The sequence below is a fragment of the Camellia sinensis genome, chromosome 11, assembly GCF_055761805.1.
Source record: "Camellia sinensis isolate YWXY chromosome 11, ASM5576180v1, whole genome shotgun sequence".
NCBI lineage: Eukaryota > Viridiplantae > Streptophyta > Magnoliopsida > Ericales > Theaceae > Camellia > Camellia sinensis.
Window position 1 is genome coordinate 112,743,434 of NC_138971.1, and position 72,089 is coordinate 112,815,522.

Here is a 72,089-nt window from a genome sequence, read left to right on the forward strand (position 1 = left end):
AGGGCTGAAAGCTCTCATATCCTCCGATTAGTGAGGTACCAAGCCAAGTGCGAAGCACGAACTGGAATGGATCAAGATATCCTACTCCCTCGTCTGGACAGATCTAACCACGTCCAAACTCCCCGACAGAGCATCGACAGCCGATGTCAGCTGCAGATTCGCTACACGCTTAGTTGCAGCGCAACCCCTCTATGGAAGGAACTCACTAGCTGCTCGCAGAAAAAGAAGAATCTAGCTGAGTGCTAGGGGCAAGAGCCCACAACTTTTTGTTTATCCGTCAACCACCCTGGGGAGGGATGAAAAATGAGAGATTAAAGAATAGAGAGATGTGCGCCGAGAGGAAAAGCGAGGAAAAGGTTTTGAGGGAAAAACTGACCTTGAAGGCCGAGTGATGTGAGAATCACAAATGAGAAAGGGTGGGAAACAATACCTAGAAAAAAACAGGCTCCCTGTGTACGTCTAAGTGTCGTGTCTTTTGGTTTTACCTCGATTCTTGTCTTGAGTCGTTTTTGAGTGTCTGTGTTTGTGTTTAGGTTGTTTTAGCTTTTGCTTTTCGTTGTTGAGTCGTAGTGCACTGTGTTCAGTCGTAGGCTCAATACCCCGGTCAGGAACTCATCTCTCAATTTCAAAAATAAAATCGTTTTGCGCTCAGAGTGCTGTGCCATTCTCCACATCTGTGCAAAACAGGATTGGTTCTTTCATAAAACCGCAGGGTTCAACCTAGGTCATGTCAGAACAGTAAAACCAGGACCTATTTGAAGCTATATGGGTTCCAGACTACAAAGCAAAAGAAAAGAGGGAAAATGTCGGGTATTTGAGTTTGTTTCAACTTCAGTAAGGTCCGAGATTGCATTCCGTGTGTACCTCTTCAGGTCTTGCCAATGCTCCAAAGTATGAGTGTGCCTCTACCTCAAGCTCAAGATCAAGTCTCCTTCAAGCCAGAATGGCGATCAAGTGCTCTCCCTGAGTACCCTTCCCTGCCAGAGGCATCTCGGCTGTGTTTGCAATGAGTTCCTAGAAGACCAACTGCGACCGTGGAAAGTAGAGTTCGAATGGCTGTTGCCTAGAACGCAAAGGTTCGGGATTTCCGAGACTAAAGTCTGGTTTAAATACCCAGAGGCGTGTCCTCGGCTTGAAATCTGTATGGAAGCCCCATAGGTTGAGATAGTATGTATGCACCTCAATTCTGGATACCGAACCAACCTAGTCTGTCACCCCGTTGGAGAATAGGGAAAGTTGTGAATATGATCAGGAAGAAAGGCAGCATCCAATGTGTTCTACATGAAGAACCCTTGTCAGTATTCCAGAGCCTTTGTACTGTCAGTTGAAAGTAAGTGTTCGAAGAGAACAAGGGGAGATCCCCGTCAGAGTAGAGCGGTTCATTGCCACTTACCCCTTGAGGTGCTTTCTAAAGCGCCGCTACGCTTCTTTATTGCGTTCCTTAAACATCATGCATTGTATTGCATTATACCTATCAAGTTTCTTTCTCATTCGTGCACGATATTGTATGTACGGTTCATTCAAAGAAGTTCTGTTTGAGATCATTTATTTAGTGTATCAATCACACCTCATTCACCCTTAGTGTATCTATCACACTTTCTTCATCACCTTTAGTGTATCTATCACACTTTGTGTTCATTTTTAGTGTATCCATCACACTTGTTCACTCAGTGCATTTATCACGCTTTGTGTTCACCTCCAGTGTATCTATCATACTTTGTTCACTAAGTGCATCTATCACACTTCGTGTTCACCTTTTGTTTATCCATCACACTTGTTCACTAAGTGCATCTATCACACTTTGTGTTCATTTTTAGTGTATCCATCACACTTATTCACTCAGTGCATCTATCACACTTTGTGTTCATTTTTAGTGTATCTATCATACTCTGTTCACTTAGTGCATCTATCACACTTCGTGTTCACATTTAGTATATCAATCATACTCTGCTCACTAAGTGCATCTATCACACTTCGTGTTCACCTTTTGTGTATCCATCACACCTGTTCACATAGTGCATCTATCACACTTTGTGTTCACCTTTAGTGTATCCATCACACTTGTTCACTTAGTGCATTTATCACACTTTGTGTTCATTTTTAGTGTATCTACCATACTCTGTTCACATAGTGCATTTATCACACTTTGTGTTCATTTTTAGTGTATCTACCATACTCTGTTCACATAGTGCATCTATCACACTTTGTGTTCATTTTTAGTGTATCCATCACACTTGTTCACTCAGTGCATCTATCACACTTTGTGTTCACCTCCAGTGTATCTATCATACTTTGTTCACTAAGTGCATCTATCACACTTCGTGTTCACCTTTTGTGTATCCATCACACTTGTTCACTAAGTGCATCTATCACACTTTGTGTTCATTTTTAGTGTATCCATCACACTTGTTCACTCAGTGCATCTATCACACTTTGTGTTCATTTTTAGTGTATCTATCATACTCTATTCACTTAGTGCATCTATCACACTTCGTGTTCACATTTAGTATATCAATCATACTCTGCTCACAAAGTGCATCTATCACACTTTGTGTTCACGTTTTGTGTATCCATCACACCTGTTCACATAGTGCATCTATCACACTTTGTGTTCACCTTTAGTGTATCCATCACACTTGTTCACTTAGTGCATCTATCACACTTTGTGTTCATTTTTAGTGTATCTACCATACGCTGTTCACATAGTGCATCTATCACACTTTGTGTTCATTTTCAATGTATCTACCATACTCTGTTCACATAGTGCATCTATCACACTTTGTATTCATTTTTAGTGTATCCATCACACTTGTTCACTCAGTGCATCTATCACACTTTGTGTTCACCTCCAGTGTATCTATCATACTTTGTTCACTAAGTGCATCTATCACACTTCGTGTTCACCTTTTGTGTATCTATCACACTTGTTCACTAAGTGCATCTATCACACTTCGTGTTCACCTTTTGTGTATCCATCACACTTGTTCACTAAGTGCATCTATCACACTTTGTGTTCACCTGTAGTGTATCTATCATACTTTGTTCACTTAGTGCATCTATCACAGTTCGTGTTCACCTTTAGTGTATCAATCATACTCTGTTCACTAAGTGCATCTATCACACTTTGTGTTCACCTTTAGTGTATCTATCACACTTGTTCACTCAGTGCATCTATCACACTTTGTGTTCACCTTCAGTGTATCTATCACACTTGTTCACTCAATGCATCTATCACACTTTGTGTTCACCTTCAGTATATCTATCATACTTGTTCACTAAGTGCATCTATCACACTTTGTGTATCTGTCACACGTTCACTTCGTGTATCCATCACACATGCTCACTTTGTGTATCTATCACACGTTCACTTCGTGTATCCATCACACATGTTTGCTTTGTGTATCCATCACACGCACGCTCTGTGTATCCATCACATATTCACTTTAGCGTATCTATCACTACACTCGCTTTGTATGTTTATCGCACATGCTTACTCACTCTGTGTATCTATCACACCTCGTCCACTTTTGTGTATCTATCGCACATGCTCGCTAAGATTGCATAATCTTCTTATATCATTTCTGTATGTAATGTAGTTTGGTTTTTATTCGCTTGCTTAAATTGTTGCATTTATTGTATATATGTGCTTCATTACTGCTTCGTTTGCATGATCATGAGTTATGCTCGGCTTTGTGCATTGTTCTTGCATTTTGCCCCTGCCTTCGGGCTCATATCTTCATCTGTGTTATCTTGCCTATTTGTCTAAGTCTTCGACCTTATCAAAAATGGGTCGTCTCTGGGCTTTGACATTCACTCCCATCACTTCTTGACTTCCGAGTTCTGTCAAAGAGGGGCAACTGTAGACACCCCATTTTTTACCGCCCTTAAGACTTGGACACGACTGATGGTTTACATGGTGGAGAAAGGTGTGCAGGGGAAAGGTTCAGTTTCTTTGGCAAGGAGAGAGTCAAATCTCAACTTCATACCCCTTTTTGGACCAAAACAATCTTGATCAAAAGATTTTAGACCTTAAAACCCTCTCTTTCAAAACGTTTTCAAATAAAGTTTTTACGATGTTCCGAGGCTCGCATTTTGTCAAATGTTACGCTTTTCAGAAAATCGAGCAAGGACAAAGTAGAAATGAATGAAAGAGAGATAAAATCTTTGAAAAATCTTTCAAAACACCTTGTCTAGGGGTTTGGAGTTGAAGAAAAGAGGAGAAGAGAGAGGAAAACTAGTTTGGGAGAGGTTCGGCATGAATCCGGGTAGGACCGAAACTGCGCGACTCCACCGAAACGGGCATAACTCGTTACACAGGAGGAATTTTGATGCGAGGTTGGTGCCATTGGAAAGCTAACTTTTGGCACTTCAATGTGGCCACATGGAAAACCAGAAAATCAGATGGCCGACCAGCTTTTTTGGTCAAAAGTGGTTCAGCATGAATGCAGGAAGGAGAGAAAACATCTGCGCGGCTTCACCGAAACGGGCATAACTCTTTACACAAGAGGAATTAAGATATGAGGCCACTACCGTTGGAAAGCTTACTTCCGGGGCTTCATTTTTCACTCAAGAATGTCTTAAGGACAAGTCCGGGTGGGGGAGATATGGCTGGTTGAAATCCATTTGGACCGAATCTGCGCGGCTTCACCAAAACTGGCATAACTTTTTGCACAGAAGGAATTTTAATGCAAGGTTTGCGGCATTCGAAAGATAACTTCAAGGGCTTCATGGATGACCAGATTTGGGGCTTAAACCTTTTGACCCCTGGTCGGCCGACCAGGGGGAGTGGCCGGCCGGCCACTTGAACTGGCCGGCCTGCTTCTTGCTTTTTGCTCTCTCTGAGTGTAATCCAGCTGTGCCAGCTGGAGACCATTTGGTGCATCCTCCATACACATGCATGGAGGATCTTTGAAGCTTCCAAGATAAGCTTTGGCCTCTATTCTCTATAAGAGGGCCCTCCTTTTCATATTTAGGGGTTAGACATTTTTGCTTAAGGCTCATAACCTCCCTCCTCCATTGTCACTACTCAAAGCTCCAAAACCCTCACTTTCTTGGTCCATTTGCACTACAACCCTTAGCACCACACCTCCATCATCTATTCCAGCACCTTGGAGGTCATTTGCAGAGGTTGAAAGCTAGCCAACTTGGTCCAAAAGCTACTGGAGGTCGGCTCTTCAAGGGTAAGTGTCCATTTCCCTTAAACTTGCATTTTTTTTTTTTTGCATGATTGGTTAGCCTTATTTACAAGAATTTATGGGCTTTGACCCAAACTGTAAAGTGCCTTATTTTGATCCTCTCTTTAACTTTGTTTAAGGGCACTTTGCTGTTTGAGGTCATTTACTTCCCCTTATCCTCTATCTCTCTTTTAGGGCTATTTTTGCATCCTATTTTAGCCTTACTTGTGAGCATTTTTGAGATTTTCTATAAACTGGAAAAAGTCTTTTTTTGACATCCTCTTCAATTTTTGTTCAGGTCCCATTTCTGCTTGGGGTCATCTTCCCCCTATTCATGCTTCATCTCTTCATGATTAAGGCTATGCATTAGAGCACTTGCATTGGCCATGGTTTGGCCTCTTAGCCACTGAAATCCAGTGGGTTTTCAGTGGCTTTGATGCATTTTTGAGGGCCAAAATTAGAGGGGGGTGACCCCCTCTCTCCTTGTCTTGTTTGGGAGTCTGTTGGGCCTTCCAAAGGGACCCCATTTTTCATGCATCGAAGTCTGATTTCAGGCCTCATTCTGTGAGTTTTAGGGTCTACCTTAGGTCTGTCTGAGGCCCTTTTGATCATATTTTATGTCTATAGTGCATGTGTAGATCAATTCCATTCAAGGCCTTTAGAGGGGGCCTTTCATCGTATGCTTCCTTGACTGATTTCAGGGCCAATTTTGTGAGTTTTAGGGCTATCATAACTCATTTCCAGAGTTGGTTTTGCCATGCTAATTGTCTATCTTATATGTGCTTAACAACCCCTTGAATGGCTTTCCAAAGAAGCCCCTCATTTTTACATGCATTGGCTGCATTTCAGTGATTATTTGGGCATATTTTGGCATATTTTATTCACTATTTTTGGCTAGTTTGATGAGTTCTCATTCGCTTCATATACATGCCATGTAAACCATGCTTGCTAGCCAATGTTGCATGCTATTTTAGTCCATCATGTTAGCATCTTTTGGCCATGCTTTAAACTGGAAATGTGCATGTTTTGGGACTGCCTTGGTTCTATTTTTAGACTTCATGATCAAATAATGCTTGCTTTGTATACTTGTGGTTCAATGCATTGGACTAGTTTTAAGTTTCGGGGCTTATTCCATGCATCGGGTGCCATATTTCTATGTTTTGGGGCTATTTAGCATCATGTTTCAGTGCTGAAATTTGCATGTTTGAATGCCATGCTTCATCCTTGGCATGCTTTGGTAGAGTGGTATTTTATGCCTTAAGTTCGGTCATCGGTTTGCGTACATGTGTGCACGCGTTTCGGTTGTCTCATTTTCATCCAACGGCTACTGATGTGATCGTGGCTGAGGTCCACTCATGTTGGTTTAAGTCCATTATGCATTGTGTATGCCTTTTCGTTTCATAGCATTATGTATGCTAGGTTGCCTGTTAGAGCTTTGTATATGCCATGTTACATCGTGCATTGTGTATGCCATCCCATAGCATTGCGTATGCTAGGTTGTACGTTAGTCGCATTGTGTATTCCATCTCATTTGCATTGTGTTTGGGATAGGAGTTAGCCCAAGCATGGGAAACGAGAGACGTTTCGGACTCCGAGTGACGAAACGTGTCTCAATTCCCCATCGTCGACACTCCGGATTACCCATGATGGAGTTTAGGTCTTGTTGTGTTTTCATGTGCATTCATTTCATATTGAGTCGTGCAATTCGACTCCTCGGCCATCTGCATCGATATGCGTGATTTGTGGCACGAGGATCGAGGACCACACTCCCTGAAGAGTAGTCATGCATACATATGTGAAGTACTTTGCCATGCCCCTTTGTTGCTCTCTGTTGCAGTAAATCAGAAATCAGCGACCTTCTGGTGCGTTGCGCAATATTCTGAAAACAATTGCAAACAGAGGCGAATCGGGGCATCGCAATGGATTTCCGCGCCAGGCAATTCAAGCATGCATCATTCCACCATTCGGAACAGAGCTGAGGCAGTCCATAGGCTTACATGCTAGTTTATTGCTTCCCTAGTTAATTTGTTAATTAATTAGGGTTTTGTAATATTTAATTATTCATTCCGGACTGTAATTATTTATTCGGACTGTATTATTCTTTTGGACCCTCCGAGCGAGGGCAATGTTGTAATAAGTGTGCGTGTGTGTGATGTATGTCTTCCAACCCCACGTCTTTCTCCCTTTTATTTACCAGCTTATGATGGTTAGATTAGGGCATGTTTCAATTGGCATACAGTATGATAGCATGTTTACATTCATTCATCTGTCTTGCATGCACCTGGCTCGGCGCATCATACTAACTACATTTGTATTTCAATTCCAAATTGAATACGTGTTAGCTGTAGCATCATCACATGCAATCTTTAGAATAGCCGAGCCTATCTTAGTTGCATTTTGCATGTTTTGCATTAGGCATTTCTGTATAGTTAGGATCATGCATGGATTTCTAACATAGCTTCTGTTTTGGCTTGGAGTACTCGGTAAGTACTTATGCTTTAGCATCCTTGCATGTGTGTAAGTGACTGCCATGATAGTATGCTTACCATGAGGCTATTTGCTTATATGATATACCTGCCTGAATGCCTGTGGGTGAAGGTTGGGTTATTTGGATTGGAACAATTCATCAAATTGTGAGTTTTGAGCCCACTAGATAGTGGCAAATCACCTTGTTTTCTAAGCCCACCTAAGGGTGGCAAATCCACATTTTAGCCTACTTGCAGGTAGCACCATCAAACCGTTTTCAAAACAAAGTGAGATGTTTTGTTCCAATTCAGGCGACCCAGTCTATACTTGTATACTGTGCGCATCACATAGTAAATCTAGGCTAATAACCGGAATAAGAACGCATAATGTTTTCAAAACTAGATATCATGGTTAGTAGAGGCCGATCTTTGATCGGGCGAGCAGGGGTGCTCACGAAGTGACCTTCCCCAATCGTACCCAAGTTCCCGAGCTGAGGCAACTTTGGTGATGACGAACACGTGGCCATAGGCAACGAGTCAGGGTTTCCTAAATTTTCCAAAATAAAATATTTAGGTGGCGACTCTGTATCTGGCAAAACAGTCCATGTTTGGCACTTCTTTCAAAAAATCTGTTTTCAAAAATGATTTGCCGGATTTGGACTCTTTGATGATTTCATCGGTCTTGCATTGCACTCTGCGAGATTAGATACTGGACCGTGACATTGAGTCCTAAACTGTAGTGAGCCCAATGAACAAAACCGGGGGGGGGGGGGATTTCCTCCCGGGACGTTCGGGGACGTCTACAGGTTAGAAGACATACACATTATTACAGTTGTGCCCTCGTGCAGGAGGGTCCGAATAAACTAACTAGCTATTACAAAACAAATTAACTAATTATTACAAACTAAATAAACTAACTATGCTAGCTAGTTATTACAAAATCAATGAATTAATTAATTACAACATAAATACAACATGGAATAAGTAATTAAACTAATTAATTAGCCTCGGGAAGCAACAAATGCTCATGCATGCATGGATTTCCACCCGAAAAGCCCACTGTTCTGCTGCCAAATGCTTATGTTGCATAGTTAGAACATCTTTTCACCCCAGCCTCTGCTCTGTTCTGTTCCAAAAAGTTGCTGCTCAATTTGACAAAAGAGGTCGGCAGGCCAGAAAAAGTGGTCTGCCGACCACTAAAGCCTGGTTCTTCCTGCTGCAACAGAAAGTATACAGAGCAAAAACATGGTATTTCTTAAGGTATGTTTGTACACCTTACCCCTCTTTATCATCAAACAGCTCAAAGCAGTGGCAAGCTCAATTCACTAGCCATCAATCGATACAATCTCATTGCATGATGGCCTATGAACCAAGGTGTACAATTTCAATAAATGCACAATAAAAGACTCTCAAACCTTCTCCCTAACATGGATTAATCAAGGGAAGTGGTTGACCTTGGAAATTTGAACCATTTCATCACTAGCAAGTATGAAATGCCTCAAGTTTCCATATCTTCAATTAACGTCCAATTGAACACCAAATTGCTTATTATCTTGCATTATTTTTAGTCCTAATTTTATTACTTCATTTTAATTACCAATCATTCCTTAACCAATTGAGTCCAAAAGTGAGCTTTAAGTCCTCTAATGGAAAGAAGTATCAAACAAAGTATTGTTTTAGGCATGAGAGAACTGTCATGCCGTTGGTAATGAACCCCCAAAGGGATTAAACCATTAAACACAACAACCTCAATCTCAAGCTTAAACAAGCAATTGGTTTGAAACAACTTTCAAAACAAAATAAAATGCCAAGAAAAGAGGGAGGTTGTAGAGATGATTAGAGATTATCACAAGTATAGAAAGCTTGAAATAAATGCTATCAACTCAAATAAGTTAGCGTCTAAGGCCTAAACCACCAAACCTATGAGGACCATTACACTACAAGCATGCTATACAAAGTATAAATGAAACTAACACCTCAAAAAAGTCCTAAATTAGGCTAAAATAGTGCTGGAATTGAAGTAAAAATACCTAAAAGAGTAAGCTAAAATAATGGCAAATGTAAGCTAGTAAACAAGCCAAAGGAGGAGTGGCTAACCCCTCCATGTTTGGGACTTCAAAACATGGTTTTAGCCACTGAAAAACCTTTGAAATTCAGTATTAAAAATCTCAAAAAAAAGTGGACAAAAAGGTGGGAAACACCAAGGCAAAGGCCTAAGAAATGAGGTACAAAGAAAGGTAACCTACCCCTCCACCCCTAATGGCCTTAAACCACAAGTTTCAGCCCAAAAATACAGAGTATAAACAGCCCAAAAATAGTCTAAAAATAGTAGGCAAAATAGCAAATAAAGCAAAGAAATAAGCCAAGACTCATACCTCTTGAAGAGGGGAACCTTTTCTAGGTGTTAAACCAACACTTACATACCCTCAAGAACTCAAAGTAAGCTCAAAAGTGCCTCAGCTCAGACATCACAAGGTTTGGTTTAGAGTGTATAGGCAAAAGCTCAAGAATTTGTAAGAGAGAGAGAGAGAGAGAGAGAGAGAGAGAGAGAGAGAATTTTGCTCCAAAATGTTCAACCCTCAAAAATGGAAGGGGAGGTCTTCTATATATAGAAAACAATGAAACTCCCTCAGAAATATCCATACATACACGTGTAGGCAGGTGCATGCATCTATGAAAACAGCTGGCACAACTGGCCAAAATATTTGAAAAAAATACACAAGTGGCCGGCAGACCACTAATGTTGTCCGGTAGGCCACACAAATGGCCGGCAACATACATTGGTGGCCGGCAGGTCCTAAGGTCTTTAGGCTTGAAAAACTATTGTTTTGGTCCAAAACAAGGCAAAAAGGTGTGTAGGGTTTGAAGGCTCAAAGCTGTGGCATTCTGCTGAGGACTTCAAGCACTTAACAAGCATATACAAATTCATTATTAGGTGTGCAAGCGGTGACGCCCAAGTCATAAGGGTGGTCAAAAATGGGGTGTCTACAAATAAAACTTGAAAAGAAAGGTCAAAGCAATAAACTAGGGGCATAGGCGAGTCAGGTGTTCCTACGTCCGTTGCTCGTACTTACGGAAGCCTCTGCAGCCAAAGTTGGCTCGACTTGTGCCTCGTCCTCGAACCAAGCCAAGCACTCACAAGATAGGACATAACTGAAATTAGGGGCAGGGACCAGAAGCTCTCTTGTCCTCCAAGTAGCGAGGTATTAAGTTAGTTTGGAAGCACGAATTGGGAATGGAGCTGGGTATTCTACCACCTCATCTAGACGGGTCTGATCATGTCCAAACTAGCATCTAAAATGAAGGCAAAGTAGAACACACAGTGCGTGAGGCCAATCAATTGAATACCTGGCTGACGGAACATGTTGTAGCTCATCTCAATCAAGTTAAGCCAAGGGCAACGCCGAGCTATGTCTACTGCCGATCTACTACACATCCAGTTGCACCACCATCCCTCTGTGCTAAAGTCCACCAGTCACTGGTGGAAGAAGTAAGTTCGGGCTGAATATTCGGGACAAGGGTCCACCACTTTTAGCTTATCCATTAGCCATACCTGGAAGGGATGAAAAAGAAAAGAGATTAAAGAATAGAGAGATGTACATTGAGAGAAAAGAAAAGAAAGGGCTTTGAGAAAAATAGAGTGTAAGTGCCGAGTGATGTAAGAAACATATATAAGAAAGGGTGGGAAACAATACCTGAAGAAGTAGTGGGCTTCCCGCAAACCTAGTGGTCTCTCGCCGATGAAAAGCATCTAAACCTATCAAGGTCTCGGCTAGTGCCAAACCAATGCAATTCTTACCCTCTTTCAAATATTGGGCTATTTTAATTAACCTAATGCTGGCTCCACCACAACTAGTGGCAGGAAGGAAATGCGCAAGCATACATAAACAGAGGGCATGTTGCTGAAAGCCTCGCCAAAGAAGGTCACCTCTATCTCCAATGTCGGAAAACTGATGAATCAAATCGGATATATCTAGCTCTCTATCATGAGCCAATGATCAAGCTTCGTACAAAGTGAGCCCACACATCCGTCCCAAAGCCTAGGCATGGCCAAAACGAGGCTGAGGCATGATTTCCTCATCACGCCGGGATTCCAGCAATGCTCAAAACTCTTCAAAATTCAAACAAATTTGTTATGCTCTGAAGTGAAATACATGCGTAATTGGGTCCCAACATTGGGCCGCGGCATGGAGAAACAAAAAACAAAGTGAAGTACGGCTCAATGGAAAAAGCGCGTTTATGCTGAAACCTCAAAAATTCACCTTTTTCGTGCCGTCTGAAGTGGCTATGCAATCTTTGAGTTTCTCGCCAAGGAAGATATCCATTTTCAAAGAAAACAGCAGTTAAAATGAGGTTCTAGTGAAGAAATTGTGAAGGAAAACCTTTTGTAGAAGATAGGGTTATAAGTAGAGGCCAGCTATCAGCCAGCTAGTGGATCACCACAAGTGCCCGGCTGTACACTATTTGTGGCCGGCCGTACACTTTTGTGGCCTAGCAGTTTGGCATTTTGGTTTTGTCCTGGTCTTTGTGTTTTGGGGTTTTGTTTTGAGTCTTTTGTTTATAGCAAGTGTGCTAGCTGTGTTTAGGTCATTTTTACTTTGTTTTCTATTTATCGAATTGTATTTTTTATTTTGGTCGTTTGTCGGTTCATTATCCGATTAAGAACATCGTTCCAATATAAGCATTCTCAAAATTCAAATCCAACTCCATTTTCATTCTATGCAAATGTGGTGCTCATGATGCAAAAACAATAACTCTTTTCATAAAACTGCAGGGTTTTTACCCCGATCATGGTTTTACAAAAGAGAGTGCAAGTTTTCAAAAGCAAAAGTAAAAGCCTATCTGGAACTATACATGTGCTAAGCCACAAAATGAAATAAACTAAGCAAAAAAGTACAAAAATCTGCGACAGTCGCATCAAGCTCGAGAGGCCCTCTTCATTCTCTTCCTTGGAGGAGACTCTGAGGCACTGTCTCCATCGGCGCCGCTATCAGAATCAGACTCTGAGCCAGAGCCAGTATCATCATCTTCGCTCCCTAACTCAGAGCCAACCTCAGCGTCATCTCCGCTCCCTGATCTCGAGCCAGCATTATCGTCCCTACTCTCAAACTTAGAGCGTCGGCTCATTACATCCTTAGAGTTGCTAGTCTCAGTATCATCCCCACTCAAAACTGGCTCTGAGCTGCTCCGACTTTGAGCACCTCTACCCTTGCCTCGACCTCAACACTCGTCTCGACCGCATGCTAGAGCCTGTCTACCTCTTCTCCCTACCGTTGGAGGGGGTGCTGCCGACACTGCCACTGCTACTGGTGCCCTCAGTGCAGGTGGAACCTGAAGAAAAAAAAAAGGTCAACATATCAGATACAGTGTATGGTTGTTGCAGAATGGAGTATGCAGTATGAGTGTGATACAGAAAATAGATTCAGCATAAGTACAGTGTGTCAATACAGTGTGAAGCAGTATCAGAATGTATGTCAATATGCAGTGTATCACTGAGAGTATCATACAGTATGAGTATCATGTAGTAGTGAGAATATCGCATGTCAGTACAGTGTGGGAAGAAACGCAATGCATAAGGGGAAAGGAAGTATACCTGGATACCGTACAGAGCGAGCAGCATCTCTCTCCTCTACACCATGTGAACTAGAGAAGGAACCAGCTGAAGAAAGCCCGCCATATACTCTATGGGGGCCTGCAAGTGAAGTTGAATACTCAGTATCTGAAAAATGAATGCGGGATGCAAAGTTGTCAAGTAATTGTCCATACCAGAGGTGCCCCCGAGGCTCTGACATACCCGTGCCCCGCCTCCGGTGGCTCGATCGGAAGCTGATAGGCCATCCCGCTCGGCTGCTTGCAAGGAATCATGGTAGGAATCTCCAGCCAATAGACTGCCTGGACAATAGAAGAGGCCTCTCCAATACCAGCCTCAGCCTTCTGAGTAGCCTCTCTAACCAAAGAAGCACCTGCTATGTCGTCTGTGCGAACTCTAATCAAGGGTGGCATAAGATGAGTCCGGATAAAGGTCGTGTAATCTCCATCCCCTTAGAAGTAGTCGGCATTCAGCCCCATCATATACTAAATAATGGCCTCAACTGAGAGGCTATCAGCTGTCCTCATGGATGTTGGGGGCAGTATAGGAACAACTCGGGCGAGCAAGCCCAGTGTCCGGGGTACAAACTGCTCTCCCAATAACCAAGTCCGGCAGAATGGCCCTCCAGCAAAATTCGGTATCGAGAGGTAGCCCAAGCCCCAACATACTGGTCCCTAACTCCAACTAGCATCACCGCCCACGGCTGCCACGTGATCTGCACATGGAGAATTTGTAAGTTGTTATTTGTTGTCTGTTGTCAGAATATGGATCAGAACAGTAGCAATAGGAATAAAGCAGAAATAACTGTGAGTTTTGGATTATCTCGCAGGCAACCACTGTGTCAAAGTAGCGATGATAGAAAGCAAAGGTCATCTCCTCGCGGCTCCAGCGATGGCAGCTGCCATCATACCGTCGCGAGTAGGGCACGGCCAGAGCAATCTTATCTATCGGCTCTGAAAAAAGGGCCGGGAAATAGGCGTAAACCCACAACTGCAAGGAAAGATCAGCAGTGTGAATCTAGTGTGTGAACAGATATTAAACAGAAAGTGCAAAGCCAAAAAGCACTATGCATGAACAGATATAAGACAGAAAGTGCAAAGCAAAAAGTATAAGAAGTAAACAGAATTGAAGATGCAGTGCATACCTCCCAGGCTCTCCAGTAGCATCCGACCATGTCTCCCTTCATGCGGGAACTAAAGCTCATGTAGCCGTAAAGTGTGGCAAGGCCAGCTCCAACCCAGTCGTAAAACTGAACCCGAGGCAGGGTCACAAGGGCACTCAACAAGTACAAACCCACGGTGTTCCACCTATTCGTGAACAAGGTGGTACTGAGAAGGTACATCAAGAAGCCCCGAGTGTACTGCTCTACCTCTTCCTACATCTCAGGCTGACTCCTACGGAAGCGCTCGAGAAACCAACTGTATCGCACCATAACTGGCTTGTATAGAGGTGGGTTCACTCCGAGCAGGTAGATCCAGGGCACCTCTCACTGGCCCATGTCCATGTCGAAGGGGATCGGATCATCCCCTAATCCTAAGCTTGTGATCATCGGAAATTCATAGGGCGTCATTGTCATCTCCTCAACGAAAGAGAAGTGGAAGGAGTTGGTGGTATCCCACCACCTCTCCACTAATGCTCCGAGTAGGGCCCGGCTAGCCATGTGGCGCGTAAGCCCGGTGCAGAGTAAGCCGAAGCCTACCTCATCGACAAGGTCACGAACCTAAGAGGGGAGCTCGTGATACCAGTCCCTGGCCGTCACTGCCCCGTAACCCCTACAGGAGCGAGAGTCCTCTTATGGCAAAGAAAGAGTGAGTCAGATGAAAGACAGTGATAAAAGAAGAGTCAAATAAAAGGTAGTGATAGACAGTCAAATGAAAGGCAGTAAAGCATAAAAATAAAGTTTGTACCTCAGTAGCACCATGGGAAAGGTGGGAGTCTAGCTCCCTCAACAAAATATCCTCCGGCACGCCATCAACGAAATCATCAAAGTGTATCATGACTCCAAGTGCCATCGTGTGCGTGTAGGGGTGGTAAGTGGCCGGATCAAAGGGCCTCACCCTCAATGGTAGTAACTCAGGCTCGGGCCCTGGGGCAAAGACCTCTGCATCTGACTCGAGGTCAGCGGCAATGTCCTCCGCTGCCTCGCCAGCCTCATCAACTATAGGCTCCTCAACCTTGGCAGCAGGTGGAAGAATAGGTACCTCAGGAGGAGCACCGTCATGAGGGATGTCATCCGCCATCTGGAAAGTGGGGTGAAAACTAGTGAAAAAGTGGAGAAAATGCAGAAAATGAGGGAAAAACTTGGAAAAAGTCAACCTTATGAAAGAGAAAATGAGAGAAAAAATCAAAACCCGAGAAAGTTTGCAAAACCCAAGAAAAACTCGAAGGGAACAAGCCCAAAATGTTGAAAACCCAGAAAAAACAATGAAAACAAAATCTGATTGGTTCAAAGTGAAGAGAGCCAAAGAGGGTTACGAATAAAGTTTGCGTGGGGCATTGGAAAATGCATACAAAGCACAAATCTAGAGAGAGGAAGCACCTAGAGAGAGAGAGAGAGTGATTTTGAAGGTGTGGGTAAGAGAAAATGAGGTTTGGTGGTGTATTTAAAGAGACCCGAGCTGAAATGTCAAGTTTGCCCCCGATTTTGCATTAGTGGTCGGTTGTACACTATTGGTGGCCCGCCGCCCCCTTTGTGGTCCAATTTTGGTTTTTGCTATCCTCTTACCTAATCCATGTATGGAAGGTCCTGTTTTGGTCTTGGGAAGAATAACGGAGGTATGAAAGAATGGTGCGGATTCTAAGGGCTCAGAATTGTGTTCCGATTGGGCCGTCCCACTTCCCACTATGTCTCTGGTGCATAAATGTGTCCCAATCACAAGTATAAGCAAGGTGTATCCTTTTTGAGCTTTGTAAAGAGCCTCCGGGTGGTATTTGAAGTCGATTTGATTCCCGAGGATCTCTAACCTGTGTTTCGATTGCGCCGTTCCAATGCTCGCTGTACTCCAGCGCGCAAATGTGCCCCAATTTCAAATAGGAACAAGTTGTATCCTTTTGAGCATTTTGTAAAACCTCCGAAGGGTAAGTTGGAGGTTGTCGTCGAGCATCGCTTTTGTTCATTTTGTCAATTTACATATCTATTATCTTCTTTTGCATAGAATGTGCACACTCACCTACCTCTTATGTTGCATGTGCGCATTGCATCGTAACTTATATGCTTTCAATTTTTGCATAGAACATGCTTTCAATTATCTTGCATCGAGCATGCTTTCAATTCTTGCAAAGAACGTGCTTTCAATTATTTTGCATGGAATACACATTACCTCTTATGTCGGTTGTCTATTATATTGCATAGAACATTTGTTGCTATCATGCTGGTTTCAATTATGTCGCCTTGTATCGTATTCAGATGCGGTATTGCACCCGCTCATTTTGTGCATCTATCGCACTCGTTCACTCTGTGCATCTATCGCACTCGTTCACTCTGTGCATCTATCGCACTCGTTCACTTTATGCATCTATCGCACTCATACTTTGTGCATCTATCGCACTCGTTCACTTTGTGCATCTATTACACTCGTTCACTTTGTGCATCTATCGCACTCATTCACTTTGTTCATCTATCGTACTCATACTTTGTGCATCTATCGCACTCGGTCACTTTGTTCATCTATCGTACTCGTACTTTGTGCATCTATTGCACTCATTCACTTTGTGCATCTATCACACACTCTTATTGCCTTATGCATCTATCGCACAATCTCATACTTTTTTCATCCATCACAGCATCTCGGGGTGTGCGAAAGCATGACCCTACGCAATTTTTCTCCTCTTCTCACGATTTCAGTGTGGTTAGAGTGTGTTTTTATTTCTTTCCATGTGAAACATGGTTGGACTTCTTTGCTGTTAACTTGTTATTGCTTATTGCATCATCTTCTATGATCATGGATTTTCAAAAAATCGGCTTCGCAAAGCGTGTGAGTCCAGCTTTCAAAGTATATTCTTTGTGCATATCATTTGCATCTTGCCTGTGAACTACACTGGTTTGATTCCTTGCAAAGGGATACGTAGGCAGCTTTCAAGCTCAACCAATTTAATTTATGTTTTGTTGTTTGCCCAAGTCTTACGGCCTTGTCAAAATGAGTCGTCTCTAGGCTCTGACATTCACTCACGTCATTTCATGACTTCAAGCTTTGTCAAAAAGGGCAACTATAGACACCCCATTTTTTACGACCCTTAAGACTTGGGCGCCACTGATTTGATCACCCAATAATGAATGCACACACTTGTCAAACGCTCAATTTTCTCAGTAGGAAGCCTCATATTTAAGCCTCAAAAACCTACAAACCTTGTACTAGTTTTGGACCAAAATAGTAGTTTTTTAAGCCTGAACACCCAGGGGCCTGCAGACCCACTAGTGGCCTGCCGGCCACTATTAGTGTACGGCCGCCCCCTTTTAGTGGCCTACCGGCCACTTGTCTAAAAAACTAGATCTTTTTGCCAGCTGTGCCAGCTGTCTGCACAGATGCCTGCACTGCACCAGTTGTGTCTGTATGGATATTTTTTAGATAGTCTCCTATATTTCTATATATGGATGAATCCCTCTCATAATTTAGGTTTAGAAAAATTTGTGGAGAAGTTTTGAAAAATATTTCTCTTTCTATATTTCTCTCTCTTCCTTGCAACTTGTATACCCTTGCCTAGACACTCTAAACCAAAAAACCTTGAGGGTTCTTTGCTGAGGTGTTTGAGCTTGCATTTAGCTCTTGAGGGTGTGAAATTAGTGGTTTATAATTCAAATGATCATTCCTCTTCAAGAGGTATACATTCTAGCTCTTTTGTACCATCTTCTTTCTATCTTTTCTTACAGTTTTTAGGCTATTTTTCACTTGTATTTGTAGGCTATAACTTGTGGTTTAAAGCCATTAAAGGTAGAGGGATGGACTACCCTTCTTTGAACCTTGTCTTCTAGGCTTTTACCCTTGTGTTTCCCACATTTTCATTATCTTTTTTTTTTTTTTTTGAGCTTTTTACCACTAATCTTTAGAGGTTTTTCAGAGGCTAAAATGTAGTTTTAAAGTCCCAAAAATGGAGGGGTTAGCCTCCCCTCCTTTGGCTTGTTTACTAGCTTAGTTGTTCCATTATTTTAGCTTGCTTTTGTAGATGTTTTTACCTTAATTTCAGTGTTGTTTTAGCCTATTTTAGGACTATTTTAAGTTGTTCATGTCATTTATGCTTTGTATTGCATGCTTGTAGTGTAATGGTCCTCATAGGTTTAGTGTTTTAGTCATTAAACACCAACCTATTTGAGTTGATAGCATTTATTTAGAGCTTTTCATACTTGTGTTCATCTCTAATCATCTCTACACCTCTCTCATTTCTTGGCTTTTTCTTTGCTTTGAAAGTCGTTTCAAACCGATTGTTTGTTTAAGCTTGAGATAGAGATTGTTGTGCCTAATGGTTTAATCTCTTTGGAGGTTCATTACCAATGGCATGATGTCTTTCTCATGCCCAATGCAACCCTTTGTTTGGCACTTCTTTCCATTAGTGGACTTAATCTTCATTTCATTATTGGACTAAAAGGCTTAAGGAATGGAAAGGTAACTAAAAGAGGTATTAAAATTGGAATAAAATGGAGCAAGAGATAATAAAATAGTTTGGGGTTCAATCGCACGTTAATTAAACCCATTGAGTCTTGAGTCGTTTCATACTTGTTAGTGATGAAAATGGTTCAAGAGTCAAATGTCAACTGCTTCCCTTGATCAATATCATGATAGGGAGGAGGTTCGTGAGTCTTTCATTGTGCATTTATTGAAATTGTATCACTTGGTTGATAAGTCATCACATAATGAATTTGCGACGATTAATGGCTTGTGGACCAAGCCTACGCCTCTTTTGATCTGTTTGATGATAAGGAGAGACAGGGTGGACAAACATCTCCTGAGAATGCTTTGTTTGTGCTCTGTTTCATGTCTGTTATAGCAGGGCAGTACCAAACATTAGTGACCGATAGGCTACCTTTACCATACGGCAAACCACTTATGGTGTACGGCCGTCTACCACTTCAGGTTTGGCAGCAACCTTTTTCCGCTAGGCAATGTATTTTTTTCTGCAAAATAGAGCAGAGGCTGAGGCAAAAATAGTGCAATTTTCTGACAGCAAAACAGAACCCTTTTGGCAGCAAAACAAAGGCATTTTCGAGTGGAAACCGCCTTCATGCATGCACATTCCTTACTTCTCAGGGCTGATTAGTTAGAGTAATTCATTACTTAGCTTAATTAATTCTATAGTGTAAGTACTTAGTTAGTCCTTTGTATTAATTATATTTGTGTTGTAATTAATTAGTTTAATTCCAATTGTAATAATTAGCTAGCGTAGTTAATTTATTTCATTTGGTTTGTAATAGTTAGTTAAATTCGAGATAGTTAGCTAGCTTAGCTAGTCCATTCATTCGGACCCCAATGCGCGAGAACAAAATGTAATAATGTGTATGTCTTTCAACCCCACGTTTTTCTCCCTTTTATTTACCTACTTATGATGGATAGTGTAGTACATCATATTTCATTTAGCATTTTCCATGCAAAATATCCATTTGTCTTGCATGCATAAAGGCTCGATTCATCATTCTAACACGCATTGTCTTTTATTACCTCATACTTGAAAACGTGCTTAAACTGCATGCTATCAAGTTGTTTTACATGTCATAACTAGTAGCCGAGCCTATTAGTTGCATTATGTATGTGTTGCATTAGTCATTACATAGTTAGAGCATGCATTTTTCCTAACTCTTTTCCTTGGCTTGCCTTGGAGTACTAGGTGAGCATTTTTTCGCTTTAGCATATTGCATTGTGTGTGATTGTTGTCATGCCAAGCATATTCTCCATGAGGCTAAATGCCTAAGGGATATACCCATTTGAATGCTTGTGGATGAAGGCTAATTGCTTAAATTCGGATAATTTGAGTAATGCACATATGCGATAACTTTTTCATGTGGTACATATTCAAAACAATTTTCAAAACAAACATGAAATCAAAGTGTTCTAATTTTTGCAAATTAGTCTATACTTGTGTGCATCACATAGTAAATTAGCCTACTAAATCAAAACAAGAGCATATAATGTAAATAAAAATCACATCATGATTAGTAGAGGCCGATCTTTGATCGGGCGAGTGGGAGTGCTCAATTCATGACCTTCCTCTCTCGTACCTAAGTTCCCGAGCTGAGATACTATGGTGATGACGGACACGTAGCCTTTAGCATGAGTAATGGGTTTCCTAAATTTTTCAAAAATATTTAGGTGGCGACTCTGTAATCTAGCAAAGCAGTCTATTTTTGGCATTTTGATTAAAAATTGATTTTCCAAAAGATTTTCTGGATTTGAACTCATTTGTGTTTATCTATTTCACATTGCACTTCTGAAATCAAATTCAGAACTATAGGAGCCTGAACTGTAGGGCTTGTCGTATCCGAAAGGAGCACGAAAAGCAAGCTACACACATGCTATAGATTCATAATCTAGAATTGATTAATGTATTTGTGTGTGTGACGTCGTTTTGCAATATTTTAAGGAGATAAATGAATGAATGATAGTTTCGGAAATGTTTTCGATATTAAGTAATTGAGACTGGTGAGCTTTTGCATGTATGTTCGATAGTTATAATTAGGGGTGGTCGCAGTTCGATTTTGGACGGTTTGTGGATCAATTTGGACCCGCCCGCATGTATGCAGTTTGGAAAAATTCAATCCGCAACCGCCCGCAGTGCGGGTTTCGGTTTGTGCGGATAGGGTTCGCAAATGTGCGGGCAGTTGCAGGCAGTTTGCGGATTGGGCTTTTTTATTTAAAAATTTATTTTGAAACCTTTTTTTTTCCATTTTGTAAATATTTATTTTGGGCCCTTTTTCCCCCATTTTCTAAAATGCTCCAACATTAATAATTAATGAATTAAAACTTATAAAATTAAAAATACAACAAAATAAATATTTATTTTGGGCCCTTTTCCTCCCATTTTGGAGTCTTTCTTTGACAAATTTACTTCTCTCTGTGTTTTTGGCATTAGTGTATCTAATTAGGCCCATCATGTATTTGAAACCATGTAACACTATTGTCCATACTGAATACCGCACTAGATGATTGTGGATCAGAGCTCCACACTTGATTGGACTATCCAGGAATCGAGACCCTGCAACAATAAGCACCGTTAGAGCCGCCCGACGTAAGTGATCGGAGAAGATGAGAGGTACACTCTAAGTGTAGAGAGTTGTGTTTAAGTGAATATCGTTTAGCTTAGATCAATTACCTTCAATGTGAAGTCAGTGTAGTTTATATAGAATTCCTTGCTTGTTCTCTAAGATGGTTTCATGGAGCTCTGGTGCTCTGCAAAGTTTTCTTTAGCATTGCTCAAGATGGGGGACCATCTGGTAGTTAACAAGGGGTGTATATACTCATTGTAACCATGCTTGTAACAGGTCACATTCCCTTGATCAACTGTTTCCGTGATTCTAGGGGGAGGGGACAAGCTGAGGTGGCATCCTCCAAGTGCATGCATTCACAGCTTCCACGTTTCTCTATTGGGTTATTTTAGCTCAGTACCGTTGTGCCTCGGCTCGGCCCCCTACGAGATTGCTTGTAAAGATGGGTTGGCCCAGTAGGATATCTTTGTATGGGCTCGGCCCTTTTTGGGCTCGATCCAAGGATCAGATCCCGCAGCTCGGCCTAGCCCAACATAGTGGCTGGACTGACCTTTCCAATACGGGTTGGGCCCAAGTGCTTAAGGACTTGGGTGGATTGTTGATGATGTAATTGGGTTAATCTGACTGGCCCACTTGTTTATCCTGCTCCTCAGGACTTGAGTCTAATGGATTGGGCTGGCCCAAGGCTTAGATCCGACCCATTTTATATTTAGTCCCTTCATTTGCCCCCTAGCTTGTGCTAAGGTTCCCTTTGGGTGGAGCTATTGCTCTGTGCTCCAAGCGTCACGTCGCTTCGGATCTGCCCCAATTCGACCTTAGTGACGGTTCAATCCTGACACACGCACCCTACATGTGTAATTTCATGGTGACATGTGGTGGCATGGTTCTAGTGCACGGAGACAATGCGCCAATTCCATACTGATGGTCATGATTTATGTATCTTCACGCCGGCTGAGTGCAATAAATGCTCTGGGGTTATCAATCCAAACCCCATCATCTATCTCCAAACTTTTAGAAAGTCTAAAACCCTCTCTATCCCCCTAAGTTGGTCTCGACGGTGCTCTGCCTAGACGTTCTGTTGCCCTTCTCGTTCTCGTTTTAGGGCTGCCTACTTGTCACTGCTATTTTAATCTCTGTAAGTTTCCCTGAAATTTTTTTTTTCTTGTTCGTTTCTGTCTTGATCGCCCTCTTTGGCCCTTGTGCCATTGTTTCCGGCATCTGGTTCTATTCTTTGCCTAGTTTGAGTTTTGTCTTTGCCCTATTAGGTCTAGTTAGTAGGGAAATTTCGGTCATTAGTTAATACCCCTGAGGCAATGGCCATGTTTCGCCAAGACTATGGTATCCCTGATGATGTAACCCTTTCACTGGCGAAGGTTGACACCAAGCGCATGGGCACCAGAAGTACAGTTGCTTTCCCAATCGCAGCTATTGTTAAAGGAGGGGTCTGATTTCCCCTTGATCCATTGGTGTGCCACTTCCTGCACCAAGTTTAGCTTACCCCTATGCAGGTGTCTGCCAATTTGTTTCGAGTTATCTGTGGCGTCTCCGCTCTTAACAGGCAGTTGGGTTTGAGCTTGGACATCTAGGACATTTTGGATTGCTATACCCTTTCACACAACAAGGATCACAGTACTTATTATCTCTGTGTTCGCTCGACTGATTGTGATCTTGTAACTTGCTTACCTGATTCAGACAAACATAATGACGATTTTCTGTAAGTCGGTGGTAATTGGGAGTTTCCTGTTGGGACTGAGTTCCAATCTGAATGGATGCCCCAAAAGGATGGCTACCCAGGTCCAAGTCCTTCCTCCTAGTATTTCCGTGTTTTTTGCCTTGTTTTGAATGTTGTTTTAATGTTATTCTTCATTTCTGCAGAGGCTTCCCATTTTCAGCGCAGGCCGAACCGGGAGAACACCGAGGCCATCAAGGCTGTTTTGAGGTATAAGAAAAGGTCCATGCCCAAACTGCTAGACTACCAGGTAACCTATCGTTCCACCATCCCAAAGAAAGCGAGACTTACTGCGTCTCTTCTGGATTCTGACACTGAAACTAATACGTCCTTTACCCCTATGGTCACGAACTGCCACCAAAGTCAAGGCTTGCCGTCTGAGAGGACACCTTCTCCTGCCCCCAGTTTCACAGGGGGTGGGTCAATTTCGAAAAGGAGAGTGCTTGTGGACTTGGAAGCGGAGGCTTTTGGCTCTTCTGACATTTTGGGGACTACTTTGATAAAGGCCAAACCAAAAAGCCTTATGGACATGAAGTTGGAGATAGGAGCCTCTAGCCCTTATGCTGTTGCTATCGAACCCTCTACTTCGGTTGCTGTAAGGGCGAAGAAGAGGAGGAAGGAGACCGGCAAGGCGGTAATTGGAGAGGCTTCTGAAGATCCTGTTGAGGATAAGTCATTTGAAAAGCGGGAGCGCCAATGTTGCATCAAGGCAGACCCATTTCTACGATTCAGTTATTGCTTCTGGGGACTTTGCTTTTGACCTAACCAAGACCTTGTTAATGCCAGTGGATATGGCAGATCACAACAGGCCTTGTGATATTCTGGCTCTGAATGGGACCCTTCAAATGATGACTGTTGTTAGTGTTTTTGGGATTCTCTTGATGTTATTTTACTGTTTACTTTCTTTTAATTTCTTGTTATCTACTGCAGTGTATTCAGAGGATGCACATGTCGATCACCAGAGCTGAGGAACTGGAGAAGGCCATACTGGAGGTTGCCATGAATACTGAAAGACTAACAGTGAATTTGGAAGCCAAGAAGAAGGGGCGCAGGACTGCTGAGAGGGAGGTATTCCATCTGAGCAAGGTTATTACCTCGGCTGAGAAGTCCAAGGAAGCTACCATTGGGATACAAGCCCAACTTGAAGGGAAGATGGCAAAGCTGGAGGCTGTTATTGCGGTGATGGCCACTAAATGTTCTGCTTTGAAGGCTAAGTATTGGCAGCAAGTTTGGGATGAAGCTAGGGCTGCTTACAAAGAAGAGGTGCTAGTGTTGCGGGACAAGCTTTTTCTGAAAGGTTGGACAAGTGCTTTGGTAGTTGCTCAGATTCTTGAAGGGTCTCCCTTGTTTCAAGATGTTCCTGTACCCTCAAGGTCCTTGGGTCCGAAGACTGCTGCTACCCCTGCTATTCTTCCAGTTAAGACTTCCCCAGGAACTAATTCTGCAACCAAGACTCTGGAGAGAGATACTGTCAATGAGACAGTGAACGTTGAAGGGGGTGAAACCCTGGAAACTGAAGTTGTGGGAGATGTGGTTAAGAAGGCTTCTATTTCTCAAGAATTTGGAGCTACCTCTACTTTTCTTCCCCAAGATGGCCCGAATAAGATTGTGGATGCTACTCCTAAAGTTGCTCTTGTTCATGAAAGCTGAAGTTACTTTTGGGATGATTTGAAGTTTTTTGCTTTTTCTCTCTCTCTTTTATTTTATTTTTCTGCTGTACTGGGGCTCGGTCTTCCTGACAAGTTGCCCCCTTAGGTTGGTCAAGACAATTTCTCTTTCTTCTTGCTACTGTTTCATGGGGCCAGCTGTGCCTTTGAAAGAATTTCACTTCTGACATTGCAGTTTGATATGTTTTGTTTTCATACTTGCATTTGTTCATACTATTTGCCCCTGGCCGAGCACCGTTGGGTCCATGGGGCCAAATAGATGCTCGGTCTTCATGGTTGCACTGATTGTTGTAATTTGAATGAGAGTAACTTACTTAGGTCCAGGTTGACTGTTAAGAAAAAATAATTGTTTGCCTCCACCTGGAGCTAAGTAAGATTGGTACTGAAGAACCCGCTCTCTGGGAGAACTGCTTAAGTTGATGTTGATGTTGATGTTGATGTTGATGTTGATTGTATAATTGCCATTAAATGGGACAAATAGATGTAGAGGAAATATGTCATACTCAGGTCCAAGTTGGTACCAAGAAAACAATTGTTTGCCCCTGCCTAGAGCTAAGTAAGACTACTGTTGAAAGTGTGATCGTTGAAGGGTTTACCCAAGTCCGTTCTAACTTTGTTTGGAGTGCAGCAGTACTGGGGTGTTGATGTTATGATACTTAAAAAATTTTGTGATTGCCAAGAAAAAGAGTTAAAAAATTTGTTAGAGCGGTTTCCACCAAGCAGTTCCACTTGGCTAAGGTCCATTTTGGTGGCCAAACATAACTCCACCAAACAATCCCACTTGGCATGTTTGAGTGCAGACCAAAACTAAATTTCGTTCGGTTGTGCCGAAACTTTTTCCGTGTGGTTAAAACCAAAGCTAAATCCATTTGGTAAACACCAAAGCTAATTCCGTTTGGTAAACACCAAAGCTAATTATGTTTGGTAAACACCAAAGCTAATTCCGTTTATTTTGAAATTGGGCTTAAGTTGTAAAGTCCAAGTTAAGTAATAATCTGTCTTGACCACAAAGCGTGTACAAGTACTTGGAAACAAAAGTGCAAAGAAGTGGGGAGGCATTCTCATTAAGTAAAAGAATGATGCTTTTACACTTGAGAGATAAATGTGAGGTTGAGTCTATTGATAGTATTTTTTGACATTTGCTACATTCTAAGGCCAAGGTATGGCCTTGCCGCTGATATCCTCCAAGTAGTATGCTCCGTTTCCAGCGACGATTGTCACCTTATATGGACCTTCCTAGTTAGGTCCTAATTTTCCTTCGCCAGGCACCCTTTTGTGATCCATAACTTTCCTCAAAACTAGTTCTCCAGGTGTAAACTGCCTTGGGAAAACTTTTTGGTTGAAACTCTTGATGAGTTGCTGCTGATATGCAACAAGTCTGATCAGTACTGCTTCTCTTCGACCCTCTGCCATATCCAGTGCTTGTGCAATAGCTTCCTCATTACTTGCACTTTCAAACAGCTCTGATCGGAGGGTTGGAAGACCTACTTCAAGTGGGATAACAGCCTCCACTCCATAAGTTAGGGAGTAAGGTGTTTCCCCCGTTGAGCGCTGTGCCGTGGTTCAGTAAACCCATAACACGTGGGGTAACTCTTCAACCCACTTTCCTTTTGCACTTTTGAGCCGCTTCTTTACTCCATTGATGATGGTTTTGTTCGACGCTTCTACCTGCCCATTACTCTGTGGATAGCTCAGAGAGGAGTTCCAATATTCGATCTTGAGGTCGACACAAAATTTCCTGAAGATCTTTCTGCCAAACTGTGTTCCATTGTCTGCAATCAGTACCCGTGGGATGTCGAAACGGACCACGACGTTCCTCACGATGAACCACTTTGTGTTTGCTTCTTTGATGGTTGCTAATGCTTCAACTTTAACCCACTTGGTGAAATAATCGGTTGCAGCAATGAAGAATCATCTGTTCCCAGTGCCCCGTGCCAAAGGTCCAACAATATCCAAGCCCCACTAGGCAAAGGGCCACGGGCTGGTGAGTGGAGTAAGAGTTTTGGCTGGTTGATGAATTAGTGGGGTAAACTTCTGACATTTGTCACACTTTTGAACGTACTACTGTACATCTTGCTGCATCCATGGCCACTAGTACCCGTAAGTGAGGGCTTGGTGCGCCAATGACCTTTCACTAACGTGGCATCCATAAATCCCATCGTGAATTTTGTAAAGAACATTTTCGACTAGATTTGGATGCACACACAAAAAATAAAGACCGAGATAGGAGCATCGATATAGCTTCCCAAATGGTCAGACCCAGAACCGAGCTGATCTATGTCGAATTTTGTTGGCTTCTTTCTTGTCTTCGGGGATAGTGCCAAATTTCAGAAAAACAAGTATTGGATCCATCCAGCTTGGCTCTAGGTCATTACAAAGGACTGGAGATGCAATGTTTGGATCTAGCACAAACTCAACCCAAACTTTTCTAGCATCTTTAACATCTACTGATGAGCCGCGGCAGGCCAGAGCATTAGCATGGTTATTTCTGTCATGACTGATTCGTTCCACTCATATAGATTGAAATTTTTTAAGTAGATCCTTAGCCTTGTCTGCATACATGGCTATTCTTTCGTCTCGTGTTTCATAGACCCCAGTGAGTTGGTTAACAACCAACTGAGAATCGCTGAAAACCAGAAGTTACTCTGCACTGAAGTGTTCAGCACTTCTTAAACCGACTAACAGTACTTCATATTCCGCTTCATTGTTAGAAGCCTTCAAACCGAGCCTAAGAGCTTGCTCCTAGATAAATCCTTCTGGTGATATAAGTACTACCCCTGCCCCTGAGCCTCGGTTATTGGATGATCCATCGGCGTAAAGCTGCCAGATATTACCAATAAAGAGTTTCCATGCTTCTGAAGCGCATTGTTTTCCTAGTTCGGTAGTTCGTGGTACCTATACTGAGCTGGAGTTTTCGTGCTCGGTGCTCTGGGCGAGAGCAAACTTGGCCACGAAATCCACCAAGACCTGGGCCTTGATTGCTATTCTGGGTTGATATCGAATGTCAAACTCACCAAGTTCAACCGCCCATTTTGCTGTTCAGCCGGAGAAATCAGCTTGGCTGAAGACAGATCTGAAAGGGGAATTCAGTGAGGACATTGGTGGTGTGTCCCTGAAAGTAATGTTGCAGCTTCCTTGAGGCGATAAGTAGTGCGTAAGCTAGCTTCTCCAAGGATAGGTACCATGTCTCGGCATCTAGTAGAGTCTTGCTAATGTAGTATACTGGCCTCTGTTCGTTTTCAACCTCTCGAATCAATACTGCACTTACGGCGTGATCTAAGACTGCCAGATACAGGTACAGTTCTTCCCTCGATTTTGGAGTAGACAGGAGAGGTGGTGCACTGAGATATTTTTTGAGGCCTTACAATGCTTCGGTACATTCCGGACCCCACTTAAATGTAGCCTTTTTCCTTAGTAGCTGAAAAAAGGGCTTCATCCGATTTGAAGACTTGCTGATGAACCGATTTAGGGCGGCTGCCATTCCAGCCAGCTTCTGTAGCTCTTTAGCCTTTGTTGGCACTTTGAGCTCTTGTATTGCTTTGATTTGATCCGAATTTGCCTCAATTCCTCTGTGAGTCACCATGTACCCCAAGAACTTCAGTGTTCCTACCCTGAAAGCGCATTTCGAGGCATTAAGGCGAAGCTAATGGTTTTTCAGGATATTAAAAACTTCTCTCAGGTCTATAAGGTGGTATGTAGCGAGCTTGCATTTTACTACCATATCATCTATGTAAGCTTCTATGGTTCTTCCAAGCTGATCCTTGAACATTCGAGTGATCATTCGCTGGTAGGTTGCCCCGGCATTCTTGAGGCCGAATGGCATTACTTTGTAGCAATAGGTGCCTCTTGGAGTAATAAATGTTGTTTTCTCTTGATCTGGGCCGAACAGTGATATCTAGTGATAGCCTCTATAAGCGTCCAGAAAGCTCATACGCTCATGTCCCGCTGTTGAGTCTACCAATTGATCAATGCGAGCAAAGGAAAGCTATCCTTGGGGAAAGCTATCCTTGGGACAAGCTCTGTTAAGGCAGGTGAAGTCAACGCAAACTCTTCATTTTTCGTTCTTTTTTACTACAACTATGTTGGACAGCCATTGTGGGTACTGAACCTCTCAAATGGCCCCCGATGCTAGGAGCTTGTCGACCTCGGCAATTACTGCTTCAGTGTGCTCAACTGAGGATCTTCGGCTTTTTTGCACAATAAGCTGAGCAGAAAAGTTAATGTTGAGTTTATAGCAAGTACAATCTGGACTCAACCCTAGAGTATCATATGCTGACCATGCGAATACCTCCATATTTTCCCTCAGCAAATCCAGCAGCTGAAGTTTCTCATCAGCGCCTAGCGAGGTACCGATAAAGAAATACTTTTCTGGGTCATCTTCCTTTACTAGGACTTTCTCCAAATCCTCTACAATCTTTTCCGCTGGGGTTCCTCCGACATCTTCCAAGACCGACTATTCGGCTACTTCAACTGTCTTTACCCGATTGCGTAGTTGTTTAGCATTCATAACTACCATGAAGCAATGTTTTGATGCAACTTGGTCCCCTGAGATCTGCTCTACTCCGTGTTCCGTTGGGAAGTGGATGAGCTGGTGGTAGGTTGAGGGGACTGCTTCCATTTGATGAATCCAAGGATGACTGAGTATGGCATTATAAGGAGAAGATGTATTAATAACTAGGAATTCTATCTGTAGGGTCTTTATCCCAACCACAACTGGCAACGTTATCTTGCCAAGTGGCCATCCAGGCTGTGAATTAAAGCCGACCAATGAAGCTGACGCCGGGGTGAGGTTCTGCTCAGAGAGACCGAGCTTCCTGAACAAGTCATAATACAATATATCCGCTGCACTACCCTGATCTACCGGGACTCATTTTACGTCAAATCGTTTCCCAATTCCCACAGTTATAATCAGTGCATCAGTATGTGGGTGCTGAATACCTTCTAAATCCTTTCTAGTAAATGAAACAGTGCACAATAGGGGCTTAGGTACTGTACGTACCTTTTTTCGGCGCGGGCCTTACTGACATGACTTACTGAATCTACACAGCTTTGGAAATTTCTTCTTGAAATGCCTCCTCGCGCTCGCGGCTAGTTATTCCATGGATTACAATTATTACCAACCGAGGAGGGTGCTTAATGTTCGATTCCGGTAGAGGGTTCCCTTGCTCGGCCACCATTTTATCCTGATCAATGTAGTCTCAGAGGTGTTCAGCAGCTACCAAGTCTTCCAGGTGTTGCTTCAATGCTCTGCAATTCTAAGTCATATGCCCCATGTCTTGGTGATAGGTGCATCTGAGCTTCTGATTACGCCGAGCTGGATCTCCCGGCATTTTTGGCGACCAAGTAAAGAATGGATCTCTCTTGATCTTTTCCATAATACGATAGATTGGTTCCTTGAATATGGTCACAACTGCTTCATGGGATTTAGACTTGTCTACTTCATTCACTGTGAGTCCTCCGTGTTCCCCTCGGTCTGTTTTTTTTTTTTTGTGTCGAGCTGTTTGTTCAGTTAATACTACCTCGATGGGGATCTAATCATCTTCGAGGCGAGCGTACTGCTCAATCCTAGCGTGCAAGTCCTTCAGTGCTGTGGCTGGGCGCTTGGTAAGTGACTATCCCAGCTTACTTTCCGGACGCAGACCGTGTTTAAAAGACATTACAACCATTTGTTCATTGCAAACATTTTCTTCCAAATCATTATACTCCTCTCAATACCTTCTAGCATAATTACACAGCGTTTCCTCATGTTCCTTTCGGAGACCGAACAGTGTGTCTGGCTCTTTTGGGATCTTAGTGTTGGAGACGAATTTGGCCAAGAACTCTTCAGAAAACTGCTTCCAGTCATAAATCGATCCGACGAGGAAACGATCGAACCATCGAAGTCTGGATTCTCCCAAGCTGGACAGAAAGACTTTGCATATCAATGCCTCGTCTCGGCTCCATAAGGACATCATCTGCCAGTAATGGCTGATATATGTCAGTGAATCTGATTTCCCATCGCATGACGTGAACTTTGGTGGAGTGAATTTCTTGGGGGGTCTCATGGCTTCGATTTCTTGGGTGAATAGAGAGGAGACGAGCCGATCCAATGCTCAGTGCTCTCTCTGATGGATAGTACGGTCAAGATGATCTCGCCGTTGCTCATTTTATCTTTTGCCAATCAGCCAAGTACGGAGATCCTGAGGAGGATATTCTGTCTGCTGGATAGCTATTTTTTGCCTTTTAACCCTTCTTCGACGTGAACCACAGGTGTGGCTGCTCGCAGCCTCACTTTGTACCAGGATTGGCTGGCTTTTGCTGCCCAGATTCATTTCTGGGAACCTTCTTCACTGGTGGTTCACAAGATGGGCTCCTCTGTCACAGGTGAGAGGGCTTTGCATCAATCCTCTTCTCCGTCGAGTCACTCATCACCCTTTTGAGTTGTGCTTTCAGTTCCTATATCTCCATTCCCATGGAATTAATGATTCAATCCCTATAATCCTTCTCTAGTAGAAAATGATGAGAAGAATCTCCAACGAAGGGCAGTCGATGCTCAATAGATTCGGGAGTCCGGTTGTTGTTCCCGGTTTGTTCTTCCAGGACTATTGGGAGTGCCAAGTCTTTATCCTTTGTCTCTTCGTTTGTGGAGTCAATACCGAAGGCAGGATGTCCTCAATCCACATCGCCGGAATCAAGTGTAGAACTCAAAGACGAAGCCATCCACGCTCACCACTCCAATTGTACATACTGAATACCGCACTAGATGATTGTGGATTAAAACTTCGCACTTGATTGAACTATCCAGGAATAGAGACCCTGCAACAATAAGCACCGTTAGAGCTGCCCGGCCGTGGTTGGCCGGATAACCCCTCCGGTGTGGGAGTGAGTGATTGGAGAAGATGAGAGATACACTCTAAGTGTAGAGAGTTATGTTTAAGTGAATATGGTTTAGCTTAGATCAGTTACCTTCAATGTGAAGTCAATGTAGTTTATATAGAATTCCTTGTTTGTTGCCCAAGATGATTTCATGGAGCTCTGGTGCTGCAAAGTTTCCTTTAGCATTGCTCAAGGTGGGGGACCATCTGGTAGTTAACAAGGGGTGTATATACTCATTGTAACCATGCTTGTAACAGGTCACATTCCCTCGATCAACTGTTTCTGTGATTCTAGGGAAAGGGGACTAGCTGAGGTGGCATCCTCCATGTGCATGCACTCACAGCTTCCACGTCTCTCTGTTGGGTTCTTTTAGCTCAGTACCGTCGTGCCTCGGCTCGACCCCCTATGAGATTGCTTGTAGAGATGAGCTGGCCCAATAGGATATCTTTGTATGGGCTCGGCCCTTTTTGGGTTCGGTCCAAGGATCAGATCCCGCAGCTCGGCCCGGCCCAGCCCAGCATCATGGCTAGACTGACCTTTCCACTACGGGTTGGGCCCAAGTACTTGAGGACTTGGATGGATTGTTGATGATGTAACTGGGCTAATCTGACTGGCCCACTTTTTTATCCTGCTCCTCAGGACTTTAGTCTAATGGACTAGGCCGACCCAAGGCTTGGATCCGACCCATTTTATATTTAGTCCCTTCAACTATTTTCAAAATTTAAACCATTTGGGTTTATTTAGCTAGAATTCATGTAATTTGATGGAAGGTTAGGTTTTGTTTGTGTTGAAAAATACACAAATACACAAAGTGAAAACTTTGATTACAAATTATTGTAAAATAGCAAAAAAACCTCTAATACAAAACTGTTGATATGACCACCAAGGGACCATCATAGTTGATAAGAGAGTTTTCTCTTCTCCTTATTGACCAGGGTTCGAATCCCCTACTACTTAAGTGGAAGTCCGACAGTTTAGGTAGATCAGCTAGCTTCTTCTAGTTTGGCTTGCAAGGATGGATCCTAAGGGTCCTACCTTGGGCTATTCTGGGTAAAAAATAAAAAATAAAAAATAAAAACTAAAAACTGTTGATAGGAGGAAACTCTTAAAACAACATGGGGTAGTTCAAATAGAGAAGTATAAGGCTGCTTCACTCACAGTGCAACACACAATACTATATTTTTCTGAAAAATACAGAAAACAACTCAAAGGAGAATGCTCACTTTTTCTCTATCAAACTCTACTCTCTGATATCTTTCTCTTATTTTTCCGCAACTCCCACAATAGAGAGAGACTGCCACTCTCCCTCCTTGGAGAGAAACTCACTTTCCCTCAATCGTCAACTCTCTAATACATCATCTATATATAGACTTTCCTGCAATGTAAACATCCAACGTGAACACTTGAAACCCAACTATAACTCAATTTCATTTTGAATCCTTCAGCCTCCAAACTAACAGTTAACACAAATCATGAAGCTATATATCTATAGCTTCTAGCTAGGCTTCTTCACTTCTTCTTCTAGAATCAAGCTTAACAAGCACATGTTGTCCTCTACTATCAACCATCTATTGACTTCTTCTTCTTGGTAATTTTTTTATTCTCTGGATGAGTTTGGGGATGACCTGAACATAAAGCACTTTAAGATTGTAAATTCTTTGGGGAGATTAAGAATGTGAAGATACTTGGGTAATTCGTTTCATAGAAAAAGAAACACAAGAAATTAGAAAATGGGAGAATGATTTCATACAGTTGTACTAAGTAATGTCCAGACATTAACTAAAGATTTTATACACTAATTTGATCATTCATGAGATTTTTTTTTTATAGTGGCAATCACTTAAATATTGTTATGAAGTCTTTATGAGTAAAAAGGCAATTCTCATGTGTCTTTCAAATTTAGATGGTATCTTCATTTTGTTTCTATGTAAAACATTTGATTTTTTTTTTTTTTTTTGGAAGTGATAATTGGTTGGGTCCTTTATATCAAAGTAAAAAACTGATTTTTGCATGTGGGATTAGTGTTCAGATTCATTTGTTCCTTCCAAATTAGTTGTAGTGTTTGTTGTGGCCAATACATGCTATGCATTTTATATTATCTCTATTTCTTTTTCTCAATTAATTTTTCATGTATTGCTTCATGCACTATTGAAATATAAAATTTTGGCCTCATCATGTCTTTCAAAGAGTAAATATATTGTGTTTTGGACTTATATAGTAGTGATGACACAATTTTGATTTTTTCTTGAATTTTGCAAGGAATAGTGTTTTTTTTAGGGCTTTTTAATTTTAATTTTAATTATTTGATCTATTTACAGAACTTAGATAATTGAAAAATGGCGAGTTCTTCAATGTGTGTTCTATGTTTATTTCAATGTAGTAATTTATTGTCTAAATCCAACTGTTTGGAGAGGTTTGCCTTACATTCATGTTTAGAATCTTTGCTCAATGCTATTTTTCATGTGTGTTTCAGCCAATGATGGGTTCAATATTATGCTTACAGGTGGTATATTCAGAGCAATTAGAGAAGTACATAAATTTTGTGCTCAAAGAAGGTGATTAGTTACCAAACAAATTAGAAGAATATTTTTTGTTGTTATTGTGAAACATGCAATTGTCACTCTTAAACATTGGTTTACTAAATTTTTTTGGTATTGTTTAGATTCAAATTGTAAAATCATTTGATTCAATGATATTATAGTAAGCTATTCATGCATTTATTATTGTTCTTCTGATTGTTTTTATTATTGCAATGAGTTTATTTTGTTGTTAAATTAGAGTTGCTTTTAAAGAATTATATGTTCTTCAATGAGGGTGATTTGCAATCAAATTGTGTTGGCAGTCTTTAAGCACGGATTATCCGCTAATGATTGGTTTAATTTTCGTATTTAATTTTTATTTAGGAATTATGACCTCTAAATCCATTTTTAACTATACCATCTCACTTGTCTCAAACAAACTATACCATTTCACAATTGGGTAATCCTCTGGCACAATACACACTATATGTAACTCTTGTCAGAAAATTAAGTAAGTTTATACGAATTTACATAAGTGATGTCAAAATAATACGAAAATTGAATACAAATCCCTGTGAGTTCACTTTTATGAATAGACTCACACGAATTATGTATTTTTGTAAAATCAATTTTATAAATTTGTGAAAACTTAAATAATTTTTTGGTAGGATTGCGTACACTAAGGGCTTGTTTGGAAAGTTAGGTTTAGACTAAGGCATTATTTGGCATACCTGTCACGCCCCGAAAAATAACGCAATAAAGATTCATCAACTTCCAATTGCATAATCTTGAATTCCAACTCAATAACTTCTATTGTTTAATGTAAACGGAAATAAAGTCTCAACATGGACATCATCATCAAATCTCCAACATTTGTATTCATTGATCATCAAGAGATTTACAAAAAATATTCCACATGTGAATATATATTCAAATTCCTAGAGTATAAATCTATAGCATGTGGCACAATAAGTCAAGTACAAATTAATGCCCTCAAGGGCCACAAATTCCAAGGTTTAAGCTTGGTTACACAAAACTGGTTTTTCGAACCCATACATATAAAGCCCTTGGCTTGTCAAAAATAATTATAACAAAAAGAAAAGAGCCTTGTGCTCTCAAAATATATTTCACGCCTCTAATTCGGTAGGATCACCACATCATTTCCTACACAAGATCTCATAGGGTGAGCACAAAGCTCAGTAGGAAAATCTTAACAAAGTATATACATTTTATACAATCTCCTGAGATTAATGCATATGTCATGCTATATTCAAAAACATATATATCTATCTTTTGAAACCTTTGTGCACAATGCAATTTGAGAATTTAACAATTCAACGATTTCAATGTAGTTCAAAGGGGCGGTAAATACGACTCAAGTAATCTCTAGGTTGGTGTCTGCAAGTAGGCATAACAAGTACTACCAATCCCCACTTTACCGGTTGTTAACCGGAAAGCACGTGGTACCTCATCCGCGCGTGTTTTCGATCTTTCACCATAGGCACTCAAGCCAACTTAACCAATACTAACTACACCCCTTATCCGAACTTACCAACGTGTTTACCCCAAAACAATTCCAAATCATCTTGTTTTACAAAACAATTCCTTTCTCAAAGCAATAAGTTTTCCCAATGCAAGATTCAAAATCAATTGCAATAATGATTCAATGAAATGGCAATGCAAAATGTCCAATGCAATAATATGGTTCCATTTAATGATCTCAACAATGTCGATTTGAAAGGTGATGATAATGAAATAAAATGTCAATGCAATGTATTTCTATATCAATGCCTTGAAATTTCACAATTCATCCACACAATCTTCCATTGTGATCAAATTCTCACATCTCTCATCTATATAACATCATAATATATATTTTCAAGAGCTAATATAACAATATAAACATTCATGTATTCTCCACATGTTAAACATCATTTTTAGCATTTGGTCTTTCCAAAATAACAACAACAAGCACTACAAAAAAATTACGTGCCGTCGCAAATGCTCCCGGAAGCCGTCGCTAATGCCTTTTGCGACGGTAATGTGGCTTTTTGCGACGGTAAGGGGGGGTCGCGACAGATGGGGTTGCAAAAGACCTTTCGCGACGGTAAGTACCGTCGCCATTAGTTTCTGCGACGGTAAGGTGTGTTTTTTGCGACGGCATTTTTACCGTCGCAAATAATGGAGGAAAAATCACTTTTCGCGACGGCACGTAATTCCCGTCGCTAAAAGTGAGTTTTTGAGACGGGAACATTACCGTCGTTAAAGGCTCTGGCATCTTATAAGTATTGGCGACGGCACGGTTTACCGTCGCTAAAGGTGTCCTGTATATTCAATAAGACAGCTTTTGCGACTGTGTTGGTACCGTCGCAAAAGCCTATTAATGGTTTTTACGACGGGTTCTTCTCCCGTCTCAAAAAATTAAAAAAAAAAAAAAAACCTGCTGATAAATTATTAAAAAAATTAAAATAACCTGTATTAGATAAAAAATAAGTATAAAAAATTGAAAAATTACAGAATAATATAAATACGTACATAAACAAAAATTGACAAATAATGAAAATTAATAATATTGTTCCATTCATAGCAATACATGAATAAAAATTCATAACAATAAAAATTATGCCACTACATAACGTCGCATAATACATACATAATGTTGCTCCCAAATTTAAATAACATAAATCAAAATCAAAATCAAAAGTTTTCGTCTTCATTCGTTCGTGGGTTACAAAAACAAAAATTAGTCATAATCTTGATACGCCCACATTCCAGAAAAAGCCAACTGCTACTCAGGAAATATCTGAAAAAAACAAGATAAAAATAATTAAAAACCATATAATGTGTTAATATTTTAATTATAGAAAAATATAAAAAAAAATTGACAACTATATAATTAGAAAGATAGTTTAGTAAATAATTTTGACTGGACCGAAATCCGGCTCTAACTCCCAAACCGGGAACCCGATTCGAGCCCCGTCTTCTCCCACAAGTCTCTCGTGCCTAGGCGGTCGTGTGTGCCAAGTTTCGTGCTAAACCGACGCCGTTTGGTGATTTTGGGGCGTTAACGCCTCGAATTCAAGTTTCTTAAAGAAGTAGTTTGCCTAAAGTGAAATCCGACTCTAACTTCCAAACCGGGAACCCGATTCGAGCCCCGTCTTCTCCCACAAGTCTCTCGTGCCTAGGCGGTCGTGTGTGCCAAGTTTCGTGCTAAACCGACGCCGTTTGGTGATTTTGGGGCGTTAACTCCTCAAATTCAAGTTTCTTAAGGAAGTAATTTGCCTAAAGTGAAATCCGGCTCTAACTCCCAAACCGGGAACCCGATTCGAGCCCCGTCTTCTCCCACAAGTCTCTCGTGCCTAGGCGGTCGTGTGTGCCACGTTTCGTGCTAAACCGACGCCATTTGGTGATTTTGGGGCGTTAACGCCTCGAAAAGAAGTTTCTTAAAGAAGTAGTTTGCCTAAAGTGAAATCCGACTCTAACTCCCAAACCGGGAACCCGATTCGAGCCCCGTCTTCTCCCACAAGTCTATCGTGCCTAGGCGGTCGAGTGTGCCAAGTTTCGTGCTAAACCGACGCCGTTTGGTGATTTTGGGGCGTTAACGCCTCGAATTCAAGTTTCTTAAAGAAGTAGTTTGCCTAAAGTGAAATCCCACTCTAACTCCCAAACCGGGAACCCGATTCGAGCCCCGTCTTCTCCCACAAGTCTCTCGTGCCTAGGCGGTCGTGTGTGCCAAGTTTCGTGCTAAACCGACGCCGTTTGGTGATTTTGGGGCGTTAACGCCTCGAAAAGAAGTTTCTTAAGGAAGTAATTTGCCTAAAGTGAAATCCGACTCTAACTCCCAAACCGGGAACCCGATTCGAGCCCCGTCTTCTCCCACAAGCCTCTCGTGCCTAGGCGGTCGTGTGTGCCAAGTTTCGTGTTAAACCGACGTCGTTTGGTAATTTTGGGGCGTTAACTCCTCAAATTCAAGTTTCTTAAGGAAGTAGTTTGCCTAAAGTGAAATCCGGCTCTAACTCCCAAACCGGGAACCCGATTCGAGCCCCGTCTTCTCTCACAAGTCTCTCGTGCCTAGGCGGTCGTGTGTGCCAAGTTTCGTGCTAAACCGACGCCGTTTGGTAATTTTGGGGCGTTAACTCCTCAAATTCAAGTTTCTTAAGGAAGTAGTTTGCCTAAAGTGAAATCCGGCTCTAACTCCCAAATCGGGAACCCGATTCGAGCCCCGTCTTCTCCCACAAGTCTCTCGTGCCTAGGCGGTCGTGTGTGCCAAGTTTCGTGCTAAACCGACGCCGTTTGGTGATTTTGGGGCGTTAACGCCTCGAAAAGAAGTTTCTTAAAGAAGTAGTTTGCCTAAAGTGAAATCCGACTCTAACTCCCAAACCGGGAACCCGATTCGAGCCCCGTCTTCTCCCACAAGTCTCTCGTGCCTAGGCGGTCGTGTGTGCCAAGTTTCGTGCTAAACCGACGCCGTTTGGTGATTTTGGGGCGTTAACACCTCGAAAAGAAGTTTCTTAAAGAAGTATTTGCCTAAAGTGAAATCCCACTCTAACTCCCAAACCGGGAGCCCGATTCGAGCCCCGTCTTCTCCCACAAGTCTCTCGTGCCTAGGCGGTCGTGTGTGCCAAGTTTCGTGCTAAACCGACGCCGTTTGGTGATTTTGGGGCGTTAACGCCTCGAAAAGAAGTTTCTTAAAGAAGTAGTTTGCCTAAAGTGAAATCCAACTCTAACTTCCAAACCGGGAACCCGATTCGAGCCCCGTCTTCTCCCACAAGTCTCTCGTGCCTAGGCGGTCGTGTGTGCCAAGTTTCGTGCTAAACCGACACCGTTTGGTAATTTTGGGGCGTTAACTCCTCAAATTCAAGTTTCTTAAGGAAGTAGTTTGCCTAAAGTGAAATCCGGCTCTAACTCCCAAACCGGGAACCCGATTCGAGCCCCGTCTTCTCCCACAAGTCTCTCGTGCCTAGGCGGTCGTGTGTGCCAAGTTTTGTCCTAAACCGACGCCGTTTGCTGATTTTGGGGCGTTAACGCCTCGAATTCAAGTAAAGAACGCAAAGATGCATTTTAGCTTAGAATGCAAAGATAAATTTTATACCTGATCTTCTGGTGGTGGTGTATATGGATTCTCGTCTTCTGCAGATTCCGTAAATGCCCGGTGGCCACTCGATGCATCAGGAACCTATGTTAGTCAGTGCATAATGTGTTAATCATATTCGAATTTCATACATAATCTTGAGTGAAAATTGAACTATCAAACAATTGTGATGTTTATATGGAACCTGTCTGTTGGGATCCACACTCGCCCCCTGTGACACAAGGGCCATCATCTCAGCTCTCATCTGCTACAAATGTGTAGAGAACTCTGCTCGCAGCTCCTCCCTCAACTCATCCCTTAGCTCAGCACGAACCTGCTGCGTGATCTGATCAATAGTCGATGGATGGGGTGTTGACTGTGATGGCCCAGCACCATCCTTATACACCACTCTCCGAGGCACGATTCTCCCGTATGTGCGACAATATCCATGTCTGTCATGACCTATTAACTCATGGAAAATGGCATTCCTAGCCTCCAAAGTCCGACCATCCTCAGGTAGCATAGAGAGTTGACGATTAAACTCATCCTGTATTGAATAAGACACACAAGTATACGCGAAATTAAGATGGTTGACACACAAAAAATAAACTTTAAATACAATCAAAGGTGTTTGGAAACTACCAAGGTCTGGATAACCTCTGGGTCATCTACTCTACGTGTCATAAGCCAAACATTCATCTTATCAGTAGACTCCCCCTTACTGGTCATCTAAATTTTTTTTTAGAAATATGAAAATTAGAATCCAAATAATTTGCAAATATACAATGTTTATTTATATAGAAAAATAAAACAATAAAATGTAAACCTCATGCCGTATCTGAGAGAAAGTAGTACGCCCTGTGGTATGAGCTATGCCGTGAGCTCGCCGATTTTTAGCGTTCCTACTTGCAATTTTCTATAACAAGTTCAACAAATGTAAGTATGTAAATATGATTTGTATGTTTACATATCATAAATATAACGTAATTGTATACCTCAGCATCGGAAGTACGCCAATACTCTACAAGTTGTTCCCACTGGCTTGGCACAACGTTCATAAGAACATCATCCTTCAGATTAGGATCAGAGCTTCTAGGCTTGAAATACTTAGCCTTAAGCTTGTTCTTGTGATCCTTCCATATGCTGTTGCAGTTTTTCATGCAGATTGGCTTGTACTCCTCTGGACATATATTCAAATTGTCCTATAAAACACAAAGTTTAAGGCTAAGTATAACACAAATTTGGAATTCGAATTTGTGGACAAAAATATACTTTTACCTTCACATCCTTCCAGATAGCATCAACAATATCATCAGGCACACTGTTCCAGTCAACAAATGTAAGAGGAACAATGTTACCATTCCGGACAATAATGCCTAGTTGAGTAGTTAACTTGGCCACGTTATCCCCTATTGGGCAGTAATTTCCATCAAATTGTATGTGCAGCTTTTTACCAGTACCCCACTCTTTAATGCCCTTGGCACATCCTCTACCACGCCTAGTCGAGGTTGATGAAGAACTAACATGACCTGCGATATACAATAATAATAAACAATATGCAATGGTAACAACCAAATGCAAATTTAAATAATGTGAATACAAATCATATCAAATAAACCTGATGTGGGCTATGAAGAAGTCGAAGGGTCTGCAAAATACAATGAGAATAAACAAGTTATATATAATGAGCATAAATAAATGTATGTGTAAATAATTTTCATGCAAATCAAAGCAAATTTAAATACCTGCGGATGGCTCATAAGCTGATGATGATAGCTGCTGTGGTGCCATTGATGGTGGACGCACCGATGGTAGGCGTGGAGGCCGAGTACATGGTAGCTGCTGTGGTGCCACTGATGGTGGTCGATACGGTGGTAATGGCCCCTCAGATGGTGGTGGCACTAATGGCCCCTCCGATGCTGGCCGATGTGATGCCTCCTCTAATGGTGGTGCTACTGATGTCCTGTTATGTAGCACATCAGACATCATGCGCCGGGGATGATCAGGCTTCCTCTTCCTTCCCATAATAATCTTCAAGCAATATAACATTAATTGACATTAGAAACATAGACAATGGTTTGTCATCAACTATAATATGACATGATTTGAACTAATACAATTACAAAGACAAAGTAAATTAAGAAATTGATGATTAACTACAACCTTGGCCTTAATTGAATTACTAATGTTGATTACATATCAGCCTATTTGAACATCAACTGTTTCCCCTTCTGCGGCTTCCCTCACCCAACCAACTTCTTCATCACGAAGCATTATATTTTCTTCCAATTGTTGGCTCATGTATGGCTCGATTTGTGGATCAGTTGAACTCATATCAAATAAACCTCTTTGAGACATCTTCACCACAACTTGCCAGTCTTGTTGTAACGGGTCTGCAACATACCAAACTTGCTCTGCTTGGGACGCCAAGATGAAAGGTTCATTGGTAATTCGATCATCTCGGTACAACAAATGATTGAAGTTCACCAACGTGAAATTGAAGACATCTTCTTTCTTTCCGTGAATGCTATCAATCCAATCACACTTAAACAACACATGTTTCTTCTCATTGGAATATCGAATCTCAACAATATCTATCAATTGTCCATAATAGTACACAGACCCCAGACGAGGATTCTTGTCTTTTCGACTAGCATAACTTATGGTATCTGCCTTCAAAGCTACACCACAATTTTGTATGGCTCGACGATCATCCATGGCCTTTACTCGATACCGAAACCCATTCAGTATATACCCGTTGAACCTCCTTGCCAGGTTATGAGGACCATTTGCCAATAGAATAATCTCTTCAGAAAGTATGACATCAGTAGTCCTTCGCAAAGTTTGGACCTATTTAACACGAAATGTAAAATTTAAAATGTAGATCGACTTAAGTAACTAGAATCTATAGAGTTAAATACATACATGTTCCTTGAACCAAATGTGAAAAGTTTCAAAATGTTCACGTCGAAGTTGATGATCGTCGACACGAGGCATTTTGAGCTTAAGTACTTCAAGGTGTTTGCTGTGTAGATTGAAATTTTAGCCATACAAAAATTTTAGTTGAAAATTCAATAAAACATAATAAAATATTGAGTGAGTGACTTAACCTACTTTATGAATGGTTGAACCGCGCTTGTATTGCATAAGATGTACCGATGAGCTTGTACCCAAGAAGTATTATCAAGATAAAAGCTTGTGTTTTCACCAGTAGCATGACCCAAATTATCAGCACCACTATAGTTCCTCACGGGTCGACTAGATTTGGTTTCCACATCACTGAGATATTGTGCACAAAAATTCATGCATTCTTCCATAAGATATCCTTTAGCAATTGATCCTTCAGGACGAGCTCTATTACGCACGTATTGCTTCAAAGTAAGAAGATACCTCTCAATTGGATACATCCATCGAAACTGAATCGCTCCACCCAATAACGCTTCATCAGCTAGATGTATAGGCAAGTGCTCCATTATATCAAAAAAACTCGGAGGAAATATTTTCTCTAGATGACAAAGTGTTACAGCGATACGATCTTTAATATATTGCAAATCCGTCGCACGATTCACTTTCGAACACAATTGTCTAAAGAAATTGCTCAATTCAATCAAGGGTTCAATTACATTCTTCGGTAACGATCTGCGAATAGCCAATGGAATAAGTTGTTGCATCAGAATATGACTATCGTGGCTCTTAAGACCCCCAATGCTTCTATCATGTAAGCGCACACGACGTGATATATTGGATGAATACCCGTCGGGAACTCTTACTTCCTTCAACACTTTTAAGAACAAATCTTTCTCATCCTTGGTCATCGTGAATTGTGCTGGTGGTAAATAGGCTTTATTTGACCCTCTTAACTGCAAATGTAGGGGTTTTCTAATATTCATATCTTGTAAATCACGCCGAGTATTAACACCATCCTTCGATTTTCCTGCAACCCCTAATATTGTCCACAACACATTGTCACAAACATTCTTCTCTATATGCATCACGTCGAGGTTGTGTCTTATTAGATTGTGCTCCCAATATGGCAATTCATAAAAGATACTCTTTTTCTTCCAACTATGGGTGCGATGTCCAGCTTTCTCCTTCTCTACCTGTCTCCTATGCCTCTCCTTAAGGTCATCCCTATTGTATTGGGTTAAAATACCCTCAGATTCTAATTGTAGCAACATCTCAGTTCCAGACAACAATTTTGGTTTGAGTCTGACTTCCCGACTACCATCAAATGATACTTTATCCTTCCGGAATTTATGGCCAGTAGGTAAAAATCTGCGATGACCCAAGTATGATTGTTTCCTACTATGATTCAACCAACACGATGTAGTTTCCTTATTGCAACAAGGACATGCATATCCTCCTTTAGTGCTCCATCCTGACAACTTTGCGTATGCAGGAAAATCACTAATTGTCCACAGTAAAGCTGCATGCATTTGAAACATTTGATTTGTTGATGCATCAAATGTTGACACACCCTCATTCCATAGTTCTTTCAACTCCTCAATCAACGGTTGCATATAAACATCAATCTTGTCACCAGGTCCTTTCGGGCCGTCAATAAGCACAGATAAAATTAGAAATGGTTGCTTCATGCACATCCATGGCGGCAAGTTGTATGGAATGAGCACAACAAGCCAAGTGCTATGAACTATGTTCATCGTCCTGAATGGGTTAAAACCATCAGATGCTAAGCCAAGCCTTACACTTCGGCAATCATTACTAAAGTCAATATTCCGACGGTCAAAATCTTTCCATGCAAGGGAGTCAGCAGGATGCCTGAAGACACCATCATCAGTTCGTTCCTCTGCATGCCATCTCATTAACTTGGCCATCTTGGATGACATAAACAACCTCTGCAACCTTGACTTTAAAGGAAAATACCTCATCTGTTTTGCAGCTACTTGTTTGCCACCTGTGTTAGGACCATTTGAACCACCATCACCATTTGATTTCCATCTAGAACTGTTGCATATGACACATTTATCAAGATTGGCGTCCTCGTTTCGAAACAACATGCAACTGTTGGGACATGCATCCCACGTCTCATACGTGAAGCCCAAATCTGTTGTGACCTTTTGAGCTTTATAATATGAGTCCGGGAGTTTCACACCCAACGGAAACGCCTCATTCAATAACTCAAGCAACATGTCAACAGACTTGTCCGTCCACTGATTAAGCACCTTCAAATGTAGAAGTCAAACAATGAATGACAAAGATGTGAACTTCTGACAACCCGGATACAATTCACTTTGTGCATCTTGAAGAAGTTTGAAATACTTTGCAGTCTCTGCATTTGGACCGAGCTGGGGTTCAGATGCACGGGGATCAGGCCCCTGTGGTTCATCACCCTCAACACTTGTACCGGCATGTGGATTTCCCATAGCCCCTTGTATCATTCCAATCTTATCATCTCCAATGTCTAAATTAGCTAATGTTTCATTCTCTCGATTACTATGCAGAGATATGTAAGATTCCCCATGATTAATCCAATGTTTGTATTTTTTAAAAAAACCATTCAAAATCAGATGCTCCCGTACACCATCTCGTACAAAATAGTATCGATTCTCACACTTCCTACACGGACAACTGATCATCGAACCTTCAACCCTATTGGTGTAGGCAAACACAAGGAATTCATCAATCCCATTAATGTATTCACTCGACATCCTATTTGGCAAATCAATCCAACTCTTATCCATCATCTGTACACATCCACAAGAATATCTCACCAAAGTAACTCTAAATATAATACCTACACATAAATATTCACTCGACATCCTATTTGGCAAATTAACGAAATGTCTAAAATTCCTATTTAAGGTTTAAATTAATTAAATTAAAAATTTAAGATTTATTTTATTATAAGGGTTAAAATCCTGTTTTTTTTTTTTTTTGTATTTTTTTTATTTTCTCTTAAATATTTTTATGACTTATTTAAACATTTGCAATTTAAATTTGTAATCGAACCATTACATGTGTATGATATCAAACCCCCATTGTCAAAATTTTATTTCGTTAGTAAAGTTTTTTCAGACCTCCACTGACTTTTCGTGGTTAAAAACACCCCCATTAGTTAAAGATAAAACTTCATGACTTTATAATTGAGTTTATATTATTATTAAAACTTTATAATTGAGTTTGTCTCATGGTTATTTGTAATTGAATCTTCTTAAACACCAATATAATTTGAGACGATTTAAACAATTAAAGTATTAGTTTAATTTATTTCGTTCTTAAGTTCATAAACTCAACACAAGTAACTAAAAAATACCAAAAATAATATATTTTTAATGTTTGACTAGCTGAAACTACTAACTGCATTTACTGAGCCAAAACTACGAAAACTAAAATAGCTAACTTGATAGTTATTAGTTCAATGGAGTTGAAATTTAGTGATTTAATCACTGTTTTAATTAAAAAAAATAAAAATAACTATTTTGATAGAGATGCTCTAATATAATATGAATAAGAAAATAGTTGTTTGGCCGGATGATGTGGTTGTCTAAATTATAAGATTAAAATTTTTCACATTATGTTAGGTTGCTACTGTTACTGATTTTGACAAACTATTTCTAATTGGAGCATATGATTTGGAAAAAATAAAAAAATAAAAAACTTGAAGGATTGAATGGTAAAATTGATAATTTATGGATGAAATAGAAAAAAAAATGATAATAGTTGAAGAGATATAAATGAAAACAACCATAAAAATAATTAAAAAAATTAAAAACACTAATTAATAATAATTGATAATAATTGATAAATGTTGATAATAATTAAAAAATAAACAGATTTATATATACATATATATAGACAGATTTATTAAAAACCATGAGACAAATCTATTATATATAGACAGATTTATTAATTAAAGTATGTTCTTAATTAAAGTATGTTATTAATAAACAGATTTATATACATATATATAGACAGATTTATATATATATATAGACAGATTTATATATATATATATAGACAGATTTATATATATAGATTTCAGATAAACAGATTTATATATATATATAGACAGATTTCAGATTTATATATATATATATAGATTTATATACTTTGCATATATATATATATATAGACAGATTTATATATATATACACAGACCGAGAGAGAGAGAGAGAGCATACGCAGAGGGAGAGAGAGTCGTCGCCGGAGCACCACTCTTGTCGCCGGAACCGGAGCCGCCGCACCACCGCTGTCTTCCTCGTAGGCCGTTTGGGGAATTTGGGGGTGAAGTTAGGGATTTGGAGAGGAGGATCAAGCGGCAGCCAACAGGAAGAAGAAGGTTTTTTTTTTTTTGGACTTTTTGCGACGGTATGATGTAGACCGTCGCAAATATAAGGCAAAACGGCGCCGTTTGAATTAATCCTTTTTTGCGACGGCAAATTTCCGTCGCAAATGATATATGCCGTCTCAAAAAAAAGGTTTTTTGCGACGGTTTTATTTACCGTCGCTAATACTTCCGCATTTCCGACCCCTCCGCTTGGTTTCATTACCGACGGGTCAGTACCGTCGCTAAAGGCTATTATCTGCGACAGGTGCAGTTACCGTCGCAAAAAACCGTTTTTTGCGACGGGGGGCGCGGCGTCGCTAAAACTCCGTGTTTTTTGCTATGTTTTCCTGTAGTGAAGCTATTCCTCAACCTTCCCAAATCAACAATTTCTCATTTTCTCATGAAATTTCTTCATTTGATACAACTATAGAAATTTCCTCCATCAGTTACTCACATAACAAATTATCAAGTATCAATTTCACAATATCTCAACTTTTTTTCAAAATTCCCAAATTCTAAGGTTTCACCAAAACAAGGTTTGTGTTCCATTTTTGAAAAGATTTATTCAAAACAACACCCGTACCATAGAACATAGCTCATATTATCAAAAGTTTTGAGAAAAATAGATAAAATCATCTTCTAATATCATCTAGGATTCAACAATCCAAATTCATAACTCAAATATGTAGTAAAACAAGCATAATCTTGCAAAAACATATATATAACTCAAAGATTATTCCTACCTCAAGCTTTGGGAAATGAAGAGGAAGAAAACCGTAGAACTCAAAGTTGGTGAAAACTCAATCCAATCGGTTATAAATGTAGCCCCCGTCCCCCTCTTCGATTTGGTGTAAAAAGTCCCCTTAAACTCTTGAAGATTTGAGCTAAATCTTAAAGAGAAGTTGGATTTGGGTGTGTTTGTAGAGACAATGGAAAGAAAAGATAAGTATAAAGAGAGAGAGAGAGAGAGAGAGAGAGAGAGAGAGAGAGAGAGAGAAGTGAAAAATCTGTATAAACACGTTTTTGGCATTGAGGAAAAGAGCATGAATTTCGAAACAAGCGCGCTGAAATCCGCACGAGAGGTTTCAATTCCATACGAGCAAAATTTCCAACCCGTATGCAGATTTTTTTACTCATGGGCGGTTTGCTCTAGAGAGCTGCCTAGAAAAATCTACCAAAATCCGCTTGAGCAATTTTCTACCTAGAAAACTCTGAAAACTTTGAAAAACTCTATGAGGATCTGCTCGAGCAGTTTCCAAATCCGCACAAGCAATTTTGCCCAGACTCTCAGAATTGATAATACAACCCAAGACACGTTCCAATGTCCAAAACTTAAAATTTTCAACCCAGAAAGGTTACGAGAGGTTAAGTAAGAGTAGAAAAGAAATTTTAACAACCCAAAACGCCGAAAGTAATGTACACAAACTTATTACTCAATATTAGTCAAGTCCAAGACCCGAGACATCACAATACCTATGTTAGCATATTTTTTTATCATTTTATCTTTTTAGGTCACATCGTCTCTCTAATTTTTTTGTACATCTTTTCATAAAAAGTTAAAAAGTATACTTATTTAGATCATTCTAAATACGCTCTAAAATAATCAATAAAGACAAAATAAATTAAAATAATTAACAAAACAAAAAACCACATCTAAACTATAATAATTTCACCTTTTTTTCTCATAATTATTAAATTAATTAAAAAAATAATTATAATTCTAAATACAACTTTTTTAATGAAGTTAAAACAAATAGGATAAATTACATTGACACCCCTTAAGATTTATGTTTATTACAGTTTCCTCTCACCTTTTGGAAATTACATCCCCTCCTTGACATTTAAAGTTTCATTACAGATTGTTCCCTGAGGTTTAAAGTTTCATAACAGTTTTCTCTCACCGTAATGATCATCATACATAAAATTAAATTAACAGGGAGGTCAGTGTAATTTTCTAAATGTGAGGGGATGAACTGTAATAAACATAAAACTCAGGGGTATCAGTGAAATTTACCCAAATAAATAAATAAAAAATTAAAAGATGAACTAAAATAACAGGAGATGGGAGATGGCCTTACCCGCTAATTATCCTTGACAATTTCAGAAGTTGGATTGGAGAGAAATAAAAAAAAAAAAACAGTTGTGTTGTGGTTGGGTCGATGGAAGCGGGAAGACTTCAGAGTCCCATCAGCATCATCGTCCTCCTCCCATTCAACACCAAACAACGCTCTCTTCCTCATCGTCTCCCCTCTTTCGCTCGCTCCATTAGGGCTTCTTCCAACTTACAGGTACATACATCCATGTCTCTCCCTATATAAAGGTCTCTCTATGACTCTTGACACATTTCCATGTCTCTCTCAAATGGAAGGGAGGTTACAGAGGACCGAAGCCGAGAAGGGAATGGGTGGCCGATTGGGTATCCAGAAACGACGATGTTGTCCGGACTTTCCCAATCTATGTCGGCGGCATCTCTCTTTTGGCTGTTCTCTTCAATCGCTCCCTTTCCGGCATAGCTCTTGTTTCCGATGCCGGCAGGTCTAAATTTCTATGTCCTTTTAATCAAAGATTCTTCATCTTGTTCTTGTTTCCCCCATTTATATATATATATATATATATATATATTGGCTATGCAATCAATTTACTGTAATATAGTGTACTGTCTTTTCACCATTCTGGGTTACCTTGCTTTTCATTTGCTCAAATTTGGAGTAGAAGCTTTATTTGATATTATATTGTCGACAATGCTACGTAGCTCAAATTTTGAAAATTTTGTGGCTCAAAAGTGGTTCAAATGGCCAAAACGACGTCGTTTTGAGTACAAAGCAACATAAAAATGGCCAAAACGACGTCGTTTTGGCCATTTGAGCCACTTTTGAGCCACAAAATTTGAGCTACGAGACATTTTCCTTATACTATATGAAGCACTCCAATTGACAAACTCATATTTAAACTTAAATTTTTGGGTAAATTACCAATTGTTGCTACTTTTGGGACTTATGATAAATTTATCAGTCTCTCTTGTTAATAAGTAGTTAGTAGGACTGATTGGTAAGTGAATCTCAAAGCTTTAGTATTGGCAGAGTTGTAAATTTGAAAGCTACAAAATGGTCTTCCAAAAAATTAAGGTTCCCTTGATTTGGGTAAAATAAATAAAAATAAAAAAATAAATAAAATAAATAGAAAAAAAAAAAAAAAAAAAAAAAAAAAAAGAGGTTAAAACTCAATCTGATAAAAGTTTGAGGCATGGAGTGGAGAGGATTTTTTTTAGTGATATTTACCCAAATTTATATTTGATATTAGTTTCAGTCAAGGTATGGAGATGTCGTTAAAGGGTGTATATAGATTACTCAATTTCAGGTCAATGACTGGTTAGAATGGAATGTGAAATTTTGATTATGTCTATGGATGATATAAACTTTCTTTGAGGAAGTTTCAACTTGATGGTTAGAAGCACCTAGATGTTGGAACTACTGAAATTGCCCATTAAGAGTATTGGTAGAGTTTGTTTTGTTGGATGAGGAGAAATTCAATGCTGCTGATTGGTCTATGCACCTCGATTTCTCTAGAAGCAACCATTTGTGCTCTGCCCCTTCCCCCAAAAAATCAAATTTTATTCAGGCTGAGAGTGCGAGACTTTTGCCAAATCGATGTACGACCATTCCATGCTTTGAAAATTTTATCAATTGCTTTGGGAAGAGCTACTATTTCCTCAGCAACAGGGCTGGCCTTTGGTTTAACAATTTGAGATTGGTTTTGGGGGAAAGGTCTTCTAGCTATCTATGGGGGTGTTTTTTGGGGGGATTAGAGGGTAGGATAGGACTCTATGTCCATTCCATGTAATAGTCCAATGTTTGGTTCAAAAAATGTAACCTAGACTAATTGGTTTGGGGGGAAAGATCCATTGGCCCTCCAGATTATTGTACTTTAGTAAAATAAAATAAAATTTAAAAGTCTCAACTAAAAATTAAAATAAATTGGTTTAATTTTTATTGATGTTATATTTATTTAATTTTTTAAAAGTTCTAGTAGAAAAATAAAATATAATTTATAACTCATAATTAGTTTTTCTATTATTTAGTAAACAATTCAAAAGGATAAAATAGTCTTTTGAGCATTTGTGCTTCTTCATAATATCCCAAACAAGCATATGGCTTCTTCATAATATCCCAAAACAAGCATATGATTCAATAGAATAGTCATTTCTTAACATCTAATCCCATGACTAAACAAGCATGGGATACACATCCTTTCTAACCAAATAGTACAGGGACTATGTATCCCAAAATTAACAATTCGATAAATTACAAGCTCTCTTATCCAGTCCGTCCAAACAAAGACTTAGGTTACATAATACTTGCACATTGTGTTATTCACACACCATTTGAGGTTGTCAGATTGTGCCTGATGGTATGAATGGGCAAATTTCTTGGGGGAGAATAAAGTGACAAAAGAAACTTGACAGATGATAATTTGGTGATATTAAATATGAAGTCGATTGCTGAAATTAACTTGAGTGCAAAAAAATAGAAGGATTTGTGTTGGAACTTCACAAATTTTCTCACTGATCAAATCGGCATTAGCTGACAAGCATTAGGGAGACTGCAACTTAAAATGAGAATAATGCTATTCTTAAGCGTGAGTTCATCTATTGTAAAGTCCTACAACGACCAAATGGGTTAAATGCTGTCAATTTGAGATGGAAAGGACCATATAAAGTGCAAAGAAAAAATAGGAACTCGAAGACTGCTGTGTCAAACATCACTTGTTTTTAATAGATATCAAACAAAGACAGATGGCATTTCTAGGTGGGCAATTTTGCAGCAAAAGGGTCTGAAGAGTTAATGGAGTATCAATATTCTATCCCGAGTTCCTGACATCTCCAAGTTGAGTTACAACTATCTTTTTTCAGAATAATGTGCAATAGGTATCCCAATTATTATAATTTTGCTTAGTTGAGTTATAATGACACTTATTTTATTTTTAGAATACTAAATTGATTTGTATACTCCAGGTAGCTGATTTCTTGCTGCAAGTTTAATTCTTTATGGCTGTCATAGTTTTTATAAGTAGTTTTAGATAGTCTCATAATTGCTTTTCTTCCTTTTTTTTTTTTCCCTGGTGCTCACGATTATCTAAAACCTTGTCATCAAGCAGTTCACAATCTAGAGCGGATCTATTGACACTTGGTTTGGCAGTAACGAATATTCTAACTGGTTTGGTGTGGCTGTCAATCCGACCAAAAACTATATTAGTGGTGAGGGCGCAGCATTTTTTGTCTTCCAAATTTAATACACTTCACTTGATTTTATTTACATCTATTTGATTTTAGGAAATATTTTGAAAGTGAAATAAGTTTTGATTTCAGGTAAATCCTGAAGGCGTGGAGTGTCAAAGGATAAATTCTCATCTTCCTGATTTTGTAGTTTCTGAGTTACTGTGGTACTACAGCTTCTGTAACTCATGCAACCATTCTTAAGTGTCTTATTCTCTATCCATCTGCTTTTCTTATGCTCACTTTATTTTCATAATAAAATAAATAAATATGTACATATGAATGAACACAGGTGAGGTTATATCAGAAGTTCTTGTTTCAGCATACATGTCTCCTTCTGTATTTATCCTCAATTTTAAAGTTCATTTTCTGAAATTTGTTTCCAAATTCAATCATCACTGCATTTGAAAACTATGATAATGCTAGCTATTTATGATGAAATTTTATGTCATTGGATAGAAAACTATGAAATTTTAATGTTTGGTATACTAGCACAACCATCTTTTCTTTTCCAAATAGCAATTTAATTTAATACCTTTCTCTTAGGGCTGATGGCCCTAAATTTATGTGATGTCATGCGACAATGGATTTTTCTTTGGTAAGGTTATGAAGATAAACATATAGATGTGCAGGTAAAAGAGAATTGATATCTCATGAATAAATTAAGATTGGCTGATAAGGACAACACAGCATTTTCTTTTTAACGGATGGAAGTTTCAGTTGTCTCAAATGCTCTTTAATGAGCCTCTTACCTATTCTCAGGGCATGGGAATCTCTTTCAGTCGCGACTATATGCAGGTCTTTAGTTATTGTTTATGATGGCGAATTTATCTTTCAAATTGGATTTGCTGCTGCATCTCCTGCTAGTGACAAGGAAGCAGTGCCTGTGGATGCCAATAACTTGATGCAAGGTTCACTCTACCAAAGTGTGTTAAAATCTGGGTCACGTAAGTAACATGATATGAACTAGGTATTCTGTGTCATATTTCCCAGCTACTTTGGTATGTTACGATTTTAAAAATAAAAAAAAAAATAAAAAATAAAAAACATGCCCAATGAAAAGCTAATTTCAAAACAATGACCATCCATAATTCGTACTATTCAGAGAGTTACTTGGCCAACCTATCTCTGTATCCTGGGAAGTCACAGCTGCCATTTCTGCCTTCAAACACACAGGTAATCATGTTTCGTTTTTTATGAAGTTGACTTGCTTTTCTCACTTTCGAAATACTTGTTTCATTGTTGGAAGTAGATTTTTACAAGTTCTATTCCATGCTCTCATTAAAAAATAATCTTGTTTTGAGAGTTTCTAATCAAGAGAGTAATTTTTTATTTTTGCTAAAATGTTTATATTTGCTTATCAAGGACATCAGTTGCATAAATCGGGAGAAGAAAGTTAAGAACATCAAGCTACTGTGGTGTAATTGTTTATTTCATGACAGCTAATTCAGGCTTCTTCATGACTGCTGATACAAATTATAATGTACTAGGCAGTCATTTTGCAACCACTTGGAGACAACGGAATTGCAATAATTGGTGGTGACACAATTAGGGGCTTCACAACTTCCGACCAGGTGCTGCCTTCTTAACCTCAGAGATTTTAGCTCTATGTTTGTCTACTGTAGCATCTTTATGCATCTAAAATCCTTCTTTTGTTTTATTTCATTTTCTCATCTCGTGGAGGATCTAATTCCTATTTCAGGAAGTGTTTTTCTTTAAACATTTTATGCATAAGTTTGTATGTCTCCAGCCAATTAAGCTCATTTTCAGGACCCAAATTGACAAAAGTTAGTTTATGTTCTAGCATTCTTGTCTTTATGCACTTGTAATTAATTTCCATTAAATTTTGTTTTTCTTTTTTGTGAACAAACTGATAATCAACTTTGCGCTCAATAAAATATTCATTTCAATCATTCTTAAGATAAACATTTTACGTATAAGTATGTAATTCCTTTTCACTTTTGTTTACAGGCATGGATTTCGTTAATTGGGGAGAAGCTGGATGCTACACTTACAAAATTTGTAAACAACAAACCACCTGTGGCTGTGCATGATAGAGTTTGAAATCAATCAACTTCTCAAAGGTCTTCACTTTATTTCAGCCTAGCATTCCATGAAGGTTTTTATTAAGGCAAGTTTTTTGTTGAAATCAATAAACTTCTCTTTCTATTTTTGTACACTTTTTACATTGTGGATTCCCACACCCCATGTGAGAGGGAGAGTGAAATAGTAGGTAAAAAATTACGTACATCTAGCATTACTTTTATTATTTGTTTGAAGGACACATTAGGGACACTTCATGGACACGCGTGTACTGTGTTTGGACACACCTCAAGACATTTTTGTTATTTGTTTTTTTAAATAATAATTTTAGAAAGTTTATTTGGAGTCAATGTAAAATATAGAATAAAGAGGGAAAAAGTGGGGGAAAAAATAAAATAAAATGCATCCATAAATACATCGGTGCTTCTCATGTTTATGGATCCTAAATTTATATTCATATACACAGTAAAGAAAAATATAAAAAATATATATATATTTTGCCATGTCCCACCCATTAATTGTCCTAATTTATTGAGAATCCATGTGTCCCGTGTCTATGCTTTTTAGCTTCAAGTTGTTTGACTATGATTTTTGGGAAACTTAACAATCTTTTTTTTAGGTTTTCCAGGTGGATATTTGATCTGCATGAGTGAGATGTTCCTTGATGTTTGTGGTTTTTGGAAAGCACTTTCAATGCCAACAAGACTTATAAGTTAGAAGAAAGATTCTGATCCTGTATGCAGCCTGCCAATGTGAATATGAGAAATGCATATATGATACCCACCTCCACCCGCCTCGCTCTTTCGATCCGTTTTGGTAACTTTCCTAACTATGTCAAGTTGTAAATTATATTTCCATTGACACTTTCTTAATAAAGTCAAAGACTTTCTCCATGCACTCTTAACTTGGTAAAGTTCTTGTTTCTTTGCTACCTGTTCTTAACCATATCTGTGAAAAGTATGTATTATTAAATAGAGAGGTTACATATTTGACTCTTGTAGTTTTTTCCATGCATGGATGATGAAAATTTTCAGTTCATTCAGAAATTCTTCTCTTTTATTCAAATTTTCCCTTCAAACTCCTTCGTTTGCACGTGTTCAAGTTTTCATCTCTGTAATCATAAACATGCTAGAGTACTATTTTACTGCATCGAAAGTATACGCTATACAAATTTACAAGTTGCTCTGGGTGTAAAATATTTAATGTACTAAAATAGCAGTGTATTTTTTGCGCAATTTTTTTTATTTATCCAATCAATCACCACCGCTAACTATTAAATTAATAGATTCAAAGAATTTTGTAGAGAGTGTTAATTGTTATTTTGCAGTTGGAAGTCACATAAAAAAAAAAATTAAATATTAAACAAATACTCCATCAAACTAGCCTTTTCAATTATCAAATCTGTTGAGACTTAAATCATCTCTACAAGTAGCTAGCCATCAAGCCTCGACAAATATAGTTAAATAATAAAATATAAGACTAGGATTACACAATTATTTTTTTGAAATTTAATTTTGTTCGCATATTTGATAAGTGTATAAACCAATCAACTTTTTTATTACTTCAACTAATGGGATATTTTAAATGGTTGTGTATGAACAAAATAGTTTTTCTTGTACAAAATTGTAAGCATACTGAAAAACAAAGAATAAATTGAAAAATATATATATATTGAAGTGGATAAAAAATAGAGACGAAATGATATTATTTATATTAGAAAGATATAAAAAAAAACACACATTGAAAATGTGTCGGTTTAAAAATATTTGATCAAAAGTTGAACTATTGAAAAATGTTAGTTTAAAAAAATATGACTGTTAGAAAAATAAAAATAAAAAACTAATAAAATAAAAATATTTAAATAGAACAAAAAAATAATAGAGTTTATTGGAGGATGTATTTAAAAAAGTGATTAGCTAAAATAAAAAAGTAACTTTTTAGTTAAAATTTGACTATTTTGATAAAGATGCTCTAAAGGGGTGAAATTTGAGGCAAAATTTGATTATTTTCTCTTCTATTATGGGATTATAACGTGTTGTTATTTTCTTTGCATTATCAGCTATTCATTATCGTGGTTATTGGGCTTGAATTGTTTTTTTCTTCTTATTATAGACTATTTCCTGTAACGGTTGTTGGGTTAGGTTAGTGGCTATTGGGCTTGAATTGTTTTTTTATTTATTGTCATGACAGACTATATTTCTTGTAATGGTTTCAACTATAATTATTCGGATTGATTTAATTCTTATAGTTTTAATAATTGGCAAAAAAATCTATCAAACTTATCCAAGATTAATTTTTGTTATGCTATAGTACTAAAATATTATAATTTAACAATTATGTTTTAATAATGCAAATGTTGTCTTTTATATTTCTCATAGAATATCAAATAAAAATATTATTTATGAGCCTTGTGACATGCTATGTTTCCCCTCTCCATTCCCAAGTAAAGGGTGAGTCTCATGCCTCAGTTTGTGGATGGCGGTCTCACGCACTAATCCCTACAGGTGCCCGGAGTAGGCCGGTCGCCCTGCCTAAACCAATCATCATATCGGTCCCTAGGCCCCATTGCTAGAAAGGCTCGGCTTTAAAATCGTACGCGGAGTTTCTGCCTCATACGGCTCCTCTAGGGATGGAGGTAGGCCCAGCCCAGGCTTGTGCGGTTAAGGTTGTTGTACACGACCTCATAAGAATCAAAAAAAAAAGGTCTCCGGGTTTGTAAAAAAAGAGGTCATGTCGAGCCTTCACTTTAGTGAGAATCTCAAATGGACGACTTTTTTCAAAGTCTTTTTCCATTTCCTCTAGATATGCTAGTAAAGTAGATTCTGAAAGGGATCGCCCCCTTGAATAAAAAAGAAATCCTCCGATTTTATCCTGATTGGCATTGATGCTTATTGGGGGATAGCCCTGCTGACGCAGAGCCCTTAAATTGCACAAAAAATGAGCGGATAGGTTTCATTTTAGAATTCACTTCGATAATTTGAATCGTTTAATTTTTTAAACTGTAGAACATATTTGTAAAAAAAAATAAATTAATCATATATCGGTAATCTTTTCATCAAGCTACATTTGTATTCAATTTTACATTTTTTTTTAAGTTTTATATTTTAAATTATATTTACTATTCATTTTTTCAGACACATGTAATTTGATGAAAATACTACCGATATCCGATCAATTTAATATTTTATAAATATGTTCTATTCAATATATTCTAAAACATAAACAGTTTGAATTATTAAAATAAAATTTAAAAAGAGTCTTAATGGCCCTACAATAATGGCTATTGTGCGAGGTGCCACCCTAATTCCTCATCATAAAAGTACAAGATTTTTTTTTCAAATTTAAATAATGTAAATTTTATGTCAAATTCAACACAATTTGATTTGACATATTTTAACATCCCATTGGTCATTTTAAACTTTGTCAAGAAATATAACGTGTCATTGGAAATGTAGATAAAGCCAAATTGCAATGTTAGATCATATTGGCCAATATTATGATAAAACTATCCGATTCATGTTGAACATGTTAATCAATTGTAACATGAATTTGACCCTTTTTTCTTATACGAACCAAAATTGGGTTAAACAAATGTGCCTCCACTTTATGTGTCATTATGTAGACTACTTTTATTTGTTAGGAAAGGTCGACCAGTTCTTTCACTATAGGAAAACTCGAAACAAATTTTTTTTAATTTATTATATAGAATATTCTAAGCTAGCTTACGCGTACCAAATTAAATTTCTACAGCCCAAATAAGCCTTCTGAAACAGGATTTACGCCATGCGATCCGTGACTCCAAGATATGCATTTGCTGATTAAGAGATTCGAGCCGAAGACCTGCGAGGAAGCAAACCTCCAGAGCCCAGTCGTATCTAAGCCAACCACATTGTGGTTAAAACTCAACACTATACACAACAATCTTGCAAAATGCCAAAAGATACATGTATAAATACTTCTTCCCTGTACAAATAGCACTGATCTTCCTGCAATGGGGTGCAAAATTAAACCAACCTAAAATCAAAATAGAAATGATTTCCAAAGCAGAGTGCAACTATTAGTCTGATACTCTTCTAATCAGACCCCTCAAAATGAAGAATTTCTCATAAACCAAACAGATATGTTCTTCTGGGTTCTTTTACTAATTTGCCTATTACTGTCTCACACATGGATCAGCTTCATTCTCATTTCTTTCGGTTATGGAAACACAAATGATTTTCTCTCTTAATAGAATAGGCCACTGAAACTCAACTTCCAATCTAAGCAGATGATCTGGTAAGAGACGAAGAAACAAATTAAATTAGATCTTCAGGAAAACTGAATCTTATGTTTAGAAGCATAAACATGAAAATTGTTGATCAAAGAAATGGAAAGTAATAATACTAGCAAATCCAGTTACAATAAAACCAACCATCTCTAGCTTAAATGTATAAATATTGTCAGATTTAGTGACAAATAATGAAGTGGATCGCATCTGTTTTTAAATAATGCTAGACCCATACCGAGAAAAAGAAGATCAAAGTGGTAATGAGAAACTGAAAAGAATCCACCATCGATGGTAAAAGAATACAAGTTTAGCACCAAGAAAAGGGAAGGGCAAAATTAGGATGATTTTTCATTGTAGAAGTAAAATGAAAGGAACTGAGGTATTTACTCGAGATATCCATGAATGGTTAAGCAATCTACAAGATTGTGATCTTTTAACCTACATGATATTAATAAATAATATAAAATAAAAAAGCACACGCACACAAAAATGCAGTGTGTAATTAAGTCATGCACAAACTTCATTCTCATTATAAACAAAATTCTTCAACTCATCTAACCATGTCAAACTATATAGGAGAAAGAGCATAAAAAGAAAATGAAAAAGTGCATTTTTGTAATAAATTCACCTGCTGCTTATATTTCCTGCTGCCACACACTTCGCAAGCGAATTCCCATCAAGGCCACCAACACTACAGACTTTTACTACCTTCTCAGCATCTTTATTTGTCTTCTTCAGATTTTTACTCGAGCATGACTGCAAGTTTCCCCTCAAATTCCTGTGTGTATCTGCCAATGGACTCGCAGCAAATCTAACCCCACTTTGGTGCTGATCTTTTGGGGTATCCAGCTTAGGCATTTCGGCATTTGCATCTTGATTAGGCATAGTATTCATGGCTGTCAGTGAATGGTTTCTTCCAGAGAAAGAGAACCGTGAAGAAGAATACTGTCCTTCTGTTCTCCTCCAAAACTTCGGCCTCAAAAATTCTGCACCGGGAAGTATGCAACATGCACTTCCTGCAGAGTCGGTGTTTGAAATCCTGCCAGTTGATACTGCTAAATCATATGATATTTCATCCAGTGCCTTCTCTAGGCCATTTACACGTGTTTCCAGGTAATTCATCCCACTTTGAGAGCTGCCAATGAACCTCTACAATCAAGATAAAAAGAAGTTTGAAGTCAGCAGATCCGTCTTTAACAGTGACGTTACAATCAAAATTTGTGTGTTTTATGGAAGGAAACACTTCTCTAAGTTTCATAAAGCAGTAATTATAGTATAACCATCAATAACCAATGTGTTCATGACATACAAAGTATAGCCATTAATAACCAACATGTTCTTCGCCCAAAGTCAAGAGGTCTTGTCAAGGATTCAGTTCCTGACCAAAGGACGAGGCTTTGTTGAGTTCAGTTAAGTAGGTTCTCATTCTTTAGCTCATTAGTTAAAAATATATTCATTGGCATTCTGTTTTATCTTGGAAGAATCTGTAAGTGCAACGCCAAAGAATTTATGAGTAATTCAGTAATTTCAGATGCCAAAGTTGAGCTTAATTGAGACAGGTAATGTCGTTGCCTCTCCAGGAAAGTTGAGCTTATTGAAAATTTATCCCTCCTGGGTAAAGTAATTAACAATTTAACCACTGACAAAAGATTGCAGAGGAGAAACACACAGCCACAGATATGATCCTATAATGCATTTGTACCAAACCACACACTCAGACAGAGAGTAGAGAAGCTTTAGTAACATACCTGGAGGAGCTCTAACAGACTAGATTGTTGGTTTTCAATCTGAACAAGCTGTTTGTGAATCAAATTCAGGTCCTCAACATCTTTCTGGTTCCCATCAACATCTTCAGTAGAATTCCTCTGTACCACATTTGGCTTATCATTCTCGTAAAATGGGACCACACGAGATCCAGACCTCAAACCACCAAATTTATGCAATTTTTCATCGCAGGTTATACCAAAGAGGTCACGTTTCGTTTCAGATTTCAAATTCCTGCTGCTCTCGTTCACTTTTGAATCTTCACAACCCACTTTCATAGATGAAGGCTGGGGCACCACAATTTCAATGTTCCAGCCAGAGTTCTTACAGTCCAGCTTACCGAACATGGTTGTGCTTGGCTTGATGTCTCTGCTCTTTGAAGGACTTCTTTTTGTCGCAATAGTAGCAAATGGATTATCAGATGGAGACAACCTGCTTGTGGGAGCTGTTTTCTTTGGTTTAGGAGTTTCAAAACTGTCGTCACAGGAACTTCTGGAGACAGGAGGGGAGCATCCAACACCACCATCACCTGATGCCATGGAAAACCAGAGTAACATAAATAACCAGCATTAGCTAGGTTCAACCAATGTTTAATAATTGCATCCTTCAATTAAGAGTTTCCTTAGTTGGCTCCTTTGGGTGTTTGGGAAAAAATAAATCGTTAACTGATCACATCATAAAATCCCCTAAAAAACCATTCTTTGAGGCCATAGACACAACAAAAGTTTCATGGTCTAATGATTTGATGAGGAATGGGGTCACTAGACATGGCAAATTCTTAATGTGGACCATGAAACAACATTACAAATATATTACATCAACATATAAATTTACCCCAAACTGATTGGGACACAATTGAGACACAACACAAGGCGGTTCAATTTGGTTATATGCATTTATTTGGAACAACCATTAATACATATATATATATATATATTATATCAGTAAATAATATACAATGACTTCCTTGAGGGAAAGAAATGTGATAGTTCTATTGTACACTAAACACAACTTCCTTTACAGGTGGATGTCTTTTACTAGCGTCCAAAAAGGTGTGAACAATGGACAAGTGGGAAATTTCCAACACAACACACCATCAGTAAACAGGGAAAGTGTTCTCTATATCATGGCCATGTTATTCTTGATATCCTCCTCTTAGTCCATCTTAAAATTCTTGGAAATTACATTTTCATGGTTTCTTTCCAATAAAACAATTAGGAACCTCATTGACTTTTTACTAGTTTATGTAATTGCAAAATTAGCAATGTGATTGGGCATTCTAATTAAGAGATAATTAGCCAAAATAGACAGAATATTGAGCCAAACCACCGTTACCTTTAGAAGATGATTTAGATTCAGATGGAAACTCCTTCCACATCTCCAAGGTACGATTCATTGTGTCCCGAACAATCTTGACCTGTTGCATCGAATCGAATTTGTTCACAAGATCGAAATTGTCAACAACAAAGCAAAACATCAAATATTCAACAAATCAAGTTTTGCTAGAAGATTAATTAGATTACCTTGTCGAATCTTCGACTCTCCAAAGAAGCCAAACACGAAGACCTGAACTCCGTCACCAGACTCCTCTCTGCAACCGCCAAGCTAGCCAACGCCTCCGCTGCAGCCTTCCTCGCCGCCCAATCTTCACTGCTCAAGAACTCAACTAAGCTAGGAACCAAACTGCTCAACACATTACGATTCGACGCACCTCCGACACTCGCAATGCTTCCAATAACCGACAACAATGCCGCCTTAGCCTTGAAGCAATCGCTCTTCACCAATTTCAGCAACTTCGGCAAGAGCTTCGTCAATTGCTCCGGTTCCGGATCCGGTGACGCCTCGATCGCCGCCGCGAGACACAGCGACGAACCGATCTGCAAATTGTAGTCCTGTTCGTGCAAAATCGAGCCCACGAGCGGCTTCAAAAAGGAAGAGAAGGGAGGTTTGGTGATTTGCGAGGCCATGGAAGAGACGGCGTCGATGCAGGCGGAGCGGACGGCAGAGTTGGACTCACGTAGACGGCGGAGGAGGGCGGAGAGCATTTTGGAGAGGTGAGGAGAGAGAGCGTCGCCGTGTGCGGCGGAAAGGAGGCCAAGGAGACGAACGCATTGTTTCCGGACGGGAGACTTCTCGGAGGAGTCGGTGGAGGAGAGGCAGTTGAGGAAAGGAGAGAAGGAGTCGTGAGAGAGGTTGCGAGCTATGGATTCGAGCTCGTTGGTGGCGACGGAGAGAGTGTCGCGGTCGGAGAGCTTGTTGAGACAGAGAATGACTCGTTGCCGGAGATCGCTAGTTGAAGAAGAAGTGGTGGTGGTGGTGGTGTTAGAGAGAGACATTGTGGCGGAGAGGAGTGTTGTGTGTCAGATTCCGGCGGTGGCGACGGAGGAAGATAGAGGCGGAGCCACCGGTCCCAATGGCGGCATAGGCAGAGAGAGAGAGAGAGAGAGAGAGAGAGAGAGAGAGAGGGTGTGGGGGGAAGAAGGAGCAAAAAGAAGGTGATTTAAGTAGAGGAATAACTGCAGTGGGGGCGGTTTCCCTTGCTCCTTCTGAATGAGGGGAAAAAGATGAAAGAATAAACATCGGAAACCAACATCAAACCATTGTTCCCAAAAAAAACACTTGGGCAAATTATATATACGTCACACCAAATTTGGTTAAATTACAGATACTTCTTTGAAGTTTTAAAAATTATATCTCACCCTTTAAAGTTTGTATTTTCATAATAATTTACCCTTTGAAGTTTATATTTCGTAACAAATTACTCCCTAATTTGTTATGTAAATATAACATTCAGTGGAAAATTTATAATTTCTCAAACCTCAGAGAGTATTTGTAATTTAGCCAAATCTCAAGAGGGATATATGTAATTTGCCCAAAACACTTTGGTCATATATTCCCAAAATAGAAAATGTTTTTCCAAAATAGAAATTGTTTGGTAACTCAAAATTTTGTAGTTTAAATAGTTTAAATTTGTCAAAACAACATCATTTTACACTTATTGACACTCAGCCATTTGAGCCACAAAATTTTAAATTACCTAACATTGTTGTTCCAAAATAATAAGGCCAAAATTTTGCTCAGATTGCTTATTGTGTTTTTAAATCTGTTTTTTGAAAATAAAATTAAAATTAATTTGGCATAATAAATTTGGATTAATTGCACTTTTCATTTTCGTGGTTATGGCTTTAAACTGAAATTTTTTAAGAATAATGGTAGGAATACTAAATTTTCTACCAAATAAATAACCAATACGGTCAACCTTACATCCATGTGAGATATTTGGTCATTTATTTAGTAAAAAATTTGAGGTCTAATAACATTTTTCAATTTTTAATTCTTACATTTTAAGTATAATTTTAATTTAGCCATTCAGTTCAAATTAGAGATTAAAATTAAAAATTTTAAAACACATGTTAATTTAGTAAAATCAACAGACAAAATGATCAAATTAAAAGTTAAAATATAGGGATCAAATTATTTAAATTGAAATAATAAGAATTAAAGTAAAATTTGAGTCTGAAAAATGTAATTAACCCAATAAATTTAAAAATATATGTAATATTTACTATTTTTATATAAGTTTCTTTTTTTTGGATAAAAATAATTTGTAAAAATTCAAAATTTTATTATGTCAAACTTATTTTAATTTTCAAAAAAATTCAAAAAATAAGTTCTGAAAAAAATGATATGTGTTCCGATAATCTAGTTTGAGAAACGTTTTTCAAATGCACTCCCCATCTCTAGGAAGTAACTTTAAATTATTTTTTGCGTTCTTAGAAAACTTTCTTCATTTTTTAAAATGAAAATGATAGTTTCAAAATTTTCATTATTTTTATTTGGACAAATTATACTAATTGTCATTTTAGTCCCTGTAATTTCAATTAAATTGATTTTGACTTTGAATTTTTTACTTTGTATCATATTGCTCCAATTGATGATCATGTAATGTATGGTTATTAAGCTTTTAATGTGTAATTAATATATTTAATATATTAAATGTTTTTAGTTTTGAATTTTTTGATTTAATGGATTGATTTAATAATTATATCAAAATTGTCGTTATATTTGACTTTTAGAAAAATATAAACTAATTTAATGAAAATAAAAACAATCACTCATTACATGATCATCATCCAAACACATAATAAAAATTAATTTGATAAAATAAATAAATAAATGTGTAAAAGATTTATCAATTTTATATAATTTTATCCTTGGTAGGTAGAAATAATTTTTAAAAATTTAAAAGTATTTTTTTGACATTTAGTTTTGCCAAATTAGTTTATATTCTATCAAATTGACGACTTTACCTTTGAAATTGAGCAATGATATATTCAATTGTTCTTGTTTGGAACATGATTCAAAATTCATAGTCAAATGTGTCACAATTGGAAAGTTAAGGATCAAAGTGACAAAAGTCATAAGTTATAAGGACTTTTAGTATAATTCGTCCTATTAATAAATAACATTACATAAATAAGAATCTAAAAGGTCATCCTAATCAAATAACAAAAATCAAAAAAAATAAATCCACCAAAAAAACAGTTATGGACTAGAAACTAACATAGTTATGCTAATAATACTTTCTAAATTAGAAGTGATTTGATATATGACAAAAATACAATTAGGGCATAAAAAAATTTAGGAAAGCGATCCTGGGTCTGATGATATTCGATAATCAAACTATTTCAATGTACTAATTCGTCACTTGCTACATTTTTGTTTTTGTTTTTTTAAATTTTAAATAGTTGATGAAATACAAATTCTAGTGTCCTTACCCAATACAAATTCTACTATTCCAATGTACTAATTTGTCACTTGCTACATTCCAATGTACTAATTTTAACTTTTTATATAGGTAAATTACACTTTATTCTATTTATATTTGATCATTTTTTTACTTTGACTTTTAAAATTTATTTTTTTCATATTTTAGTCCTTTATTTTTCAAGTTTTTTTAGTTTACTCTTAAAGTTAACTTATCATTTTAAATTATCAAAATAAGATCCGTAATAATTTACTTTTCAAATAATATTTATCATTTTATATTTGAAATTTCATAGAGAGCAATTCATATTTTAAAAGATTCTCAATAATTTGTCACTTGCTACATTTTTCTTTTTGTTTTTTTAAATTTTAAATAGTTGATGAAATACAAATTCTAGGTGTCCCTACCCAATAACTTTTTATAATATGGGTAAATTACACTTAATCCCATTTATGTTAGATCACTTTCTTAGCTCTCGTTTAGTAACATTATTTTTTAGTTTAAAAGTCAAAAAGTCACTAAAAAAACTACCAAAAAGTTAAAGATTCTATTTTCTCTCTACTTTTTGTACATTTTTTCGTAAAAAATTAAAAAGTCATCCCAAACATATTAATTTTTTTTATTATATTTTAGCTAAAAATCAAAAAGTTACTAAAAGAGCCTATTCCCAAACGAAGCCTTATTTTGACCTTTCAAGTTTATTTTTTCATACTTTAACCCTTCAATTTTCAAGTTTTTTTTTTATGCACTATTAAAGCTAATTTCTATTAAAAATTAGACAGAAAATGACACATTGATAGTCATATGGTATTAAAATATTTTGTTTTATATAATTCACGCATCTAACACAAACTCAAACCCTAATATAATATATTTTTATGTTATGTGACAGTATCTTGATATTTTTGTTTAATTTTGAACAGTAGTTAACTTTTAGGAGTAAACTAAAAAAAAATTGAAATATGAATCCCCAAAATGAGAAAAAACAAATCTTAAGGATGAAAAAAAAAAAAGACCAAATCTATAATGGGAAAAGTGTAATTTACCATCTACTACTGTCGATCCCAACCTAATTAATAGACATTAGTTTCACATATTGGCATGTCTTTTTTTACAATTTTTTTTTTTTTTTTTTGCAGGATTTATAAATTTATGGTACCAATTTGTCTCAAGTAGGTGGATTGGACTGTGCTATTTGGGTCACCATAATTCTTATTTTAATAATTTAAATCGTTCATTTTTTATATCACACCACATAGATCATTCATTAAAAAAAAATTAAAAAAAAGGATCAATCTAATAATTGTAGCTACAGTAATTTAATACATTTATCTCTCAAAATATAAATAGCCTACTTTTTAAATAATGTTTATCATTTTAAATTATTTAGATGAAATCCGTGATAGACCCACAAGTCCAGACAGGACAATCCAGAAGAGAATCTGCTCCCTTTAACAGCAAAAGGCCCAGTTTTGTTAGCTTTTTCATTGGGTTTTTAATTAACTTTTAGCTTTATATGGTCCTATTTGAATTATTTTTTAATTTTTATTTTACTTTGGTAAATTATAAATACATTTTCTAAAATTTATTTTAAAATGCAAATTATCCCATGTAATTTGGAAAATTAGAAATATCCCATTGTCAAAAAATTTATTTAACAAAATCAATTGAAAAAATGAAACTCTCCTATACAATAATAAAATGGGAGAATTTCAATTCAGTGTAAATCTTTAGAAAATATTACAAATAAATGGTAAACTTTATACGCATTAATAATTAAATTCATAAACTTTTTCTTGATTCTGTAATAATTTTGTGATAGTTCCCCTAATAAAATTATCTCAATTATTAATTAAAATAAATTCCTAATATCATTAAAAACTGTTAATGGATTTGATAATTTATTTGTAAAAAAAAAAACTGATCATTTATTATGAAATTATAAACTTCAACGGGCGAAATATAATTTTCAAAACCATAGAGAGCAATTCGTATTTTAAACAAATTTCATGGGGTATATTTGTAATTTACTCTATACTTTTTATGTGCTTTTAATATGGGTTTTGTGAGAATTTTATTTTTTATTTTTTATAATCTAAAGTCATAAATTAAAATATCCAAGAAGTTTTAAAATTTTATTTTAAAAAAGAAACTAGTAAAGAATGGGATAATTCTATTTTCACACACTAATTTCTCTCAGTATACATACTTAATGAAAACCTTCTCAATACGCACATTATAAAAGTAGAAATTCTCAGCACATATCTCTTTATTCCAATATTACTCTCATTTTCAATTTTAAAGCCATAAGGCTATGTTTGGTTTCAATTTTTGAATCAATTTTTTTAAAAATTTCTGAGAAAACTATAAATTAGTTTGACAAAAATACATAATAATAAAAAAATTAAATTTTGTTTCCCCTAAAAAGATAAAACCATGTTGAAATAAGAAGTTTTATTTATTTTTTTAAAAATATATTCTAAAACTAGACCAAACACAGTCTATTTTATTTTTATTTTTTATTCACCCACTTCTCCTTTTCTACCGTTGTTGGGACTTTCAACCTTCCATTGCCACCACTATTGCCACTTCTAGCCCATCTCCCTCCATCCTAAACTTCCACAGTTAACAGGAGACTTGTGGGAGTGTATGATTTATGGTGGAAAGTGATTACAAGCAGAGAGAGAAAAAGGTGACGGGAGAAGAGGGCGATGAGAGAGGCGGCGCTAGTGATAGAGAATGGTTGTGGTGTTTTAGAATTTAAATTTAGATAAAAAAAAGATGAAGGTATTATGATATTTTTATTTTAAAACAAAATTATATTAAAAAAACTTTCATTGTGAGCTGAAAGAAATTGACGTATGAAAATAAAATTGCCTTAAAAAATGTTATCCAGGCAAAGCATGTGACATAAGAACTAATTATCTATCAAACTTCCCACCTGCGACCATAGATTTGCCACATTTGAGGCCCGCATTAGACGGCAATGACGTTCATGTTATTTCATGAGGACTCCTTATTAAATAGTTTTTTTAATTAATAATGTTAATTGTATTTTAAATTTTTTTATAAAAAAGAGCAGTGATTGGCACCCCCAGCACCCCCCACCTCCACGTGGGGTGCTGTGGACCAAGGGAAAGTCAAAAAAAAAATAAAAAATAAAAAATTTCAACCAATCACATGCTGCCACATCACTGAGGGTCACTGGGAGTCCTTCAAAACTGGGGTTCCAAAGCATTTTTTGTATAAAAAATTGTTTTAAATTTTGAATTAATAGATCAGATTCATTTCGATGGTGAAATCTACACCAAATTCAGTTTTAGATAATATCATTTCTTGGGATTGATGCCTGTGAAATAGCAAAATAATATTTTCATTTTTTTATATTAAAATTTTTATATAATTTGTATAAATTTTAATCTTGTTAACATTATTAAAAGAAAAGTTCATTTAATTTTTATACATATAAAAAGAGATATGTATTATAAAAATTTTCTTATTTTGTTAAACTTGGTGGGGGTGAGTGTAAAACCCTAATTATTATAAGGAAGATGTAAATCTAGGAGGAAGTGCTTAGATGTGGAGCATGTGAAAGGGGGATGTGGGAGGCACACTGACCATCGTTTAAAAGTTGTTTTAAGCAACAATCTATCACGTGACACTGCAGTTTGATTATATTCAATGAACTGAACTCTAATATAGCACTCGTTTGGCTCAGCAGATATTGGGACTAAGGACTCGTTTAAGAATATATTATTTTAATAATTTTTTATAAAAATATGTGTAAAAGAAAAATACTTAGGAGCACTAATTAGTGCTCCCATTAATTAGGTAGCAGTGGGTCCCGCCATTAATGATGTGATGTTTTGGTCTTGGAGTTGTGTTTTTTTTTTTTTTTTTACTTTTTTAATGCATTAGTGCTATTAGTGGTGATGTTTTTAGTGGGATGAATCATTGTTGTGTGTAAAAAGATAAAGAGAGTGATATGATAATTTATAATAATTTTTTGACTTTTTAATTAAAATAGAAAGTTGCCAAACGAGGCCTAAGTCACAAAATGATAAAATATATTAAAAATTTTATAAAATAAAATGTTACATTTAAATTATAATTATTTTATTTTTTCTATTACAAAATTAAAAAAATTAAAAAATCTATTCCAAACGAAATATTTTAATCCTAAAACAAAATAACTAAAAAATTAAAAAATTAATTCACATCCCAAATCAACCTGAAAACTCTCAATAATTTGTGACTGAGAGTGAGTTTCTAGTAAAACCTCACCACTATCTTTGAATATGAAGAGTAAGCTAGAACATGCTACACTCACTTACCATGCCCAACCAAAAGTAGTTCTATGATCATTATTATTATTTTAATAAATACATTTTTAGAAATTTATTAAAAATATAAGTTGCGTTTGGTAGAGTTTTATAAATATGATTTGAAAGTATAAGTTGTGTTTTGAGTTTGTGAGTTGTAAAATTATGATTTGAATGTAAAAAAATTTGTTTGGTTATGGTTTTTTAATAGAGTCTTGAATTGAGTTTTGAATTATATGTAGAAATAAGTTTTGAAAGTTTGATGTGACATGTGAAAAAAGAAAATTTGTTTGGTGATGAGTTTTCAAAACTTAATTCAACCTATAATTGATAATCAAACACACAACTCATAACTCGATATCCGCATTTTTGATTAACAGTCATAACCAAACTATTTTTAAAATACTCAAATAAAAAAATGATTTTTTTTTCAATTACTTGTTTTTAAGTAATTTTTTTGAATAATTTTTTTTTTCAAATAACTTCTATGTCAATTATTTTTTCTGTCAATTCATTTTTTAGACCGGTATAAACATTAAAAATATTTAGAAAATTAAAATATTAAAAATATTCCGAAAAATAAAATATTAAAAATATTTCAAAAATCAAAATATTAACAATGAAAATATCAAAAAATTAAAATTAAAATATTAAAATATTAAAAATATTCCTATAAAATAAAATAAAATATTTAAAATAAAAATTAAGTTGTTTTTTAGTTTTGAAAAGAGTTTTGAGTTGTGTGTTTGGTTGTGAGTTTTGAAAAGTAATGATTATAGTTTGAAATGAGTTTTGAGAAATGAGTGTAGAATTATGATTTGAAAGCTGCAATCAAATACCATACTCAAATTAGTGGTGGAACTATATTTTGAAATCTAAACCAAACAAAGCGGTAGATTTTTTCTTTACACTTTAAAAATTATTACAATCATATGATAAATTAAAATCACAAAACTCATAATACGAAATGTATTTATATTTTATCGTAAATTAAATTTTTTTAATTTATTATTTAATTTTTACTAATTAAATAATGACATTTATTTTTTATTAAGAACTTAAAACACACAATTAATGACATAAGAATAAAAAAATTTCTCATATGTGTAACTCTGATAAAAATAAATAAAATATAATTGATCCTAAATCATTTTTACAACATATTTTAGATAAATTATATCTTATATATTTTTAATTATTTATTTACACCCGTTCATAGCACGGGTATTATGCTATTACTCTTATTAGAAATTATCTTTCGGGTCTCATTTGAAAATTAACTATTTTAATTGATTTTTTAACTTTTTACAAAAAAAAAATTTATAAAAAGTAGAGAGTGATATAACAAGTTATAATTACTTTTTTATTACAAACCTAAGTCTCCAAATGGGACCTTAGTTGACTTAACAGAAAAATAAAATTACTTAAATGCCCTTTAATATTAAAATAAAATTATCAACCCCCCCAAAAAAAAAGGTCATCACTTCATTTTTTGTTTAATATATTTTCTCTTTCTTTTTTTTTATTTTCTTTCACAAATTTAAATTAAAACATAGCATAAATAATATCCTATGTTTGAAGCTTACATTTGTCAAATAATTTGAGCTTCTCAAGTGGTTGTACTTCTTGGCTTTCAAGGAGGAATTCAAGTTTGAGCTTAGGAAGAAATATTGAGGTGCCGTTTGGTTACATTTACGTTTTTAGTTTTTTATTTATATTTATAAAAATTTAAAAAACTCAAATAAAAACTTGTTTGGTAAATTTTTGATTTATAAATCAGTGGTCTCAGTTTATAAATTTGGCCAAAAAATGTAAACTCAAAAAATATGTTTCCGTTTTGAGTTTTGAGTTTTTTTTTTTTTTTTACCACCCAACACTAGCCACCATCTGCCACCATTTTCCACCACCGTCTTCCGCCACCACCATCCCCCACCACCACCCACTTGCCACCACCACCTGCCACCACCACCCACTTGCCGCCGCCACCACCCATCCCTCGCCATCACTACCACCACCACCACCACCCACACCGCCATTCACCCGCCACCACCCACCACCAGCTACCACCATCCACCGCCCACCACCACCACTCACCACCTACCTGCCACCACCATCCACCACCACCAGCCACCAGCCACTAGCCACCCACCCGTCGCCACCCACCACCACCACCACCACCACCACCCACTCGCTACCACCCACCACCCGCCACCGCCATTGCCACCGTCACCCACCACCCACTACCACTCGCCATCTGCCATCCGCCACCCACCTGCCGCCACCACCCACTCGCTACCACCCACCACCTGCCACCGTCACCCACCCACCCACCACCACCTGCTACCTACCACCCACTGTCACCACATTCCACAACCGTCTTCCGCCGCCACTTGCCACCACTTGCCATTTCTCACTCTTTTTTATATTTTTAAATTTTTTTAAACATTTTGTCAATTACCAAACGCATTTGTAGTTTATGTTTTTCTAAAAATAAACAAAAATCAGCTTATAAAATTTTTGTAAATATAAACTGAAAACGTAAACGTTACCAAACAAATGTGTATTAGTAATAATTTAAATTCGTTAATATACTACCAAATGTAAAATTTAAAAATCTAAAAAAATATTATGTTTGTTTAAAAAAAATTTAAAGGAAATGAAAAAATTGTTCATGTTCATTTTAATAGATAATTAAACAAAATTAGATTTTTTTTAATTATAACTATTTATTTTCCTAACCCAACCACAGAAGAAGAAAATAATAAATTGGGTAGATTATGACGGTGGTACTTGTACTTTGGTTCTTGTGTCATTTTGGTCCCTATAATTTCAATTCGTTCAATTTTAACCCTGAATTAATGATTTTGTCTCAATTTGGTCCAATTGATTACCTCTTAACAATTTTTATGAAAAACAGATGCATAAGTGGCATGTGTCATGATTTTTAAGGGCAAAAATATAAACTTACTCAACTCAGTAAGTAATCTCAATCAATTAAGTGATAATTTTTCGTCAAGAACATTACTAGCATTATGAATTGAACCAAATTGATACAAAATTTAAAATTAAGAATCAAATTTGAGTCAATTAAAAATATAAAGACTAAA

At 37.8% G+C, this 72,089-nt stretch overlaps 2 protein-coding genes and 2 long non-coding RNA genes across 10 annotated transcripts; 1 reads left to right on the top strand and 3 right to left on the bottom strand.

The window, feature by feature from the left end:
- Window positions 1–39,362: 39,362 nt before the first annotated feature.
- LOC145803214 (uncharacterized) lies at window positions 39,363–40,176 on the bottom strand. Its single transcript, XR_014345336.1, has 3 exons — window positions 40,085–40,176; window positions 39,901–39,987; window positions 39,363–39,805 (listed from the first exon to the last, which is right to left on the bottom strand). It is a non-coding gene; the product is annotated as an uncharacterized LOC145803214 (long non-coding RNA).
- A 707-nt stretch (window positions 40,177–40,883) lies between these two features.
- On the bottom strand, window positions 40,884–41,593 carry LOC145803215 (uncharacterized). Its single transcript, XR_014345337.1, has 3 exons — window positions 41,422–41,593; window positions 41,004–41,289; window positions 40,884–40,906 (listed from the first exon to the last, which is right to left on the bottom strand). It is a non-coding gene; the product is annotated as an uncharacterized LOC145803215 (long non-coding RNA).
- Window positions 41,594–48,629: 7,036 nt separating this feature from the next.
- On the top strand, window positions 48,630–54,907 carry CCB4 (cofactor assembly of complex C). 7 transcript variants are annotated; one of them, XR_014344336.1, is made up of 9 exons: window positions 48,631–48,834; window positions 48,915–49,081; window positions 51,701–51,800; window positions 51,912–51,985; window positions 52,581–52,765; window positions 52,924–52,994; window positions 53,261–53,392; window positions 53,790–53,949; window positions 54,490–54,907. XR_014344336.1 is itself a non-coding variant. In XM_082894507.1 (9 exons), exons 1-8 carry the CDS (start codon window positions 48,706–48,708, stop codon window positions 53,880–53,882), a joined length of 903 nt encoding a protein of 300 aa, XP_082750633.1. In that variant the 5' UTR covers window positions 48,632–48,705; the 3' UTR covers window positions 53,883–53,902; window positions 54,481–54,907. The 7 variants fall into 7 exon arrangements, 3 of the variants coding, with proteins under 3 accessions (XP_082750635.1, XP_082750633.1, XP_082750634.1); XM_082894507.1 differs by having other exon boundaries at window positions 48,632–48,834; window positions 53,309–53,392; window positions 53,790–53,902; window positions 54,481–54,907; XM_082894508.1 differs by having other exon boundaries at window positions 48,632–48,834; window positions 53,309–53,392; window positions 53,790–53,902; window positions 54,490–54,648.
- A 2,877-nt stretch (window positions 54,908–57,784) lies between these two features.
- LOC114317963 (TORTIFOLIA1-like protein 4) lies at window positions 57,785–62,496 on the bottom strand. Its single transcript, XM_028264768.2, has 5 exons — window positions 61,416–62,496; window positions 61,228–61,309; window positions 59,877–60,421; window positions 58,757–59,277; window positions 57,785–58,133 (listed from the first exon to the last, which is right to left on the bottom strand). Exons 1-5 carry the CDS (start codon window positions 62,226–62,228, stop codon window positions 58,121–58,123), a joined length of 1,974 nt encoding a protein of 657 aa, XP_028120569.2. The 5' UTR covers window positions 62,229–62,496; the 3' UTR covers window positions 57,785–58,120.
- Between the last annotated feature and the right edge of the window lie 9,593 nt (window positions 62,497–72,089).

What these genes read in the sequence shown, in the direction of transcription:
- LOC114317963 (XM_028264768.2), bottom strand. Translation starts at nt 62,228, where the DNA reads ATGTCTCTCTCTAACACCACCACCACCACCACTTCTTCTTCAACTAGC. An exon ending in AGAGTCGAAGATTCGACAAG is followed by an intron (nt 61,310 to 61,415) that starts GTAATCTAATTA and finishes TCGATGCAACAG; the next exon opens with GTCAAGATTGTTCGGGACAC. An exon ending in ATCTAAATCATCTTCTAAAG is followed by an intron (nt 60,422 to 61,227) that starts GTAACGGTGGTT and finishes CCATGGCATCAG; the next exon opens with GTGATGGTGGTGTTGGATGC.
- CCB4 (XM_082894507.1), top strand. Translation starts at nt 48,706, where the DNA reads ATGGAAGCGGGAAGACTTCAGAGTCCCATCAGCATCATCGTCCTCCTC. An exon ending in CTTGTTTCCGATGCCGGCAG is followed by an intron (nt 49,082 to 51,700) that starts GTCTAAATTTCT and finishes GTCATCAAGCAG; the next exon opens with TTCACAATCTAGAGCGGATC. An exon ending in TTCTGCCTTCAAACACACAG is followed by an intron (nt 52,995 to 53,308) that starts GTAATCATGTTT and finishes ATAATGTACTAG; the next exon opens with GCAGTCATTTTGCAACCACT.